The following is a 72,089-nucleotide window of genomic DNA, read 5'->3' as shown; positions in this document are numbered from 1 at the left end:
TTGACAATGGAGGTTTTCTGCAAGTTCAGCAATGTTTTGCTTACAAGAGAAAATCTGGAATCCTCAATACAGTGCACCACTAATCCTATTTATAGGCAGTCCTGTCACTTGGGCCCAACCAACCCGAGCCCAATAAGGATATAATTACAATTTCTCGCTAATGGAGCCATAATACAAGAAATGTAACATAATGAAGGGTTGTTAATCTGGGTCCATTGGGCTGACTTACGCGTTGTGAAGCCTTACAACTGTCCTTTGTATGTTAGCAGGGATTGATCTGTGTGGGCTACCAAGGAGATCCTGGGGACAGAATCTGTCAGATTAGTGGCAGTACTGTTTTCTAGGAACAGTGTACATTTTGTGCGTACCCCATTCTACAGGTTAGTTAGGGAGACCACTAATTTCTCAGGGATACGTCAGCTATAGGAAGGACTGGGCTTGTTCTATCTGGCTAGGTGATCCGGGTTCATTTACCTAAGTCCTGGTTCATTTACCAAGACCCGGGTTCATTTACCAAGGCAGACATCTTGATGACGATGTCTTCTCCTTGATCCCCCTTGACAAGATCTGTCTCCTGGAATGGATCATCCGCCATCGTAATTTACATCCTGAAGGATATAGACTGAATATGATCCGGAAGGTGATTCGGGCCTACCCCTCAATTCAGGCCCCTTTACTATCCTTGTGCTACTTCCCCTTCATTGTGCGTTGGGCCCAGATGGAGCCTGATCTTGGTATGATCTAGGTTGTCAGGGTTTCCTTATTCACTGTGCGTTGGGCCCAGATGGAGCCTTATCCTCTTCTAAGGTCCCATGGACCCGTTTGTCTGTCCCACGTGTCATAAGGTGGAAAATATGGATAACATTTACCCCCCAAGTATTCATCTGTGTTCGTACGGTGGAGACTTGCCTTCTTCCTCCCGGATCAATCACATGAATCCCAGTTCGTTTACTTAAGTCCCAGATCATTTACTTAAGTCTCAATTCATTTACCAGGATCCTAATTTATTTACTTGGGGGTAATTTGGTCGATCCTTTCCTTTCACATTCCCAACGTCTTAGACACGTGTCTCCAAGCTGATGGTACGTCTGTACAGCTCGCACCCTAAAAATCCAGAGAGAATCTTTTTATGACCTAGGTGACTGATGGGTGTTAGCACATTTTTCAAAGTGTCCCGTCTGTATGAAAAGTTTCTTTGGGGCACTTGGGTGGGTTGTTTAATGCTAATGCACTATCCGCAACCATCAGATGGGGATTATTTTGGGATTTTTAATGTGGACCGTTGGATGAGGTAGGAACGGATCATGGATTGATGAATCCACGATTTAGTACTCGATTAGGCCAATTAATGTCCCCTTCACTGTCTGGGACCGTCGACTGAGGATAATCTTGGGATCCTCATCGTGGACTGTTGAATTGAATAGTAACTTCTCTTCCTATAAATACCTCAACAAAATCTTTTCCACATTTTCCTGATCCCAAGTTCTCAATCTAGAGAGGAGAGAGCCAGAGCTTCGTATGTCCGAAGTTGCCGACGAACTTCTCTGACAGTTAGTGCATCTTCGTGCCCATTTGTTTCCGACGAACCCTTTTTCCACTCAGCCAGCAGACAACTCTGTCCTGACCAACTAGTCTAGAAGCGTCGATGAACTATCGCACCATCTCCACCGATTCAAGACCAAATTCTCACCGACGTTATCGCCTAAGTTTGAACGAATTCCAGATCCACTATCCAACAATAAGTTTTCCGGTCATTTCCTTATTTCTTTTGTTCATTTTGATTGCCATGTTGTTTCCGCGGCTGTATAGCCATTACGGCTGCAACCACCGTGTAGGGTGGTTCTAGGTAGTGGTAGTGGTATAGATGAAAAGTTGGGTTTCTAGAGTACACCTCAGACCATATATAGTTTGATTAGTGGAACGAGATTGATTGTCCTGGATCATTGAACTCGGATGCCTCAAAAATGTTTGGGTAAACTAGTTTATTAATACTTTAGTTCATGACTTATGTTCTTGGGATCTATATTGATCCCGGATCTAAGTCTGAAGGGGACCTCTCCAAGCGGTTTTAGAAGAATCCACGTACCTTAACCAGTTTTCTTTGGTTTTGGTGCTAACTGCTTGGTTCTCTCTTTTCTTATTGCTTCCAGGTCTTTGATCACGGGTCTTGGTGTTACTGTGCATCCAGAAGATGAGGTCCAAGCGGCCCCCGTAGTCTTGGAAGGGCATAAGCTTCCCACTGGCAACACGTGGGAGATGGACGAGGAAAAGAACGAATTATGGAACTACCAGATGCTGAACAAGCTGGAGAAGGCCCTAGAAGTAGATTCGACTCCAGGGTTCTTTTACAATAGACTGGCCTGAAGAGAAGAGAAGGCTCATACTGGTGCGTGCATATTCGGAGCCGGGAGCAAAGGTCACATCAATGCGGGAGCCACTCTCTCGCTTCATGACTACGTCACGTGGTTCATCAAGTTCATGGGGATCGTGCCTTTCCAACTTCTCCCCTAGACGTATAAGCTGCTTGCAAGATGGCACCCACTCCTGCGGAGGTGTTGTACTTTTATCAGATGAAGCCACAACTCAATTCCAAGGACAAGACACGCGATGTATTTTATAAGTTGAAGGTCCATGTCCTTAGTCCGGCTTCATTCAGCACATGGAAACATCTCCTAGATGTCTGACACTACTGGTTCATGACATTTAGGTTCCTCCTAGAGAAGAATCCCACCCTGGTGCTGGACTTTCAGAGTGTGGGTAAGTCATCCCTCTCCATTCTTCGTATAGCCCTTTGTTCCATTTATTGGAAACTCACGTTCTTGTGGATAGGTCCATACGCTCAAACCAGGCTCACTAAGTTGATCCTGGATCTAAAGAAGTATTATGCCACCCTTAGTGTCGATGACCTGGATGTGGGGGGATTCGTGACCACGGAAAACCTTCAATTGGTCAGACTGATTGCCAACCACCAATCAATAGACACCCCTAGCTTCCGAGGACTGTAATGTGAGAGGGATTCTGCTATGAGAGAGGAGTTCGCCCTCATTCATATCGAGGTAGTGGAGGTCGCAGTTAAGGCGGACACTAAGAAAAAGAAAATAGAGTAGGCACACCATGAGGAGCAGACGGAATCTGAGGAGCTAGATGCCCTTCTCGAGGGGAGGTAGCCCAACACTGAAGCTCCCGAGACTAGCATTTCGGGGCAAGGTAAAATACCTTCAATTTTAACTTACACCTCTCATATTGAGGGCTTAGTTAGGAATAGGAAACAATACTGGGATTATTTGACCGGGATTGTTAGCATCGTGGGGCTTTTTTGCCCCATTGTTTTAGACACGTTGACTCTCATGTACTCATCCTAGTTCCTTCAGTACGGTAGCGTTTTCGACCCGGATGACATGGGGGACCAAATTCATTCTTTTTCACTAGGAGAGTTGAGTCATGTCCATTCCATGGATGATTTTTGTCCCATTGGACTTTAGATTTACATGCTTCCTTTACATTTTTCTGTTACCCCCATTCCTTTACATTACTAATTTGTTTTTTATTCCTATATCAGGTGACCCGGACATGTCGAATCCCATGGAAAACATGAAGGAGATGATCGAGGCCAGGGCTGCTACGGCCAAGGCCTCAACAAAGAAAGTCGCCAAGGGCCCGGCCAAGAAGAAAAACATCAAACTAATACTTGGGGACTCATAACTGGACCTGGGAGCTTTCGAGGGAGTCGGGTTGTAGCCTTTGTCCCGGGGACACTGACTGAGGAGCATCCATCCCCATCTATTCCTCTCCATGTTATTAACTTGGAGTAGGAGCCGTCGAAAAGAGGTGAGAAGAGTAAAAGGAAGACACACTCTATTATCGCAGAGTCTTCGAAGTAGACCAAGAAGGCCAAGACAAAGGATTTCTCCCTGGCCGAGGAGCATTCCTTTGGTGAAAGCCTTGTTATTACGACAGAGCTCCTGGATGCTCATAAGCTTCCCATCAACCCAGACCTTCCTGGGGAAGAGGATTCAATCATCCTGGAGGAGAAGATGAAGATGGTGACCCGGGCTTGGGACGAGGGGTGCAATAAACTGGATGAGGTAGCCCGGTCCTTGATCCTCTGCCCAAAGGTGGAGTTTTCCAAATGTCTGGAGGCCTTTAGAACCCCTCAATAGATTGTGGATCGGCTGGCAGGCAAGATGGATTTTCATCCTAACTTGGGGCAGGACATAGCCCCGCCTGCTGTGGACTTGCTGGCCTATGTGGGGACTATCATGTCCACTCTTGAGCTCAAACGATACGCTACCTTGGCGAGCAAAGAAGCGTTCTTTGTCTCCCAAGCCATCTGTCATCAAGTCACTGCATAAGCCACTTGTCTATTTTTTTTCTTTAATATTGTTGTCCTCTTGTGTTTTCTAATTCTACTTTGTTCCAGGATGCCTTGCTGGCTCACAAGAACGCGAAGTTGATGGCCGAGCTGGCGACGAAGTTGGAGATGGTCCAAATGTAGCTGGAGGGGGCTGTCAATCAGCGAGAAGTTTCCAAGGAGGCTTCTCGGGTTCAAGATGAATATGAGGAGGCTCTGTCCTGGACAGATGCCGAACACAAGAAGTTGGTAGAGAACCTGGAGGCAAAACTATCCCGTTCTTGCGGCACAGAGGCTTCTACCAAGGCGCTCTTGGAGGCAGCCGAGGCCCAACTTCACCAGGAGCAGGAAAAGGTAGCATCTCTCGGGGTGCAGAACCAGGATTTGGAGGCCACGGCCCAGCTGGAGATGAAGCGGAATGAGGAGGCTCACAAGGAGAAGGAGTAGGCTTACGAATTGCTGGTGGCCACTTTTGACGAGGTCGTTTACATGGTCTTGCTCCAAGATAAAAATATGAATCTCCTCCTCTATCCAGATTTGACTGCGAAGAGGGCCAAATATGAAGCTAAGGAGAAAGAGGATGCAACATTTCTTGCTGGGCATCAACAAGAAGAGAACGTTCCAAACGTCCCTGACCAAAATGAAGCCCAAGCCTGAGCCTTTGTACATTAAATTGGGGCTCCCTCTCTCCTTTTCTCTGTTTTTGTAAACATTTTTTTTTTATGGGCGCAACTGTGTCTAAGACAATTTCTTATATGTCTGTATTGTTATTATATTGGTTTTTGTCTTTGCAGAATGGTTCCTGCTTTATATTCAATTATTTTTCTCAAAAATTCACTAAGTGTTTTACCACTACGCATGAATTAAGATTATATGTGGAGTCCTGGTTCCAATGGCCAAGACCATTAAGGGAAACCAAAGTTCCGGTCTCGACGGCCTAGGCCGTTTTGGACTTACCAAATATAACTTAACTGGTTTATCCTGACTCTATGGTTCAGGTTCCAACGCCCTGGACCGTTATGAGTTTCTCAAATATGACTGTTAATTAACTTATTTTGAACCTGAGTTTCAGATTCCAATGGCCTGGACTGTTAAGTAGTTATCAGCTGTCATCTACTTAATTTGTCCTGACTCTGATGTTCAGGTTCCAACGCCCAAGACCGTTATGGACTTTCAGACATGACTTAATTTTAACGGCCTGGACCGTTAAAAACATGACTTGCGTAGAAATTAATTAATTAACTTATCTTGAATAGGTTCTAACGTCCTGGACCGTTTACAAGATTAAATTTAACCAACTTAAAACCTAAGATTTAAGTTCTAATGGTCCCAGACCGTTCTAGGGGAACCATGATTAGATTATCCTGGACCACGTTAGGTCTGGACCAATCTTTTGGGAGTTGGGTTTTGAACCTTGTACGCCCTAATTATCCACGAGCTATTAGCGAGCTGAGAGAGGGCATAACTATATCAGCCATGTGGATGCCATGTACCCAGAGCTGCTGTTACAAGATCCTACCTCTTTAGCTCGAAGTAACCAAAGGCTTAATGAGATTACTAAGGAGTCAGGTTAGAAGTATGGACACCACGGGCTAAGGCTACGTCAAGCTCGGGGTACGAGCTTGAGTTGGTACCTCTGACCTTTTATAAAGTCAACCACGCATGTAAACGTGCATATATCATACATCACATGTCTGATCCATCCCTGAATTCTCAGACACGCAGCATAAACGTGCGTGTTCAGGCACCCACGACTGGGTTGGGCCGTGCGGCCCATTATCCCCCTTTCCTATTGATTAGACCACACTTCATTGTCAGGTTTTAGGAATTAATCATGAATGTCACAGAAGTGACATGATGGGTAAGAAGGTCACGGGATGACCTCCCCTGCCAACCCCCAGGTGCCCTCTCCCTATAAATATGGAGACCCTGGGAGTTGCAAGGGGTTGGATTCTAATTTGTAAGGAAATACCCTGTAAAGAATATCAGAGAGATATCAATAATATTGGCTGGTGGACTAGAAGGATTTTAACCTTTGAAACACCTAAAAAAGCATTCGTGTTATCATTTTACTTTGAGATCATTCATCTATTACGATTCATTATTTAGCATTAATCCCACTCTTTATTCTATTAATTATCTATTGCCGAAGAACCGCGTCAACAAACCCCATGGACCATATGGATCCGGGTTAGGACTGGGCTTTGACCCTTACATCCTTTTTTAGGAGTTAGTTTTTGAACCTTCAAGACAATATGGGCTTGGGCTAAGACTAGGCTTTGAGCCTTGCGTCCCTATTTTGGTTTAACCCCCCGGACCACACGAATCTGAGTTAGGACTGGGCTTTGAGCCTTGCATCCTTTTTTTCTTGGAGTTGGGTTTTGAACCCCTAGTCTATACAAGTCTAGATCAGGACTATGCTATGAGGTTTACATCCTTTTTTTTTTCTTAATTCTAGACTTGTATAGATGGTCTTATCCCCCAAGTGATCAAATAGTGTAGCCTTAGGTCACTTGTTCGTGTAAAATCTATAGACGGACTTCAACTTTTTCTTTTCTTACAACATTTTTCATGGGGTTTTGTCCACACCATTTTTATTAAATAAGAGATGGCCTTGGGGCATACATTACTTGAAATAAAAATGTTAGAAAAAGCATAATTAAATCCTCCAGACTACTGATAGTACCGGCAGAGGTGTTCTACATTCTAGGCCTTTGGGACCTCTGTTCTGTCTACCCGCTTTAGGCGATATGTTCCTGGACACACTTCATTTTGAATCTCGTAGGTTCTTTCCTAGTTTGGTCCCAAAACTCCCACTCTTGGATCTTGAGATGTAAGGAAGACTCTTCTTAGGACTAGATCACCAGTTCTGAACCTTTTGCTCTTAACTTTCAGGTTAAAATGCCTTGCGATCTTACCCTGATACATATTTAACTGCACTTGTGATTCTTCTTGGATCTCTTCGATGAGATGCAGGGATTCTTGGAGTAAGGCGTGGTTCTGGATGGATCGTACGTATCGCATTTGTGAGACGAGATCTCAGTTTCCACTTGGATGACTCCTTCGCATCTGTACACCATTGAATAGGGAGTATGTACAGTCGATGTTCTTTTTATGGTCTGTTATGCCCTAGGACATGGGGCAACTCTCCCAGCCACTTGCTATTGCAGGCTTGTAGCTTTTTCTTTAATGTCCCCTTCAAATATTTTTAACAGCCTCTATTTTCCCATTTTCTTGAGGCCTTGCGATTGCATAGAGGATTTTGATGATGCCATGTCTTTCATAGAAGTCACTGAAGTGGACTCTATCAAATTGTTTCCCCTTGTCGAACACAATTTTGTGAGGGAGGTCATATCGACACAATTGTTGTTAATGACAAAGTCCAGGGCCTTTTTTTCGACGATGGTGCTCATTGGTTCTGCTTCGACCCACTTGGTGTAATAGTCGAAGGCTACAATGGCATATTTTACTCCGCCCTTCCCGGTCAGGAGGGATCCTACCAAATCAATTCCCCAAACTACAAAAGGCCAAGGACTAGTCATTAGGGTTATCTCTGATGGAGGGGCTTGCGGGATCTTCGTGTACCTTTGGCATTGTTCGGATTTGCAGACGTAATCAATACATTCCATATTAATTTTTTGCCAGAAATATCCTTGCCTGAGGATCTTCTTGGACAAGCTGAGTCCGGCTGTGTGATCTCTGCAAAAACCTTCATGTACTTCGTGCATGATTGCGCTCATTTTGGTCTCAGACATGCATCAAAATAGGGCATGGACAACCCCCTGCGATAGAGTTTCCATCCATCATGACGTATCTGGGAGCCTGGTACTAAAGCTTCCTTGCGGCGGCCCTGTCCGTGGGAAATTCCCCAATGGTTAGATACTGGATAAGAGGACCCATCCAGGATGTAGTGTAATCGATGGCATTGATGATTGGGGTATCATGAATACTGAGCGTGGAGAGTTCTGCTTCAACATTCGTGACCAATTTTGTTAGCATGAATGCAAACACATTTTTTTCCCTAGGGATCTAGCGAATGAAGTATCTTTTGAAAAATTGGAGTAACTCTCGGGTTCGCACCACGTAGGTAACCATCTTCTCCCACTTTTTTTTATATTCTCCTTAAATTTTCCTAACCACTAGCTAGGAGTCACTATGGACTTCAATGTTCTCTGCCACTACCTCCCTGGCCAAACGTAATCCGGCCAGCATGGCCTCATGCTCCGCCTCGTTATTTGACGCTTCGAGCTAGAAGCGTAGGCCGCTTTGCAACTAGTGACCTAAAGGGGATATCAAGATGATCCTGGCCCCGACACCATTCAAATTGGAGGCTCCGTCCACGAAGACCTTCCAAAAGAGCACTATAGGGTCAACAAGTTATTCATCCTCGGTTATCCCAGTACATTCTAGAATGAAGTCGGCCAGGGCTTGTCCCGTGATGGAGATTCTGGGGACATAGGCGATATCGAATTGGCCTAGTTCCATGGCCCACTTCAAAAGTCTTCACGATGATTCAAGTTTTTGTAATACTTGTCGTAGGGGATATTCGCCAGTACCTTGATGGCATGGGCCTGAAAGCAAGGTCTTAACTTCCTGGAAGCAGTCAGTAGGTAAAACGTCAATTTCTCCATTAAAGGGTATCTGGACTCCGGGCCCAGAAACCTTTTGCTTACGTAATTGACTGAGATTTGGACCTTTCCCTCTTCTCTCACTAATGTGGTGCGGACGGCATGTTCTGACACTGCCAAATACAGGTACAACAGTTCCCCATCCACTGATTTCGACAAGATTGGCGCTTGGGCCAGATACTCCTTCAACTTTTGGAAAGCCTCTTTGCATTCGGCTGTCCACTCGAACCTCTGGTTTCTACAAAGTATGTTGAAGAATGGGATGCACTTGTCCATGGACTTTGACACGAAGCGGCTCAAAGTTACTATTCTTCCCATCAGACTTTGAACTTCTTTGTGTTTTCATGGCAACGGCGTGTCGATTAATGCTCTGATCTTGTCTGGGTTGGCTTTTAAGCTTCCTCAGCTTACTATGAAGCCCAAAAACTTCTTGGATACTATGCCAAAAGTGCACTTCTTGGGATTTAGCTTCATCCCATTCTTTCAGATAATGGAAAATCTTTCAGCCAGGTCATCCGCGTGCTGGGCCGATGTCCTAGACTTGACCAACATGTCGTCTATATAGACCTGCACGTTCTTCCCCAATTGGTTCTGGAACATTCTGTTGACCAGTCTTTAATAGTTGGCCCCAACATTCTTGAGCCCAAAGAGCATGACGATATAGCAGTATACACCCTTGTCCATCTAGAGGCTGGTGTGTTCCTGGTCTGCTACATGCATCAAGATCTGGTTGTAGCTGGAGTAAGCATCCATGAAGCTTAAAAACTCATACCCAGATGTAGCATCCACCATCTGGGCAATTCGAGGTAGACGAAAGCAATCCTTTGGGCATGCCTTGTTAAGGTCCATGAAGTCGATGAAAGTCCTCCATATTTTGTTTGGCTTTGGCACCAACACCGGATTTGCCAACCAAACGAGATACAAGGCCTCCCAGATGAAGTTGATTGAGGACAACTTCTCGACTTCTAGCTTGAGGGCCTTTGCCCTTTCCGCGACTAGGGGCCTTCGCTTCTGCCGGACAGGAGTTGCATTCTCATCAATGTTCAGGGCATGACATATGACGTTGTGGTGAATCCCGGTCATATCTGAGTGGGACCAGGCCAGGACCTTTTGGTTTTGGTTTATCTGGGAAATTATGGCAGCCCTAGCCTCTGAGTTCAAGTTTCTCCCTACCCAAGTCACTTTGGTCGGGTTAGTGTCACTGATGCACACCCCCTCCTCCTCCTCCATGGGCTCTAATGGCCTATCCACCTCTATTCGCTGATCCAATTCTTCGTCCTCCCGAACCACCCTCCGTGCTGGCAGGGGTGGTGGGATTATATCAGGGATTTCCCCTTCGAGAGACTCTTCACGGACCATGAAGATTGGTTGGGCGTAGACATGACGTAATGACCCGACTAATTATAGACCTTAGACCATTAAAACTACTAAACATAACTACTATTTTCGAATACATACATACATACATACATAAAATATTAGAACTTTATTAAAAATACAAAATATGGTATGAAATACAAAATAAGGTATGGGTACCCATTGTTTAGTACATAAAACATAAAAACATAAACTTTAATTAATTGTTTAAATACTAAGTGCAGAAACATATAAAACATAAATATAAAGACTTTAAACAACGTCATCCTCGATTTCCCGCAATCCATTCAATCCATCCATCCCCAATACACATTCCAAGCTGCCACGAATCTGTCCCGCCTTCCAAGTTCATTTTCCTGCACCATCTAAAATAAAAGGAATTAGCCTAATGCCCAGCAAGGAAAATCTACTATATCATAAATCATAAGACTATATCATAAAACATATACTATAAAACATATGACTTAAAAACGTATATCATATAGGACTACTATATTAATGGCCATTAACTCATTACCATGGTATGTGATAAAACCGTCTAGGTCCTCAGTCTACTAATCGAGGTAGGGTAAAACATAACTCTAAACCACGATAATGATAAAAATCTTGGGGTTTGCTCTCTAAGAAACTATAATCCCCAAGCGACTATAACATAAAACATATATTCATATACATATATAACATATCATCATAACATAACATATCATAACACATATAATCTAACCTATTTTCCTTACCAAAAATCAAGATATTGGAGACAAGAACGGGATTGGAAAACTCCTAAAATCAACTGTAAGAGCCATGAGTTTCTAAAGAAAAGGAGATGAAAAAGAGAACTAAACCATCAAAGTATAAACTTACCAAAAACCTTAAGTTTCAAGAAACTTAAACACCTAACCAAAAAGCCATAACAATAAGTTAGGATCTGAAAGAAAATTGAAGGAAATAAAAGAACTATATGATGGATTAAACCTGAGGATAAGAAGACCTTGAATGGACTATGACTTTGATGTACTCCTCGATACCGAAATAACACTCTATCTTACTTCCCAAGTGTTTAGAAAAGCTTAGATTGGAAAAGCTTTTAATATTTAATATAATAATAAGCATTTGTGTTTTCAAATTTAATTTTTAATAAATAATTCAAATTTGATTTTTTTTGTTGGAATAAAAGAGGCCCGACCCAGCTAGGTATTGACCAAGCCAAGCCATGGAAAGAATAAGGTTTCTTTAGAAAAAATCAAAGAAAAGAGGTAATTTTTGTGGGCTAAAAAATAAGCTCTATAAGCTGAAATATAGTACCCTTCGTTCCTCTTCTTTACTAGAGGGGAGGGGGTAGGGGGCTGGAGCTATAGAAACAAAAAAGGCTACTTACTAGCTTTAGTAGCTTGTGACCCATTTGGAAAGAGCGACTCTAAGGCCTATTCTATTAGTAACTTTTTAGTCAAAAGGCTTTCAGTTAGTTTCAGAGATCACTTTTCTTAGGCCAAGACCGTAGGAATAAAAAAAACCACTTCTCATTCAGGAGTGGGAAACATGGAAATTCAATTTCATTTAGAAATCGCAACAACAACTCTCGTTTGGTTACAAATTCGAGATTTTGACTGGGGAGATCATAGCAGCCGAGAGCTAATCCCAGGTTTCTCTCCTTCGCTTGGTAGTTCTATGTTCCGTATCCAATAGTCCACCCAGCTGCCAAAGCTTTACTAATAAGGGCTAGCCTTGCTTCTCCAGCTCCACTAGAGCATTTAAAAAGAGCGCTCGGGAATAAAGCCTAATCAAAGCTAGCAAACAAAAAGATCGTGTAACTTGATAGGTGCAGCCATGACTGTTCCTCAACTGCAACTTGTTCTTCTTCCTTCTCAAAGGTTGATTCAGCAGCTTTAGTGACCTCCATGGTTAGTATTTGTATTTCAAGTTCTAATCCTGTTCCATAGCGGGAGCTGTGGAAACAGTGGCGTCGTTGACCTTCTTTTGTAGATAGAATCTTCAATGAGTGGAAACAAGCACCCAACCTTATAAAGTTGTTGAGTAAGGCCGGCTTACGAGCCCAAGCCCCTAACCTAGGTTGTTTAGGTGCTTGAGCGCATCTTTCTCATACTGATCAAGGCTCTGAAGAATAATAATTAATAAGCCCCAAAACCCAAGTGTTTTCTCTCTAGAGTAATCTTAGCAGCTTGGAGGCTCTGAAGAATGCTTGAATGATGACTGAAATGGTTGAGTACTAGGTCCTATTTATAGAGTTTAAGTAGTGAAACTAACCCCTTTTAAAATGAACAAATAAATGAATAATAACTAAAAAAGATTTAAATTTTTGTTTCAACAGAAGCCCAAAACTCGGTCAAAACGTTCAAGAGCAAGTCTAAGTGGTTGGGGGCTATTTCTAATTTAAATCCACAAAGTTTCAAAAATGGCTCAAGGAGCCGATATATCGCCTACCTTAGGTGATATATCACCCCTACCTATGTTTCGTGCTTTCTTTCGTGTGAAGTCGATGTGTTTTCTGTATCTCCTGTAGGAGATATATCAGCCACTATAGTTGTGGTATATTGGCATACGTTGTTATATCAAACACGTTTTTTCACTCTTTCAGCACATTTAAATTTTTTTTAAAATAGAAAATACTGAGTAAAATGTGATCCTAACAGCTACTTGAAGGTTCTAGAGCTTCTAGATTTATCCTTTATTAAATTATTCATCCAAAATGCTTAAATCCTTAATAAACATGCTTGTGACAAGTGTCACGTTCTTATTAGTTCTATATGAACCTTAGGTTATAATAAATAATATTTCTAGGACCAGCTATATTAATCAAACCTTATGTTATAATTAATATTTCTAAACTATAGGTTAAACTTATAAAATCTATAACTGTTTCTATGAGTTTCCAACTAAATCCCAGCTTGAACCAATAACCACGAAAACTAAAATACTACAAGTTATTACTATACTACTACAACTACTGCTACTGCTACTGCTACTACTAGTACTACTACTATCTAGCTAAGTAAAATTCTGAGACACTACTATTCTCCCCTACTTAAAAAAAAAATTTCCCCGAAATTTACTTACCAAACAATTCTGGATACCGTGCTAAGATGTCTTCCTCCAACTCCCATGTTGCCTCTTGTTCTGAACTATTACTCCGTAGGACCTTGACTAATGGAATACTCTTAGACTGTAATTCCTTCATCCCCTTCTCTAGGATGCTAACTGGTCATTCCTCATAACTCAAGTCTTTCTGGAGTGCTATCGTATCGAACTTGAGGTTGTGAGATGGGTCTGACACATATCTATGCAGCATCGAGATGTGAAGCACATTGTGGCTATCTGCTAGAGCTGGTGGCAGGGCTAATCTATATGCAACTATTCCCATCTTGTCCAATATCTCAAAATGGCCTATAAACCGGGGACTGAGTTTTCCTTTCTTCGCAAACCGCTTCACTCCTTTCATAAGAGACATATTTAAGAAGACTTGATCTCTGACTTTGAATTCCACATCTCGTCGCGTAGCATCTGCATAACTTTTCTGTTGGCTTTGAGCAGCGAGCATACGCTTTCTAATCAGCACCACTGCATCGTGAGTCTCTCCAACAGCTTCGGGTCCAAGAAGTTGTCTTTCTCCTACTTCGTCCCAATGTAACGGTGAGCAGCACTTCCTTCCATAATGTAACTCGTAGGGTGTTATACTGATCGTTGACTGGTAGCTATTATTGTAGGAGAACTCTATAAGTGGAAAATACTTACTCCACGATCCTTCGAAGTCTAGTCCACTAGCGCGCAACATATCTTCTAAATTTTGTATGGTACGCTCGAACTGACCGTCGGTCTGAGGATGAAATGTTGTACTAAGGCTTAACTTGGTACCCATGGCATGCTGCAAGCTTCCCCAAAATCTCGATGTAAACACTAATCCTCTATCTAATACTATGGTCTTGGGGATTCCATGTAGTCATACAATTTCTCGAACATAAATGTCTGCGTATTGGTCTGAAGTGTACGTAGCCTTGATAGGCAGGAAGTGAACTGACTTGGTTAGTCTATCTACCACTACCCAAGCCGAGTAGTGCTGCTTATTTGTTTGTAGTAATCCTGCCACGAAGTCCATGGCTATGTCTTCCCACTTCCATTCTGGAATACGAATTGGTTGCAATAAGCCTGCAGGTCACTGATGTTCCGCTTTTACTTACTAGCACATAAGACATTTGCACATATTCTACTATGTCTTTCTTCATTCCTAACCACCAATATAGTGCCTTAAGGTCGTGAGTCATCTTGGTCGACCCTGAGTGAACTGAGTATGGGGTAGTGTGTGCCTCTTCTAAAATCTTCTTCTTAATTCCATGGTCATTCGGCACGCATACCCGACCCTTATATCTCAAGAACCCCTATCCTGATATAGAGAAATGTGTGGCCTTGCCTTCTTTGACTACAACCATATGTGTTACTAATGTGTCATCATGCCCTTGCCCGATCTGTATATCTTCTAATAGATTTGACTAGATGGACAAGTTATCTAGTTGACCAATGACTACTTCTCTTCCAGCATTGATCAGCTCTTGCTGTAGCAGCTTTTCTATTCCGGATAATGTTGCTAGATTTCCGTAACTCTTCCAACATGTCGCATCCGTAACTATGTTTGCCTTTCCTAGGTGGTATAGGATTTCGCAGTCATAATCCTTTACTAGTTCTAACCACCTGCACTACCTCATATTGAGCACCTTCTGTGTGAAGAAATACTTTAAGCTCTTGTGGTCCGTATAAATCTCACACTGTTCTCCATAAAGATAGTGGCGCCAAATTTTCAATTTGAAGACCACCGCTACCAACTCCATATCGTGCATTGGATAGCGTTGCTCGTATTCCTTCAGCTGCCTTGAGGTGTAGGCTATCACTTTGTCATTATTCATTAGCACACAACCCAAACCTTGCTTCGACGCATCACAATATACTACAAACTTGTTGTTGGGTGTCGGTACACAAAGTACTGGTGCGAAGCATAATTTATCCTTGAGCATGGGGAAGCTCTCTTCACATCTATATGTCCAGTTTAACTTTAGTTATTTCTGGGTCAGGTTGGTAAGCGTAGTGGCTATCTTAGAAAATCCTTCTACAAATCTCCGATAATAGCCTGCTAGCCCGAGAAAACTTCAAACTTCTAATGCATTCTTAGGTCTTGGCCAATCCTTCACAACCTCTACCTTAGCTAGGTCTACAACAACTCCATCCTTGGATACTAAATGGATGAGGAACGCTACTTGTGAAAGCCAGAATTTGCACTTCCTGAACTTAGGGTAAATTTGATTCTCCTTCAGTCACAACATTGTAAATCTTAAATGTTCCTCGTGCTCGACTTCGTCCTTGGAGTACACCAAAATATCGTCAATGAACACTACGACGAATTTGTCCAAGTAATCCTTGAAGACCTAATTCATTAAGTCCATAAATGTGGCTGGAGCGTTGGTAAGACCAAAAGACATAAATAGAAACTCGTAATGTCCATATCGAGTTCTAAAAGTTGTCTTTGGTATATCCTTTGCCCGTACCTTGAGCTGGTGATAACCAGTCCATAAATCAATCTTAGAAAACATGGTCGCTCCTTAGATTTGATCAAATAAGTCGTCAATTCATAGTAGCGGGTACTTGTTCTTAATCATCACCTTGTTTAGCTCACAGTAATCTATACACATTTGCATTCTTCCATCCTTCTTCTTCACAAATAGAACTGGTGCTCCCCATGGCGAATGGCTTGGTCTGATAAAACCCAAGTCTAAGACTTCTTGAAACTGCGTCTTTAACTCCTTGAGTTCGGTTGGTGCCATCCGATGAGATTAGGGCATGGCATGAATGTTGATAAAACCGAAGTGGACATTGATTGCGTTGAAAATGCATAAGATACATGAGATTAGGGCATGGCATGAATGTTGATTATGAGATTGATTAGAGCTTAAGTCTCTGTAATTATGCATGATTATAATTATGCTTTTGATTACTGATTGAGCATGCCAAATTCCTTATATATGAATATTTGACATATGATATATGTTTTTTTGTGTTACCTAAATGAGGAAGCACTGACTTATTAGTCAAGGATTGGCAATGGTGTCAGTATCAACTATGAAGCTATGACTCATTACTCAAGTTCGACAGTGGTATTGAGCACTGGTCACATGGGATTGGCACATAAGTCAATTACGGTCTTAGCGTGTTTAACGCAAGCCGTTAAAAGATTAGATCTAATTGACATCTACATTGAATGACTTGAATGAGCATTAATGCCGGACAGACCTCAAGTTCGATGAAAATTAAAAGCGCTTGTCTAGTCTAATGGCTAGTTAATTAAAGCCAGAGCTAGAAAGGCTAAGGTGACCTACATGTCACATGGCTAGGAGGGTATGGGACCTCCAGAGTATGACTCATTAGTCACCTACACAGGGTATGACTTATTAGTCATCTATATAGAGTGAGACTCATAAGTCATCTATACAGAGTGTGACTTATAAGTTATCTATACAGAGTGTGAATCATAAGTCACCAATGCAGGGTGTGACTCATTAGTCACCCACTCCGAGATTGACTTATTAGTCATCTATTAAAGAAGCAGGTCCTCAGAGAGTGACTCATTAGTCTTCTATTTAGATGTAGGACCCCATAATCATTTATTTGAACTTATCTACATGCATGATGAAAGCTGTTATTGCTAGGCATGCACATTGTGATTCGATGACATGTTATTACTGTTCATGAGCATGTTGAGTTTTCTTGTTGGGCTTCAGCTCACGGGTGCTATGTGGTGCAAGTAAAGGCAAAAGAAAGCTGGATCATCCTTGAGTTGGAGAGCTTAGGTGACGACGTGTACATATGCGGCTGCTCGACCGCCACGACCGAGGGTTGAAAGAAGAACTAGGGTTAAACCCTATTTTGCCGCTTAGATCGGCTGGTTGTAAATATTTGCCTGTAATAGACCTTTAAATTATATTTTTGGAATCCCAATGTATACAATAAACATTCTAATGAAACGTTATATCTTAACCAAAATTTTTAATCCCTAAACTGCTAATCATACTTCGTTACACGATTTTGGTCAAATGACTCGATTAGCAAGTTTATCACTGTTTACAAGGCACACCGTAATGGTCCCTGGAGTGTAGGGCATTACAACTTGGTATCAGAGAGAGCCAAGGTTTATTGTTCCTGAAGACAAGTCGGGCATGTACACTCATCACTGAAGATAGCTTCACTCAAGGAATGGTAACTATTTATGTAGTTATGTGCTTAAATGCTTAAATAGAATGTAAATGCTTTACCTACACATTGTATTAGGGAGCATGAGATTCTGATAGAGCTTGGCTCTTGACTATATGATTATATGCTCCATGAATATTTATATGAATATGATCATATGATTACCTGCTCCATGAATATATAATTGTAATATTTGCATGCTAGAGTTGGAAGAGCAGGGATCATGATTAATGTATGAATGTCGTGGGCATGTTTTAGCACTGTAAGTGGTTAATGAATATGGTGTGGTAAGATTTATCCCATGGGGGAAAGCTCTTGATATGCTCATTATGATTAATGGGTCAAGTTATTGACTAAAGATTCAATCAGAGGTTTATATGCAAGGCAGAAAATGAGGCCTGGTGGTGGTTATGCAGAGGCTGGGAGTTACAGCCAGGGTATTAGTTCTTCATCTGCTCCTATGAATTTTCAGCAGATATTTACAGATTAGCAATCAAGATTGCAGAGGTAGGAGGAAGAGGTTAGGTGTTTGAAGCAACAGCAGAATCTGTTGGGGAGCACCTCTTCCTTTGTTGTGCCGAGAGTTGCATTAGCTTTGGCTCAGCCTAGGGTTGAGAGTAGATGGGAATTTTTCTGTGGAAGGTTCCAGGAGTATTACCCTCCATTCTTCAAGGGAGGCTTACATCCATTCAAAGCTGAACAATGGATGGGCATGATACTTCCATTCTTGATAGTATGGGGCTGGTAGGTCACGATAGGGTGATCTGTGCTACATGTGTACTGCGAGATGATGCCCGGACATGGTGGGAGGTAGTATCCCAGACACAAAACACAATTGTGATGGACTAGAAAGAGTTTAGGCAGCTGTTCAACGAAAGATATTATTGTGATGCAGCTAAGACTGCTAAGATGAATGAGTTTGTGAATCTCGTTCAAGGAAGGGCATCAGTAACCGAGTATGTTAGCATATTTGATGGGTTGGTCAAGTTTGATTTAGACATGGTACCCACAGATATGGCTCGGAAGGAAAAGTTTGTTCAGGAACTGAATCTTGGAATAGCTCAGGGCATTAGAGTTGCCCCAGTGCATGAAGTCTCTACCTATGCTCAGGTGGTAGAGAAGGCTCTTGCTGTTGAGAGCATAAGAGATGAGAAGAGGAGTGCTAGGGAGCACGGAGCTCAGATAGTGGTATCTCCACTTATGTGAGCAAGTAAGAAGGAGCATTGGAAGACTTATCCAATATGTGTTCGGTGCAAGAGGCGCCATTTGAAGGGGTGCTGACCAAAGACATGTTTCTTATGTGGAATGATTGGGCATATAAAAAGGGATTGCCCAAGTCAAGGGACAAAGGATGAGAAAATGGGGATAGACAGTTCGATTCCAACTCGAGTGTTTATTCCGAGGCAATCAGAGTCTGAGACTGAGACTAGTTCCTCAGGGGTGGCAGGTTAGTTTTTAGTTCTGATTGTTGAGTTATGTTGTTTGGTTTTGGTGCTATGCTGCTCTTTATTTGTTGTATATAGAGAGGCATAAAGTTGATATACAGGTCATATGGTTATGTTATGATGGGAAAGTAATACTGTATTGGTGATTTAAGAGATGAGTTGGATTATGATGAAAAGGACTCATCAGTGGTTTTGATAAAGCTGGTTATGACTGGCTTTGGTATGATCTGGGATTTGGATTAGTTAAGTAAGTGTGGGGAAAATTTAAATGGCAAGGAAAGAATAGTATCTCTTGGGCTTGAGAGCGGAAAGCCTTATGGCAGCTGGCACTATGCATGGATTTGATAAGTTTATGACATTTATGGTGAGAGCTAAAGTTTTATGGTAGAGAGATGCATGGAACTTTTAGCTAGTGTGGTGGATCTTTGATCTGGTTAATACCAGCTAGAGATCAGGAAATTGAATATGCAGAAGTCAACTGTTATAATAGATAAGGGCACTGGGAGTGCTGAGTTATGATTTGGGAATTGTTTAATGCCAAGTGTCCTATTGAATCAGATGAACAGAGCATTCAGAGGCTTATTTGAATGGGAGTTGTGATCGTCTTGGACGATGGTATCATGATTCTTTCTCTGCGGAGATTTGCCAAGATCAAGGAACGCCTTAGGGGCAGGAGTTCCTTGGGTGGTAAAGATATTTCAGGTGCCTTGGGAATTAATTCTGAGTCTTATTGCGGATCAGAATCAGTTTGGAGGTTGTTATAACACCTTAGTTGTAACGCCCTACTTCCTTAGAGCCGTTAATAAGTGAGTTTTAAGACAAACAGTGTGCAATGAACTCGCTAACCGAGGTTTTGAAACGAAAGTGTGACTAATTAAAAGTTAAGGCTGTAATCTTTGAAAATGCGTTGTTTCAATAAAAACTTCTAGTATTAAACATTTGGGATCCCAAAATAAGGTTTGAAAACCATTTACATCTTGAAATAAGTTTACAGTTGATCAGTTATAAAAATCATAGATTATTACAGCCATTTCGAGAATAAACCCCCAACCAAAGCAGTCGGGCAGGCTAAACATGTACGCGTCGCTTCACGCTCTCCGTACTCATGGCTGGTTGACTCAAACTATGCCCTTACCTGCAACACAGAGCACCCGTGAGCCGAAGCCCAGCAAGAAAACTCATGAAGTACATAACATATGCAAATTATACAGTTAATCATACCAGATAGCCCGCAGATAAACAGGTCAACCATTTGACTAAGCAAACACGGCCGTGCCACCCCAGAAACCTTACCAAAGCCTGGGGTCTCGGTCCTCACCGTAAGGATATCACATTTATCCACTCGGTCCTACCCTGACTATAAGCATCCCAGGTGCTAAGTGTTACTTCCGGCCCCACTGCCATTCTCGGCCTTTCGCCGCTCTCGGCTCCATTGCCGTTCTCGGCTCCGCGCCGTATCATTCAACTATAATCACAGATAGTCTAACTCAAATAACATTTGAACATATATCAATTCAATCAAGTCTGCACCCTAACATATAATGCAATATAGAGCCATGCCCTGCAATCATACTATGGGCCCATGCCCTATCCTACGGGTGTTATAGTTTTCTTACTTGTATTCCGAGCTTCCTGATGCACTAAAGTCGCGAGCACGGTCCTCTAGCACGAGCCTCTCCAATATCCTATTCACAACACACATGAAACATCCTTTAATACTAATCAATTCAAAACCACTTCCCGGGACCAATCCCACACTCTCGGGACTCCCAAATTCCTAAAACAATTCATCGGAAACATCCCCCGAACCCCCGGAGCAAAAGCTCAAATTTGAAAATTTTCCCATCCTGAAAAAGGCGTAGCGCCGCGGCGCTACCCGCAAGGGTCACGGCGCCCAAAGAAGTCAGAGAGCTCCCTGACTGCAAACAGCCTCGCACCGCGGCGCCCAAGAACAGGGCCGCGGCGCTCCTTTGCGAACCCAGAAAAACTGGGTTTTTCCTCTGCATTTCATCATCCAAAACACTCCCAAATCATCCCAAACTCACACCTAAGCCCCAAAATCAATTCAAAACCTCAAATGAACCACCCAACAACCCATAAACACTAGCATCAAGATCAAAACATAATCACACTCAAAATCCACCCTTTGATTTCTAATTTCAACAAACTCAAACAAAACTTAAAACTTAACTCATGCATTTAAATTCCTCAAATAAAAAATAGAAACAAACCTAAAGATTGCATAAAATCCTTACCTCAAATTCAACCTTTAAGCTTCCTTGATTCTCCCCCTAAATCCTTCAAGTTTCAGCTCCCTTCTTCTCTTCTTCCTCTTCTTGCCCTAACTTTTCTTCTTCTAGTTTTTCTTCTCTTTATTTTTAACAAAACCAACAATGACAAGCATAAACCGAGTACCCCATATAACCCAGCTGCAATTTGTCTAAACCCCTTGCCAAATGACCATTTTACCCCTCCTTACCTATCCTTTCCTAACTAAGCCCCAAGGGCACTCTAGTCCTTCCACTTATATTTCAATTCTACCATTTTCCATCTAAACTTGTTACTCACAGCAGTAACTAATGGTTACCCAGGTTACTCAATCACCAATAACCATTAACCGCTAATTCTCTACTTAACCATAAATTCCCAAAGTAACCCTAGGCTCCTCCCGAGCCAGGTATAAAATCCCGTTGTGACTTTTTAAGTTAACTTGCTCTCTAGGACAGTCTCGGCACGTGCATCACAATAATAACACCACCCTCACGTGGTACAAATCACACAATACAATTATTACATATATGCCCTCAGCAGGCTAAAATTATAATTACGCCCTTCTAACACAATCAGGGCCTACATGCATACTAATACACATAGTCATGCATCTCGATTAGTCAAATAGTCATATAACATGCTTTAAATCATAACCATGCATTTAACTCATAAAATCACATATAAATCCCAACATGCCCTCCTGGCACACTAATCAAGGCCCTCAAGCCTTCTTAGCGATTTTGGGTCGTTACATTAGTAGTAGAGAAAAATGATTTCCTATACAACATGTTGGTTAAAGGATCTGGCTAGAACTAGAGTAGAGTTTCTGGTGGGCCAGGTGGCCAGATTTATGTATGAGATTACCATCTCAGGGAAGATCAAAAAAGGAAAGACGATTAAGTGAACCACAGATAAGAAGATTGAGGAGGATGTCTTAGCTGGATTAGCTAAGGATTATACAATGTCAGACATGGGTTTATTATGGTATAGAGATCGGATTTGGAATCCGATGGACATTGGGATTAAATGGGAGATTCCGGATGAATCTCAGGTTATTCTCCTATTCTCTTCATTTAGGCATCATGGAAATGTATCAGGATATGAAAGCTTTTATGGGATAGCCTAAGATGGAGAGGGGCATAATGGAATGTGTGATAAAGTTCTTAACTTGTTAGCAGGTCAAGACAGAGTATCAGGATTCAGCAAGGCCATTGCAGGCTTTGAGTATTTTGTGATGGAAACAAGAAAAGCATCACGATGGGTTTCGCGGTGGGGTTACCCAGGTTAGTGGGTCAGCGTGATTTGGGTTGGGTCATTATGGACCAGTTTTTCCGAGTGAGTTCACTTCTATCAGTAAGGATAAGTGATATAGATGATTAGTGTTCAGATCTGTATGGAAGAGAAATAGAGCGCCTTCATGAAATTCAAGGTCTATCTTATTAGATGAAGACTCTAGTGTTACTTCCAGGTCATGGAAGGGTTAAAGAAGGCGATGAATATATATATATGGAATTCAGTACAGTTTATTATTCTCAGACTGATGGTAAATCAAAGAGAGAAAGAGAGTTATTCAGTATTGGAAAGATACCTTATGAGATGAGGTATGTTGAGAATGCTTAGCACCAGTTCATTGGAATAAGATGAATGTGGGGTGGATTCTGGATCATGAGATGGTTTAGGGGACCATTGAGATTGTTAGAGGTTAGAGCTTGGATGCTCACTTCTCAGAGTAAATGGAAAAGTTTTACTGAATAGAAAAGCAGGAACATGGAGTTCCAATGTAGAATAATGTATCTTCCTTAAAGTATCACCATGGAAAGGGGTGAGGAGATAAGGGCAAGTTGAGCCCTAGACTATCTTGGTAGTTTGAATCCTGGATAGGACTAGTTAGGTTGATTTTGGATCAGCCTTATCTTTAGCACTGTTAGTTGAATACAGTGTGTTATGTAATTGCATGCAGGGGACATGGGTTAAAGGAACTCATGAGTTGAGTCATAAGAATCTGAAGTTTAAGGTTAAGTATTCCAGTAAGGAATAGCCAGTTCAGATTATAACAGAAGTAATAAGGTTCTAAGGAACAGAGTGTACCTTGAATTAAGGTAATGTTACAGAAACAGTGAGGTCAAGAGAATGACCTGGGAAAATTGAAATCAGTTGTGCGGAATTTATATTCCGGGCTATTCAAATAAATTTCGAGGATGAAATTTCTATAAGGAGGGGATAGTTGTAATGCCCCAAAATCCCTAATAAGGTTTAGGACCTTGATTAGGAGGCCAGGAGGGCCATAATTGATTTATTATGATATTAAATGTTTATATGCATGTTTATGTGAATTATATTATAATATGATGTTAAATGCATGCATGTGGGTCCACATTTCGTTACAGTGGTGTTTTGGTAATTTGGCACGTTGAGGGCGTAATTGTATATTTGTATGCATGTCAGTGATATATTGTTGAGACCACATTATAATGTGGATTTTTTCGAGCTATTCGGCATGAGACGATCATGGAATATTAATTAGCGGTTTAGTCATAACAGGTTTAAGTTCAGGGCTCGAGATGAGTCTCGGGTTGATTTTAATGATTAGAGCATTGCCGGGAATAAAAGGGTAACGGGATATGAATTATTGGTGTTTGAGAATGTTGAGAGTAGCGGGAATTGGAGAGCGTTAATTATGATTAACGAGATAAGTAGGAAATGTCAATTTTTCCCTTGGGAGCCTTTAGAAGCCCTTATTTGAACTAGGGTTATTTTTGTCTTTTCACCCCTAGGATAGATATAAGCCATTTCAGGCTGTAGAAAGAAGAGAAAACAGAGCATAAGTTCAAGCTTCTCCCGTACCTGTTTTTGGCCATTTTCTCTTTGGATTTTTGAGCCATTCTTGAGGATTCAAGCTTGGGAAGTAAGTCTTGTGAGCTTGGGAGTGTGTTCCACCATTGAAGAGCATCATAATCTGAGCTTGAGGTAAGTTTCTAGCCATTAAATTCCCTGGTTTGCTCTGGTTTTCAGCTGAGGTTTCTAGGTTGGATGATGGGTTTTGTTGGGAGTTTTGGCTAGGGTTCTTGTGGTTGTGATGCTTAGGGTATATGAGGATGGTTTTTGAGTTCATTTGGCACCAAAAATGAGGTTTGGAAGCATTGGAATCGAGTTGGAATTGAAGGAGTCGAAGAAGGAGGTTTTGGGGGAGAGCTGTTCTGGGGGTAGCGCTATAGCGCCCATCAGAGGGCACTATAGCGCTACACAGGACTTTGTTGGGTGGTTTGGGGGTTCTGAGTATAGCACTGGGGCTCTAGGGAGCAGCGTTGTAGTGCTACTCTCTTCCTCCAAAATCTCGTTTTGAGTGTTTTTAAGGGTTTTTGGCTCGGGGTTTCGATCCTTAAGGCCCGGGATCGAATCTACTCACCGTGTGGATACATTTCGGGGTTCCGAGAGTGGGGTTTAGATCAAGACCCTATTATTGTTGATTTTCATTAATCGGAGCTTGTATTTGGTTATGACTAGGTGACCGCTAAAGGATTAAGGATCAAGGATCAATCGTTCTCAAGGGTCGTTTTTGTTCTAATTCTCGCTTGAACCAGAGGTAAGAAAACTGCACCCCATATGTGACATGCATGGTTATTCATGAGGCATGTTGAGTTCTCTATATGTGGACATTGATTGCATTGAAAATGCATAAGATACATGAGATTAGGGCATGGCATGAATGTTGATTATGAGATTGATCAGAGCTTGAGTCTCTGTAATTGTGCATGATTATAATTATGCTTTTGATTACTTATTGAGCATGCCAAATGCCTTATATCTAAATATTTGACATATGATATATGTCTGTTTGTGTTACCTAAATGAGGAAGCATTGACTTATTAGTCAGGGATTGGCAATGGTGTCAGTATAAACTGTGAAGCTGTGACTCATTAGTCAAGTTCGGCAGTGGTATTGAGCACTGGTCACATGGGATTGGCTCATAAGTCAAGTACGGTCTTAGCGTGCTTAACGCAAGCCGATAAAAGATTAGATCTAATCGACATCTGCATTGAATGACTTGAATGAGCATTAATGTCGGACCGACCTCAAGTTCGATGAAAATTAAAAGCGCTTGTCTAGTCTAAGGGCTAGTTAATTAGAGCCATAGCCAGAAAGGCTAAGGTGACCTACATGTCACATGGCTAGGAGGGTATGGGACCTCGAGAGTGTGACTCATTAGTCACCTATTCAGGGTATGACTCCTTAGTCATCCACACAAAGATTGACTCATTAGTCATCTATACAGAGCATGACTCATTAGTCACCTATACAGAGTGTGACTCATTAGGCACCTATACAGAGATGGACTCATTAGTCATCTACATAGGGTATGACTTATTAGTCATCTATACAGAGTGAGACTCATAAGTCATCTATACAGAGTGTGACTCATAAGTCATCTATACAAAGTGTGACTCATAAGTCACCTATGCAGGGTGTGACTCATTAGTCACCCACTCCAAGATTGACTTATTAGTCATCTACTCAAGAAGCAGGCCCTCAGAGAGTAACTCATTATTCTTCTATTCAGATGCAGGACCTCACACTCATTTATTTGAACTTATCTACATGCATGATGAAAGCTGTTATTGCTAGGGATGCACATTGTGATTCAATGACATGTTATTACTGTTCATGAGCATGTTGAGTTTTCTTGCTGGGCTTCAGGTCAGGGGTGTTATGTGGTGCAGGTAAAGGCAAAAGAAAGCTAGATCATCCTTGAGTTGGAGAGCTTAGGTGATGACCTGTACATATGTGGCTGCTCGACTGCCACAGCTGAGGGTTGAAAGAGGAACTAGGGTTAAGCCCTATTTTGCCACTTAGATCGGCTGGTTGTAAATATTTTCCTGTAATAGACCTTTCAATTATATTTTTGGGATCCCACTGTATACAGTAAATGTACCAATGAAACGTTATATCTCAACCAAAATTTTTAATCCCTAAACCGCTAATCATACTTAGTTACACGATTTTGGCCAAATGACTCGATTAGCGAGTTTAGCACTGTTTACAAGGCACACAGTAACGGTCCTTGGAGTGTAGGGCGTTACAATCTATTTCTTCATAATCATCCTTATCTTGAGCCTCAAAACTAGCTCGAAGAATTTTCATCAAGATATTATGCTTTTGTTCACTTATGAATTGAAATTCAAACTTAGAGGTGAACCTAAGTATGCGAAAATAATATTTCATGGCTACTGGTAAATCATCTTCATCATCCATACTCTCCCATAATTTTTCTAATGTTGAAATTACAGAAGGAAAATTTTTAAAAAGCCTAATTACTAAAACATATTGCTCCACAGCTCTCATCATAATTTGCTTAGTAGTTTGAAGGTGAACTATCCCCTTGTGAAATTGGATCAATCTTTGAGTGATTCTTTCTAACACTCCTATTGTATTCCTTGCCTCTCTTATCCTTTTCAATGCCTTAATGGCTCAGATATCATGATAGGTCCAAGCTCCATCCATTTTAACTGAAAACATAATGGCTAAAACGTTAGCTATTAACATAAACATAATAATCATAACATAAACACTTACATTGGCGGTTAGATCTGAAGCTTGTGCATGTGTATCAAAGAGAACTTCATGCACATGAACTGTGGCTCTGATACCAACTGTAATGACCCGACTAATTCTAGACCTCGGACCATTAAAACTACTAAACATAACTAATATTTTGGAATACATACGTACATAAAATATTGTAACTTTAATAAAAAATCTAAAATACGGTACGAAATACAAAATAAGGTATGGGTACACATTGTTTAGTACATAAAACATAAAAACATAAACTTTAATCAATTGCTTAAATACTAAGTGCAGAAATACATAAAGCATAAATTAAAAGACATTAAACAACGTCATCCTCGATCTTCCCGCAGTCCATTCAATCCATCCATCCCCAATACACATGCCAAGCTGCCACAAATTTGTCCCGCCTTCCAAGTTCATTTTCCTGCACCATCTAAAATAAAAGGAATGAGTCTAATGCCTAGCAAGGAAAATCTACTAAAAGATACATCATAAATCATAAAACATATACTATGAAACATATAACGTAAAAACGTATATCATATAGGACTACAATATTAATGGTCATTAACTCATTACCGTGGTACGTGATAAAACAATTTAGGTCCTCAGTTTACTAATCGAGGTTTGTTAGATCACAAAATAGTATATAATAACCCATCTAGGTCCTCTGTCTACTAATCGAAGTAGGGTAAATCATAACTCTAAACCACGATAATGATAAAAATCTTGGGGTTTGCTATCTAAGCAACTATAAGCCCCAAGTGACTATAACATGAAACATATATTCATATACATATTTAACATATCATCATAACATAACATATCACATAACATATCATAACACATATAATCTAACCTATTTTCCTTACCAAAAATTGGGATATTGGAGACAAGAACGGGATTGGAAAACTCCTAAAATCAACAATAAGAGTCATGAGTTTCTAAAGAAAAGGAGATGAAAAAGAGAACTAAACCATCAAAGTAGAAACTTACCGAAAACCTTAAGTTTCAAGAAACTTAAACACCTAACCAAAAAGCCATAACAATAAGTTAGGATCTGAAAGAAAATAGAAGGAAATAAAAGAACTATGATGGATTAAACCTTAGGATAAGAATACCTTGAATGGACTATGACTTTGATCTACACCTCGATACCGAAATAACAATCTATCTTACTTCCCAAGTGTTTAGAAAAGTTTAGATTGGAAAATCTTTTACCCCAAAACCCAAGTGTTTTTCCCTATAGAGTAATCTTAGTAGCTTGGAGGCTCTGAAGAATGCTTGAAGGATGAGTGAAATGGTTGAGTACTAGGTCTTATTTATAGATTTCAAGGAGTGAAACTAACCCCTTTTAAAATGAATAAATAAATGAATAATAATTAAAAAGTTTTGAATTTTCGTTTCAACAGACACCCAAAACTCGGTCAAAAACGTTCAAGAGCAAGTCCAAGTGGTTGGGGGCTGTTTCTAATTTAAATCCACAAAGATTCAAATATGGCTCTAGGAGCTGATATATCGCCTACCCTAGGCAATATATCGCCCCTACCTATGTCTCATGCTTTCGTTTATGCGAAGTCGACGTGTTTTTCGTATCTCTCGTAGGCGATATATCGGCCCCTATAGCTGCGAAATATCGGCATACGTTGATATATCAAACACGTTTTTACACTCTTTCAGCACATTTTGAATTTGTTTAAACAACTTTGATTGAGTAAAACGTGGTCCTAATAGTTGTTGGAAGGTTCTAGAGCTTCTAGATTTATCCTTTATTAAATTATTCATCAAAAATGCTTAAATCCTTAATAAACATGTTTGTGACAAGTGTCACGTTCTTATTAGTTCTATCTGAACCTTAGGTTATAATAAATAATATTTCTAGGACTAGCTATATTAATCAAACCTTGTGTTATAATTAATATTTCTAAGCTATAAGTTAAACTTATCAAATCTATAAATGTTTCTTTGAGTTTCCAACTAAATCCCGGCTTGAACCAATAACCACAAAAACTAAAATACTACAAGCTATTACTATACTACTACTATACTATCTAGCTAAGTAAAATTCTGAGACACTACACATGATAACATTTTCGAGCATTCTTCTAATCTCCCTGTCAACTAGAAGGGAAATGGAGATGATGGAACCGAAGTCAACTAGAGTGAGGCGCCCAAAGATCATGTTGTATGTAGTGGGGCAATCCACCATCACGAAGGTGTAGTACTTGAACGAGCTTCGAACCTCATTTCCTAGCGTAGGGTAGGAGGCTAGGTATGCCTCTGTTAGCCCAATCGTCGTAAAGGCTAGCTTGAATAGGTCATTGACAGAGCTCCCGTCGTCAACCAACACTCGGGATACTTGTTTGTGGGCGATTTTGGCATCAATGACCAAGGGTTCATGATGTAGGAAATGAACGTTTCGTGCATCTTCCTCCATGAACGTTATGGACAGGTTCATCAGTTTTTGGGTGCTGGATCAGAGTCTGGACAAATGCACACACCTCATGGTCATGATCGAGCTCGTTGAGGTATCTCTTCTTATTATTCCAGGAAGGTCCTCCTAGATGTGGGTCTCTCGATATTGTGGCCACGTGGCCATCAACTCGAGGAGGCGCGGTTCCAGGAGGATATGGCATCCTAGGCCCGGGAGCCATAGAACCTCGAGGCGATTGCATTATTAGGGCCCCCTGAGGGGCCTATGCTCCCGATCCCAGAGCATACCCTCTTTGAGAAGCTCGGTATGGTCCCTGCACACCCTGGGCCAAAGATTGTTCGGCAACAGCTGGCAGTCCAAGAACTTCTGTTGGCATTCTGACCAACTGGTGGAGATGTCCCAGTTTGATCAAATTCTCAATCTTGTCCTTCAACCGATGACATTCTTCGGTTTTGTGGCCCACGTCCTTGTGGTAGGCACACATTTTGCTAGTGTGCCTCGAGTTCTTCCCCTTTAAACATGGGGCTTGATTTTTCGGTAATGGACAATGTTGCCCATTGCATGGTAGATGTTATTTCAGGTATCCATTGTTGGGAATAGTGCCCTTAAAGCAATTGTATTTGACAAATATTTTAAATGAAAAAAATAATTGAATTAGATTATTATATATATAGACTATGTTTGATATTATATGATAACATTAAGTGAATATCAGAAAATTCCAAAGTTTATCTATGTGGTCTTAATCTCATATTGGTATGGGAGGATTGAGATTAAGATAATAAACTTAAATAGTTCGCAGTAAAATAAAGTTATGGAATCTTTAAATTAATTACTGCTAGTACGGTCCACTAGTATTATGACTTCATGTGACCTAGATCTGGGTTACTAGTGTAGTAGGACACTTTAGTGGAGGTACTTTGCATGTTGAGAGTATGTAGAACTGGACTATGAATTCCTAGATATGTCATTTGATCCTTTGATTCATACGTTAAGGTTTGTCAGATTAATCAGGCTAAGAACAATTGTTTTGGGGACTCAGTGATGTATGGCTAGGGACGTAGTTTAACAGATATGGAATCTATACATTCCTATAGATTGAATAATGGTTCCCTATTGAGTTGACTTTTGGAATTAAAAAGTGTATGAGTGCTCATGCCGCAAACTTGTTGTGACACAACCTTCACTAGTAACGTCAATGGTACTCTAGGAACAAGATATAGCTAAAAGGGTAAAACGTAATTTTATTCCATTTTAATTTTGAACCATTAATAAAGGATTAACGATGTATGTAATGATTATATCAATGGATACTTAATTCTTGATAAAGTACTCAGTAAATATATGTCTATAATTATCAAGAGTTCAAGCTCATATTTTTAGTGGAGTAATCATGAGATTAATAAATATGATTATTTAATCAAAGAGCTTTGATTAATAATGTAATATTTATTGGAGCTTGATATTATAGGTCCATAGGTCCCCAGTGTGGCTCTACCAACAACATATCAAGGTAATAGTTGATACGAGGGTATAACTGTAATTTGGGAATTTGAAAAGAATTTTATTCTTCGGGTCAAGTATGCAATTATATGATGATTGAGGTTGAATAATTAATTTAGAATTAATTATTAATTTCAAAAATATATTCATTAATTTAAATATATAAAATTTCAAATTTCATATATATAAATTAATTAATTAGTTTTTTAAATTAATTATTTTACTTGAGTGGGAGAAAACAAAGTTGGTAAGTCAAACATAGTTTTTAATTTATTGAATTTTAAAAGGTGATGATAATGATGATCACCAATTTTAATTTTGAATTTTGAATATAGAATTTAAATTTTGAAATATGGTTGTCATATTTTTCTTATTTTGTGGGAGATTGATTTAGTTAAATAATTAAATAAAAGAAAAATGCAAAATCCCTGAAAATAGAATAGCAGCAAATGCCTAACAGAATCCAAGGACTATGCCATGTGTGTACTACTTGTACTGATATTGTATTAGTGTAGTTCTTATTTTATTTATTTAATTATTTAATAATTTGAAAATAGTTTTTTTTTAAATTATTGTAAGTCAGATATTTATCTAAATCAAATCTTATCATCATCATTATAACATATTATATTACTATTATTATTATGAATAATATGGTAATATGAATCTCTATATATATATGATATAGAAGAAGAAGAGAAAAAAAAAAAAAACATACACACAATACACAGAACACAAATCATTCAGGGCTTTTTGTCAGACAAAAAGTTTTCATTCTTCTTCTTTATTCTAGTCATTCTTAGACCATAATCCAAGTTCTCATGTGTTGAGAAATACTTGTGATTCCTAAAATAGAAACCCATGTTCTCTATGTGCCCACACACATCTTGAGGTGTAGAGAACACTCCGAAAGATCGTGGTTTGAGTGCTTAAAGTTTTGGATTGGAAGATCGATAAAAATATGAAAAGACTCAAGGACACTTGATAGGCTTCAAGAGATAAAATTTATGTTCTTGATTTTTTGTGTTTATATGTTGTATTTAAATATATTGTACATTTATATACATATTTGTTGCATGATTAATAGTATCGTATGATAATGTTTCTGGAATTTTTTCTTGGTCATATAAATTTTTTATGTTATTAATGAAATATTTTTATTGTTGTTGTTCTATTGTTCATAAACAAAACAATGGGCCCACCACGCTAAGTTTTCGATGCGTGCTCTAAATGGTTTTTCAACAATTGGCACCACATCAGTTCATTAATCTATACATATTATTGATTGATGTGTGGGATTATATGCATATTTATATTATATGCCATATATGTTTGAATGGATGGATGTTTATTTTCATGATGATAGATTCTTAAGGGTTGTCTATTATGGTGCTTTTGGGCTTATGAAGTGTTCTTGAATTTCTAGATGAAATCTGTAAGCCAATTTGGGGCATAGGATTTTTGTAATTTTTTGTTAAAAAATTCTGGGTTAAAAATTCTGTGATGGCCCGACCAGAGCCCCGAGCCCGAGCTCGACCCTGAGCTGCTGCCAGGCACCGTGCCTGCTGCCCATTCCGCACATGCGCGCCAACCCATGCACGCCTGCACGTCGTGCCCCTACATGTTGCAGCCCGAGCCCAGCCGCACCCCTTGCACGCGCCCCCTACTGCCTAGCCGCGCCTCCTGCGCACCTAAGCCACGGGCCGCCCCACTCCCAGCCGGACCTCCAGCTGCCACCGCCCCTTGGTACAACACTTAGGGTGTTGTTACCATAAATATTTTTTAATTATTCATTTAATTAAAAATTATAAATTGAATTAAAATGGTTTTAATTTGGTAATTTCTATAATTGAAATAATGGTGATTATTTACCTTAATTAAAAATATTTTAATTGTTATCTTTCATAATTAAAATTGTTTTAATTAAAATATCCAAAATTAAAATTATCTTGAATTTTAATTTATTAAAATAAAATTGTTTAATTTTATTTTTGAATTAAATTATCTAAATTCAAATTGGGCCTTAGAAACTTTTGGGTGTTAAAACCCAAAGTTTAATTATTTTAAAAGTTTGTTTAAAATAATTAAAAAGTTGTATAATTCAAAATAGATATGGAAAAGGTGTGGCATTGGCTCAACAAGACTACATCTCAAGGTTGAAGATCAAAGTTTTCTTTATCAAGCCTTAGTTGGTCTAGGTTACATTTTTCATGTATATTTTTGCAAATGTTGTAATTTTTTCTAGAAATACCCAAAAGTTATCGTACCCGCTTTTATTTTATTTATTTATTATAAATATTTGAATGTGATTAAAATATTTAATATTTTGTCAAGCATTTTAGCATGCCATTCATATACCCACACAATATGCAACTAGCATGCATTACATTCATGTAGAAACATACTATTAGGAACGTCCTATATTTTTGTTATATGTTTATATATGATAATTCATATAATAATAAATTTAGTTTTAATTAGTTAAGATGGTAAATAAAAATTAAAGTTGTTTAATTTGTTATTTTAATGAAAAAAATTTATTAAAATAAAAATGTTATTCTCTTAGTTAAAGCAAAATTAGAATTAAGGGCACAATTTTTTAGTTTAGATTTTACTTAATTAGATTAGTAATTAATAGAATATTATTTGGTAAAAATAATTATATTGATTTTGTGAAAAACACATATTTTGCCAAAATAGTGAGTGGGAGAGGGAGTTATGACAATAAGTCTCATGGTCTCCATTATTGGTTGAACACCGAAAGGCATAGGAAGGGCCTCGTGTCGCCTCCGTTTGCGGCCTCCCTAAGGAAAGGATTCCAAATATGTTTATTTTATCTCAAGGTTGATTTCTCTTATGAGAATATAATTAGTGATGTATTTCAAGTTTGACTAACCCTAAGACACGCTTTTGAGTTAAGTCATTGGTTGAAAATAATGGGTTACACTCCAAAGGTGTTTCTAGGCTTTCAAGCACGACTAGTGCATCTTGACCAAACTAACGGTAGTTCATAAGTCAAAAGAGAAAAAGGGTTTTTTAAGTTTTCTTTGATGAAATTGAGATTTTTCTCAAAATTAATTTTAGTCTGACCTACCCTAAGGCAGTCCATTAACTTTTCGAATTAATTTATCGTGGATTAGTATATTTTTTATGTGCTTTTATATGTTGCATTCATGCATCATATTTATTTTTCCAAATTAAATATAATATTTATTATATGTTTTAATTCATTATATTTTATTTATTATTTCCAGCAACAATGGTTAATCCTCTTAATCCTGATCAAGAACCTCAAAATTAGAAAGAACCAGTTGATCCTCGTAATGGCTTCCTAAGTAATTTTCATTTAGACTTCAACAATCTAGATGTTTGGTATAGAAACATACATATAATTCTAGATGAACTAAAGGTGTATGATGCAATCATTGATGTGCCTCCAAATGAGCCATCAACTTTATCTGATTATGATAGTCATAAAAAATATGCGAATTAGATGAGATCTGATTATTTGGCTCGTCATTGCATACTAAAAACTATGCCAGATGATCTTAGATTAAGATATGTGAACCTCAGATCAACATACAAGATACGATAGAGGATCAAAAGAGATTCTTTTGATCACTTAAGAAGTTTTCAAGAAGAAATGGTAAATATGATTTGCTCATCTCTTTTTAATATATATTTAAATAGTTGATTCAAATTTTAATGCCACCGTATTTTTGTCTTGTTTTCAGAAACACATTATTCAAGAAAAGAAAAGAATGCGAAAGAAAAACAAGAAAAGGATTGCAGATTTGGTAGACCAAGAGATCACTAACATGTAAATTAGCTTTTCATTTTCAACTTTGTATTAGGTTGTTTTTCTATAAACTTTGTTTCTAGATTCCTTATTTGATGAATGAACGAGTTTAGTATTTCTTTTGAATAATAAATTCAATTGTTAATTTTTTTTAAAATATACTTGTTCCACCTATTTCATCAATGAGTATAAATGATAATTATGAATTATTCATTATTCATTATTTTACAAATCATATATTTAATAAGACATTTTTATTCCTACCCCAAGTGAAACATATCTGTGAATAATTTTTTATATTGGTTTGTAATTAATTAGACACATAAAACAAATAAAAGGCAGTATTTTATTGCAACCATTTAATGGTTCTCTCCCTGTTTATATAGGTTGTTAATTAAAGTTAAGCAAAAGACATTTCTCTAATCAAGGTTCAAAAATCACATAATCATTTAGCTAATACATAGAGATGTATGTTGAATCTTTTAATGTTGAAAGCTAAAGGAAATAATAAATAGTAAGTCAATATTGATTGACATCTATTTTAGATATGTTTAAATTTTGATTGAATGCAAAGAAAATTTCTAGAAATCTTTTATGCAACATTCAAAGTAAGGTCACTTAGAGACTTGTTTGATCTGATCACAAGGAAGTCTAAACTTGAATTTGGAATTCAAGTAATTTGCATGTGAACTTGGAATTCAAACCCAACTCACATACAAGTAGAATGCTAAGCAAAATTAGTATTTTTTGTAACGAAATATAATCATATTATATCATATTAAATAGATAATGAGTAGTCATTATTATTTTTATTATTTCTATAATTTTAACACTTGTTATACTCTGTACATGGTTGATTGTAAAAAATCAAAGACTTAGATGTTGGGATTCACAAGTGCTTATGTGAATAAATTGAAAATTTTCCATAAAGTCATTTAGTGAAGCAGTTTAATAATCATAAAAGAATACAAAAGACTTTGTATCTCTTTAAATGCTACTTTAATGAAGCATGATTATTATAATCACTATATTTTCTAGTTAAGTTGTACTAGAAATAATGACTACAAGTCAAGTAAGCGAGTTATTGATAATTAACAATGATAAAACCAAAGAATATCACAAATTCTGTAAAGCATAGTTGTAGTGGGAGAATTAGTTAGTAACTACTCCATTACAAATGTAAAGATAGTTAAATTGTGTACAACACAATCTAACTATACTTCATTCACATACTAGTATATGAAATGAAAAAGTTTTGCAGAAAACAATGGTTGAAACACCATGAATCAAGAAATGGAATTTGGAATTCTATGACATCTGGGCTCTTGAACATCCAACTAAAGTTCATTGAACATCAGTTTGAAACAGGATATTCAAGATGAAGAGGAGAACAGAGGAAAGTATAGACTTTTCAAAGTTAGGTTTATAGCCAAAGGCTATGAACAGTCAGAAGAATTTATTACTTGAAAAAATGTATTCTACTGTAACCAAACTTGATCTGTTTACATACTCTTGTCCATTGCTTTATGCATGGATTGTGAGATTGATTTAAATGAATGTATAAATAGTCTTTACTTGAATGGCTAACATGACACAATCATTTGAAGATTTCGACCAGAATTATTTTGTTGTGATTCTTATTATTATTAGTTAAAACGTTCTAATCATTAGGAATGGTGTAAAGAAACCGTCAATAGAAAAGAAATGGTTAGCTGAACATTTCTAAATATTGGATTTAGAAAAGCCAAGAATGTTATGTACATTCAATTCTATAGAGATTGAAAGAACAATCTTTAGGCTCTGTCTCAAGCAACTTATATTGATAGGAAGCTTAAATACTTTAGTTTACAAAATCCAAGAAATGTTGTAATAATCCAAAATCCAAGAAATGGTCAAGTTAAATGATGATGCAACAAGGGACCATGTTCTACAGAATGGCATTATTCACTTTGATAGGAAACCTGTAATAATTCGACCATGGATGACAGATCTAAGTGCTGTTCGACTAGTTCGCTCTGTTCCTCTTTGGATTCGTCTACAAGATTTGGGTCTTCAATATTGGGGTAGTAAATGTCTCAGTGCCCTTGTAAGTACAATAGGCAAGCCAATAATGGTAGACAAATACACAAGAGAACGCTCACGTATTCAGTTTGCTCGGGTTCTAGTAGATATGGAAGTTACAGATAACCCACCAAAAAGTATACAGTATATCAATGAACATGGCCAAATCATGGAGCAAGGGGTTGAATATGAATGGTTACCAATTAAGTGTAAGAATTGTACTAGTTTTGGTCATTCAATGACAGATTGTAGGAAGAATAAGAATGCTCAGTGGGTCATGAAGGAGTCCAAATCAAATAAGGAGGAAAAGGAACAGGGTTCAGATGGAAATAAGGATGTAGAGTTGGAGCTTGCTGAGACTCAGGCAGGTACAGAAGAGGTTACGGTTCAGGCAAGTTCAGAAAAGGATAAGGTTCAGGCCGAATTAGATGAGACTCTTTTACCAAATAAGGGGGATTCTGCTGGGAGTGAAAAAAGTGATCAGACTAACCAACAGTGGCATACTCCGAAAAAAGTTACTGTTCAATCAAAGGAGGGACAGAGGTCAGTTACAATTGCTAAGAACTTAGGTCAAAAGAACAAGAGATTAAACAAGTTTGTGGTGCTTCAAGAGGACCTGGTAAGTGGTAAAGATGGAAATTCCTTATTAGTTTCCTCCAATGGATAGTAGTAATATTTTGAGTTGGAATGTTAGAGGGCTTAATGGAGTTAATAAGCATAGCCCTGTTAGTGACCTTTGTAAAAGTAACAGAATAGGTGTTGGTGGCCTTTTAGAGACTAAAATGAAGGGCAGCAAAATAAGTAGGTTTATAGATCTTCATTTTTTGAATTGGGATTACTATACTAGTTCAGTTATTAAAGGTCGTCTTTTGATGGTTTGGAGGAAGTCATTTGTTAAGATCACTATCTTAGAGGAATCTAACCAATTTGTTCATTGTTTGGTTAAGTTGACTGGTGTGCAGCAGGATTTTGGTGTAACTTTCGTCTATGGTTTGAATTCGATAGAAGGAAGGAGAAGTCTTTGGGAAGGACTTCGAAGGTCGTTTCTTAAGGACAAAGCTTGGTTATTTTTAGGGGACGTTAATGCCCCTTTTTCAGGCAAAGACAGATCGGGAGGGAAGCCTATTTCAAACTTGGAGCTGGTTGACCCCATTCGGTGGCTTGCAGAAGCTTATGTAGAGCCTTTAAAAAGTGTTGGTTCTTATTTTACTTGGACCAATAACCAAAATGGTGATGCTAGAATTTACACTAAAATTGATCATGTGCTCATAAATGAGAAATGGATTGATTTGTTTCCTCAATCTACTGCTATGTTCAGATGGGAAGCTATATCTGATCACTGCTCTTGTCTTGTTAAAACTCAGGTTCCAGAGAAGATGGGGACTAGGGTGTTTCGGTTCTACAACTATTGGACAGAACATCATGATTTTCATGCTCAGGTTTTAAGGAGCTGGAAGCTGCCGATTAATGCTGCTGGTATTAAGGCCATTTATCTTAAATTGCTGAGACTAAAACATTGTTTGAAAGCCTTTAATATAGACAAAATTGGAGATCTGAAGGTTAACTACTACAAGGCTAAAGAGACTTATCAAGAAGCTCAAATGCAAGCTCAAGCTTACCCCCATGCTCTTAGTTATCAGGAAGCTGAGAGGAAAGATGCTGAAGCTTTTTCTGTTCAGGAAAGGCTTTATCAAAGTTTCTTAGTTCAGAGGAGTAAGGTTACTTGGCTGAGACAGGGAGATTTGAATACTTCCTTTTTTTATGCTTTTTTAAAGAAGCGTAAAGCGGAGAATGGTATTGTCTCATTCATTACAGAAGATGGAAAAATGGTGGATAAGTTCTCAGAAGTGGTTTCTCATTTTGTGGGGCATTTCAAAGATTTTTTGGGAAGTTCCAACTCGGCCATAGGAAGATTAAAAGTTTAGATTGTAGAGATAGGGCCTCAGCTTTCAGTTGAGCAGCAAATGAAGCTTCTTAAACCTTTTTCTAGGAAGGAGATTCGGGAGTCTTTATTCAGCATTCCTATAACCAAATCTCCGGGTCCTAATGGATTTGGTTCAGGATTTTTTAAAGCAGTTTCGCAGGACATAGGGGATGAGGTGCGTGCTGCTATTACTCAGTGTTTTGAAACTGGTAATTTCCCTATTGAGCTCCATGAAACAACCTTATCTTTGATTCCTAAGGTTGCTAACCCCTCACGGGTTGTTGACTACAGACCCATAGCTTGTTGCTCTACATTGTACAAGTGTAAGGCGAAACTGATTTGTAAGAGAATGGCCGATATTCTCCCTGATCTAGTACAGCCTAATCAGGGAGCATTTGTCAAGGGTCGCTCTATTGCCCATAATGTTATGATTTTTCAAGATATCATCAAAAACTATGGGAGGACTTCTACTTCTTCGAGATGTGCTATCAAGATAGATCTTAGAAAGGCCTATGACACGATAGATTGGGATTTTCTTGAGGACCTGTTAAAAGCTCTTAGATTTCCTATGAAATTCATCGGTTGGGTCATGGCTTGTGTTAGGAATACTTCTTATTTTCTTCTGATGAATGGCAGAATTCAAGGCAAATTTAAAGGTGGGAAAGGGCTGAGACAAGGTGACCCCATGTCACCTTTGTTGTTTGTCCTTATTATGGAATATCTGACAAGAAGCTTGCAACTAGCTGCTCTTAGCTCACCCTTTAGATATCACCCAATGTGTAAAAGTCTCAAGCTCATAAATCTTTGTTTTGCGGATGACTTATTGTTATTCTGTAAAGGCTCTCTCGCTGCTGTTAGAGCTATCAAGGATGTTCTTGATGATTTTGCTGCAGCCACAGGTCTATCCATTAACTCTGATAAGTCTCATGTCTTTTTTGGTGGCGTTTCAAACATTGACAGAACCAGAATTGCCCTTGAGTTAAATCTGACAGAAGGATCGTTTCCTCTAAATTACCTTGGGGTTCCCATGAGGCCTACTAAATGGAAACATGAAGATTGTGAGGTTATCATTAAGAAATTTCGCTTGAAGATTCAGAATTGGGCGAGTAGACACCTGTCATTTGCTGGTCGGATTCAGCTTATTAATTCAGTCTTGCTTGGGCTTCGAAACTATTGGATGTCTATCTTTGTTTTGCCTCAAAGCATAGTCAAGGAAATTGAAAAGATCTGTCAGGGATTTCTGTTGGGCTCTTCTGGACAGAGAAGTAAGTTACACATTCCCTCTTGGCAGAAGGTTTGTCTCCCTAAACCCTATGGAGGCTTGGGATTCAGAGAAGGAGCTATTTGGAACCGAGCTGTGTTAGCAAAATATGTTTGGGCTTTATCAGCTAAACCTGATTTGCTTTGGGTTAAATGGATCCATTCCATTTATTTGAAAGGTGTCAACTTCTGGAACTATGATTTAATAGCTGATTGCAGTTGGTATTGGTAGAAGCTATGTCATCTCAGGGTTCATTTTAGGCCTGCTGATATATTTTCTGTTGGTGCGCAAGGGAAGTTTAAGTCTTCTAGATTGTATAACAGCCTCTTAGTTCAGCAAAGGTTAGAGTACTACAGAACTGTTTGGAGTAGAATCATCCTTCCAAATCACAGGTTTATGTTCTGGCAAGTGGTTAATTCTCAGCTATTAACTAGGGACAATCTTAGCAGGTTGCATGTTCAAATGGCTTCAGAGATGTGCCCAGTTTGTGATAGATTTCTGGAGAGCCATTCTCATCTTTTCTTTGATTGTAGTCTCTCTAATCAGTTGGTAAATAGCATTTTTGACTGGTTGGGGTTTGTTGCTTGGCCTCTCGATTTTCAAAGCTGGTTGGTGTGGTTGTCTAGAGCTCGAAATGGAGTTAAAGCTGATATTGTGAATATGGTTTGTGCTGTAGTCACTTATAATATATGGAGAAATAGGAATAAATGTTTTCATGATGGTTATTCCTCAACAGTATTGAAACTAACTCAGGAAATTAAATATACTACTAAATATAGGCTAAATATAGTGTCCAAAAGTCATATCTCAGTTAAGGACCAATTGTATATTCGGCAACTACAATGTAATTAGTAGTTTTCTGTTCTGGTTTGTAGTTGGCAGGTTTCCTGTTGGTGTTTGAGTCTTTGACTCTCAATTGTTTTGACTCTCATTTGTATTGTTCATTTGTTCAATGAAGTTCAATTTCTTCTTGATCAAAAAAAAAATCCAAGAAATGCTTTCTGCCTTCCTAGTAATGAGGGTGTATTATCTAAAAAAGAGGACATGAGACAACATTCCTACAACTCAATGATAGACTGTCTAATGTATCGAATGTTATATTTTCGAATTGACATTTGTTAAACGGTGGGAATAGTCAACAGTTATCAATCCATTATGGATTGAGTCATTGAATAATTATAAGGACTTAGTTTTGAGTATCTTAAATATAATAGAGATTATATGTATGCACATTTGGGTAGAGACCTAAAATCCCAATGGATGATCAGATATTAAATCTTTAAAGATTGATATCAGAATCAGATTCCATAGCTGTAGAGGAAACACATTAATCTAGAAATGTGTTAGACATTTCATATTTATATGTTTCTCCACAAAAGTTGATATCTAACAACTACGAGTAGTTAAATAGGCTATTTGATTTAGTTAAGTTCTTTAACATTCTAGAAAGGTTTTCAGACTAGAATAAACAGCTAGCATCTCATTGCGAAAGCAATGGAGATAAAACTATTATAAAAGAACTAGAAATCATGAGAGGGTAAAGCACATGAAATGAAGTATCATTGAATACAAGACAAATTGATGTAATAATCTTCAAGATAACTTCAAAACAAGACTTTGTTAGAAAAAAATTGGTCAAGAGAATGCGGTTGACATATTAAAAGAGATGCCTCAATTTTCTTTAGGGCAAGTGGGAGATTGTTGGGAATAGTGCCCTTAAAGCAATTGTAGTTGACAAATATTTTAAATGAAATAAATAATTGAATTGAATTATTATATATATAGACTATGTCTGATATTATATGATAATATTAAGTGAATATCACAAAATTAATCTCATATTGGTATGGGAGGATTGAGATTAAGACAATAAAATTAAATAGTTCGCAATAAAATAAAGTTATGCAATCTTTAGATTAATTACTGCTAGTACGTTCCACTAGTATTATGAATACATGTGACCTAGATCCAGGTTACTAGTGTAGTAGGACACTTTAGTGGAGGTACTTTGCATGCTGAGACTATGTACAACTGGACCAGATGTGATTTGTTAGTAATTGTTTAAACACTGTTTCATAGTATTATTCAAACACATCAAACGATGATCATATACACGATAATCTTAATCATGAGGTTACTATGAACTCCTATGTATGTCATCTAATCCTTTGATTTATTTGTTAAGGTTTGTCAGAATGATTAGGCTAAAAATAATTATTTTGGGGACTCAATGATGTATTTGGTTGGGGACGTAGTTTAACAGATATGGAATATATACCTTCTTATAGATTGAATAATGGTTCCTGTTAACTGAGATTTTCGGCAACTATATTAATGAATGATATTTACTAGTAATACTATTAAAAATGGAAGATCGACATGAGGTTTTTACGTGGTTGGGGCGTTAACTAGCCTTAGTCCACAAGTCCATATATTAGAGCTAGAAGAAGCTTTTACAATGGAGTTTTCTAATTATATCTTAACAGAGTTTCTGCCTTCTCCCTCCTTTTTCTTCTCTTTCTTTTTTTTCCCTGTTCTACAGCTTATATTTATAAGCTGAGGGGGACACCGGGTCTGGGCCGGATCCGTCCTGGGCCCATCAGAGGAATGTGCATAAGGGGCCTTCCTAGTGGAGGCCCAATATAAAAAGGTATACAATACACAAAATTCAAACCAGCTAAGGCCCAATTAGTTGACCTATGACACAAGCCTTTGCCCGACAAAACGGCGCTTTGGCTCTGACCACTTCGAGTCACGAGGCTGATTCAGGAGACAAGACTGGCCAGGGTACTTGGCTGCGCAGTCCTGACACACCAGTGGGCAATCCCGAGGCGACCTTTTCTGCAGGCGAAAAGTGGGGGACAATGCCCACGCGAAATGAGACGGTTTCAGGATTCTGGATGCCTGGCCCTTCAACTGGGGAGGAGGTGATCTAGGTCCATTTACCATCGGCCCGCTCCGTTTACCTCGGGCCCGGACCATACCAGGCTCCGGGATAGGGACGCATAGGCCGCGACGGTCCGGGCGCTCTGGACATCGCCGGGACCGTTCAAGGTGACGACGAACCCGGAGGTACGGCCCGGACCCCTCCAGATGGGCCCAGTCTAGAGTCCCCGGTCCGTACCAATTCCCTTGGGCGATATTCAAACCAAGGGACCTTGGGCTAGGCCCATATGCCGAGTCGGACCTCTGACCGTGGGCCAGGGCGAAGGCCCAAAGCCCTTCCAGGAAATGGGGATAACACTTACCCCCCAAGCCTTCACCCGGGCTTGCCGGGAGGAGGGTTGCATCACCCTCGCGGCGCTCGCCAAGTTGTCTCCCCAGTTCCTGCCCAAGCTAGGAGGCTTGGCCGAAAGGCCGTGGCAATGGCAGACTGCTCAGCCCGGATCGTTCACCGTGATCCGGGGACGTTTACCCTTGGCCCGATTTAAGAAAAACGACACACGTGTCGCCTTGTGATTGTTGCAAGGGCCTCGAAGAGTCGCCTAGGCCTCCCAGAGACTGCTAGGCCTAGACTAGGGGTCAACGCACGTTACGAGGCGTCACATCCGCACGGGGGGGGGGGGGGAGTCATCATTAATGTCCCTGGAACGAGGTGGACCGTAGGATGGGGCGTCCTTTAGCATTCGCCACTCCTGGGCCGTCGGATTTGAGACGTCGAGGATCCAGACCAAAAGGACTCATAAATGCCCCTTGCGCGATCCTTGATCGTCGGATGAAGAGGCACCTGACCGTTGGATCGTGGGCCCGAATTTGGGGGCCGATATAAAGACTTCCAGAGAACAACATTTGGCACTTTTCCATTTTCGAACCAGCTTAAGAAAAAACCCAAACGCTTGTTAGAGCTTTGCATGTCTGACCTCGCCGACGAACTACTCCGCCGCTTGCTAGTTCTGCGCCACCGCCTGTTCCCCAGAGCCTCAACCTTTGTTCCTCAACCTGACGGCGTCTCTCGGGTTTGTCCCGTCGACGAATTACTGCATCGGCTGTGCCACTTCAAGGACGAAGTTCTGCCATCCTTACGGTCGGACAGCCACCAGCCTCAGCGGTCGACACCACACAGTAAGTCTTTTCTAATTCCGTTACCAACTTTGTGAACTTATGCTCTCTATATGCATGCACCTAGGCCCTGTGCTTTAGAATTTGTTAGGGAGGCTACCTGGTTTGGGTGGCACCGTGCTCGGATGCTTCCCAGACAAGGGGTGGACCTTAGTAGCCTTCTCTCGCGATCAGGGTCCCGGGGCTTTTCGGGGTCCCGGGCCTGGTCCGACGGGACTCCAAGCAGTCCTTAGGAGACTCCCTGTACCTCAACCGACTTTTTTGGGTTTAGGTACTGACTGCTTGGTCTTTCTTTCTCTGTTCTCAGATCTTCAATCATGGCCACGGGCGTTACACTCCATTCAGAAGAAGAGGTCAATAGGGCCCCTATAGTCGCTCCCGGATCCAAGACGCCCAAAGGCAATAGGTGGGAAATGGACATAACGGCTAACTCGTTCCGGAACTACCAGATGATGCTGCTCCTGGAGACGAAGCTGGGCATCGAATCGACTTCGGGTCTCTTCCACAATCACATGGCTAGGCTAGAGGAACGGGCGCATACGTCCGTGGATAGATTCGGGGCTTGGAGCACCGAACATATTAGCGCGGGAGCTACGCTCCCGCTTCATGACTACTTCGTGCGGTTCCTGACATACGTGGGGATCGCACCTTTCCAACTGCTGCCGCAAGCGTACCGTCTGCTTGCTGGGTGGAAGGTGTTTTGTGTCGCGAAGGAAATCGCGGAGCCCATTCCGGCGGAAGTCTTGTACTTTTACAAGTTGGTGCCGCAAGTCAATGTTAAAAACAAGAGCTTGGACGGCTTTTACAGGCTGCAGCCGCGGAGTGGCTACCTTGCTCCTACCAGCACCTGGAAGCACCCTCCGGATGTCAGGAATTATTGGTTCATGACATCCGGGTTCCTTATTGACAAGAACCCCACGCTGCTGCTAGACTTCCAGCGAGTGGGTAAGTATTCCCCCGGACCCTCTCTTTTACTCATCTTTTGCTTCCACCTCTTATCGTATCTTCCGGGTCACAGGTCCCTTCATTCAAACCCCCCTTATCGAGTTTCTCCTGGAAAGGAGGCGGTTTTATGCCAAGCTGACCGCGGAGGAGCTGGATGTTGGGGGCTATGTCAATGACAAAAACCTCCGGCTAATAGGGTTGCTGGCGGCCACCCAGACCATTGTCGTCTCGAGCTTCCGGGGCATCCCGTGCGAGAAGGACAACGAGGTCCGGGAGCAGTTGGCCCTCGACCACATCGCCGAGGTGGTGAGAGCGGTGCGGGTCACGGCAGCCCAGCGTAAGAAGAATCAGCTTCCGGCGGAAGAGGCCACCTCGGAAGAGCTGGAGGAGCTTTTCGAAGACGCCCTACCAAACGCCGGGACTCCCGGGGCTAGTGTATCGGGGTGAGGTAACTCCCCTTTAATCTTAACTTATGCTCCCCAAGTCGGGGACTTAGCTAGGGATAGGCTAGAGCCGCCGAACCCCGAGTTTGGGGCTGATGGGGAGATGAGGCCTTCATCTATCGTCCCTGTAGGATCAGGGATCCTAATGTTCCTGTCCGGGTTCCTCCGGTATGGGGGGTTTCTAACCTCGGATGACGTAGGAGACCGGATACACTCATTCGCTTTAAGGGAATTGAGTCTCGCCTGGGGCCTAGATGAGGGTTCGTCCCGGGCTGTTCTTTTTTACTGTTGTGTTTTCCTGTCTGGCTTATCATACTAACTCCTTTCTCCTGTACTTTTGCAGAGGATTCCGATATGTCTAACCCGGCCAGCGAGATGAGGAGGCTCATCAAGGAAAGGTCGGCCAAGAAGGCAGCCAGGAGGTCAAACGTCAAGGCAGGCTCGGAGCCCGTCCCCACCAATGAAACACCCGGGTCAGTGCCCTGTCCCGGCGAGGCTCTGGCAGTGGTCCCCTTCCAGGCCGTGGAGCCGGCCGCAGACGTCCCTTCGGACCGGCCCCCGGTGATTGATTTGGAGGCGGGCGACGCCGTAAGCCGGAGCTCAGGAAAGAGGGGCCCGGAAGACGACGCCAGGGAAGGCGAACGCGGGAAGAGGCCCCGGACGACACGGTCGAAAACAACTGAGGAGTTGCATGGGGAGAGTCAGCTAACCACGAAGGAGATCCCTGCTCCGCCAGCCCTTCCCCTCCGCCCAACTCTTCTCGAGGAGGGGGAGATCGCCCTGCGGGACGAACAGTCCCGGCTGATCAACCGGACCTGGGAAAATGGCCGGTGCTGGAGGGACGACGCTTACAAGGCCCTGACAATCCATCGTCAGGTCGAGTTCTCGGACCGTCCTGCCGAGTTCAGCGCTCCCCAGCCGATCGTGGACCGGCTAGCTGCTGAGGCGGGGTTCCGCCCCAAGCTGGGCCAAGACATCGCCCCCATGGCTGCTGACTTGCTGGATCAGGTTGGGAGCACTATGTCCAACCTTCAGCTGAAGAGGTATGCCACGATAGCTAACCCGGACGTGCGGTTCATCTCTCAGGCTCTCCGCCACCAGGCCACCGCGGTAATGTTCGCTTCACTTATATTCCTTCCGTCACTTGTTGGTTTTATTTTCTAACTTTTCTTTGCTCCAGGTTGACTTACTGTCCCAGAGGAGTGCCGACCTAGTAGCCGAGCTTGCCATAAAGATGGAGACGGCCAAGCTGGAGCTGGAGGCGGCCGTGAACCAGAGGGAGGTCGTCAAGGAGACCTTTAGCCGGGAAACGGCCCATCTCCAGGAAGAAGTGGCCCGCCTGAAGGCGGAGCGCGAGGAGATTGGCCGCGCCAAGGCTGGGCTGGAAGAGGAGTTGTCCCGGAAGACAAGAGTCGCCGATGAAAGGGTGACGCTCTTGGAGACGGCCGCGGCACAGTCCGCCCTGGACAATGAGGAGATCCTGGCCCTGAAAGCCCGAGTCTGCGAATTGGGCGACTCCCTGCTTCAGGAGAAGGCGGCGCATGAGACGACCCGCCAGGAGAAGGAGGAGGCCGATAACTTGGTGGATGTTACCTTCGACGAGGCCATCTATATGGCCTGGTGCAAGGATAAGAACATGGACCTCCTCGTCTTCCCTGACCCACAATCGAAGCGTGCCGAATACGAGGCCAAGGAGAGGGAGGATGCGGACCTCCGGGCGGATGCGTTGTAGGCCCGTTTCTTGGCCTTGTACTTTTGTTATTGTTTTTGGCTTGTAATTAAACTTAAAACCTTGCTACTTTCTTTTGTCTTTTAAGAAAGCTTCCTTCCATTGTTCAGTAGAGATTTCAATTTGTTGCCGCGACTAACTAATTGCAGGGGGTTTTTGTCCTGGTTCCAACGGCCGGGACCAGACCCAACTAAATTTTCCAAGTCACTAACCTTGGTGTGGACATCGTTCGTCCGGGGCGGGACGAGCCTTTGGCTTGGTCCCCTTTTTTAATATACCCCTGGACATCATTTCGTCCGGGGTAGGACCGGCCTTGGGCTTGGTCCCCATTTTTTTTTAATATACCCCCGGACATCATTTCTTCTGGGGCGGGACGAGCCTTGGGCTTGGTCCCTTTTATTATATACCCCCGGACATCATTTGTCCGGGGTGGGACCGGCCTTGGGCTCGGTCCTCTTTTTTAATATCCCCGGACTTCGTTTCGTCCGGGGCGAGACAAGCCTTGGGCTCGGTCCCTTTTTTAATATATCCCCGGACGTCATTTCGTCCGGGGCGGGACGAGCCTTGGGCTTGGTCCCTTTTATTATATACCCCCGGACATCGTTCGTCCGGGGTGGGACCAGCCTTGGGCCCGGTCCTCTTTTTTTAATATCCCCGGACGTCGTTTCGTCCGGGGCGGGACGAGCCTTGGGCTCGGTCCCTTTTTTAATATATCCCCGGACGTCATTTCGTCCGGGGCAGGACGAGCCTTGGGCTTGGTCCCTTTTATTATATACCCCCGGACATCGTTCGTCCAGGGTGGGACCGGCCTTGGGCTCGGTCCTCTTTTTTAATATCCCCGGACGTCGTTTCGTCCAGGGCGGGACGAGCCTTGGGCTCGGTCCCTTTTTTAATATATCCCCGGACGTCATTTCGTCCGGGGCGGGATGAGCCTTGGGCTTGGTCCCTTTTATTATATACCCCCGGACATCGTTCGTCCGGGGTGGGACCGGCCTTGGGCTCGGTCCTCTTTTTTAATATCCCCGGACGTCGTTTCGTCTGGGGCAGGATGAGACTTGGGCTCGGTCCCTTTTTTAATATATCCCCGGACGTCATTTCGTTCGGGGCAGGACGAGCCTTGGGCTTGGTCCCTTTTATTATATACCTCCTGACATCGTTCATCCGGGGTGGGATCGGCCTTGGGCTCGGTCCTCTTTTTTAATATCCCCGGACGTCGTTTCGTCCGGGGTGGGACGAGCCTTGGGCTCGGTCCCTTTTTTAATATATCCCCGGACGTCATTTCGTCCGGGGCGGGACAAGCCTTGGGCTTGGTCCCTTTTAATATATACCCACGGACATCGTTCGTCCGGGGTGGGACCGGCCTTGGGCTCGGTCCTCTTTTTTAATATCCCCAGACGTCGTTTCGTCCGGGGCGGGACGAGCCTTGGGCTTGGTCCCTTTTATTATATACCCCCGGACATCGTTCGTCCGGGGTGGGACCGACCTTGGGCTCGGTCCTCTTTTTTAATATCCCCGGACGTCGTTTCGTCCGGGGCGGGACGAGCCTTGGGCTCGGTCCCTTTTTTAATATTTCCCCGGACGTCATTTCGTCCGGGGCGGGACAAGCCTTGGGCTTGGTCTCTTTTATTATATACCCCCGGACATCGTTCGTCTGGGGTGGGACCGGCCTTGGGCTCGGTCCTCTTTTTCGAATGTGCCTGGGATGATACCCCCCGCAAGTGAGCGGAGACGGGTCTGGGGTCACTTGGGAAAGAAATTCGAAAGGAATTCGCCCTAAGGCGTACATTTTCTTGGTGACGATAGCCCTTTACGACGTTTTACACACGTCGTTTTCATTAGTCAAAAGGGAATTAGCCCTCGGGTGTACATTGCTTACAACGTAAATACTAAATTGGGACAAGTCCCAGGACTACTGGTAGTATTTGCGGAGATGCTCCGCATTCCAAACTCGCGGAACCTCGGAACCATCGAGCCGCTTCAAGCGGTACGTTCCGGGGCAGACCTCGTGCTGGATCTCATACGGCCCTTCCCAATTAGGGCCCAGAACCCCTACTCCCGGATCCTGAGTGGCAGGGAAGACCCTCCGCAGGACTAGATCGCTGGTTTTGAACTTGCGGTTCTTGACTTTGGAGTTGAAATGCCGCGCGATCTTGCCCTGGTACATCGTCAACTGCACTTGCGATTCCTCCCGGATCTCCTCGATAAGATCCAGCGATTCCTGGAGCAAGGCGTGGTTCTGGGCAGGATCATATGTGTCGCGTCGATGGGACGGGACGGTCGTTTCAATTGGGATGACGGCTTCGCATCCATAAACCATTGAGTAGGGGGTGTGCCCGGTTGACGTCCTTTCGGTCGTCCGGTAGGCCCACAATACGCATGGGAGTTCCTCGGGCCATTTGCTCTTACAGGCCTGAAGCTTTTTCTTCAGCATCCCTTTTAGGATTTTGTTCACGGCTTCGGCCTGCCCGTTCGCTTGCGGTCTGGCGACTGCCGAGAAACTCTTCACTATACCGTGTCTTTCGCAAAAATCCGTGAAGTGGAAGCTGTCAAACTGCTTCCCGTTGTCGGGGAGGCCATATCGACACACTATGTTGTTGACGACGAAATCTAGGGCCTTCTTGGACGTGATCGTGTTCATGGGCTCTGCCTCGACCCATTTCATGAAATAGTCTACCGCCACAATGGCATATTTTACCCCTCCCTTCCCAGTCGGGAGAGATCCCACAAGATCGATCCCCCACACTGCAAACGGCCAGGGACTGTTCATCAAGGTTATCTCTGTCGGGGGGGCCCGAGGGATCTTCGCGTACCTCTGGCACTGCTCGCACTTACGGACGTAGTCTATGCAGTCTTTCTTCATGGTGGGCCAGAAGTATCCTTGGCGCAGAATCTTCTTGGACAGACTGGGCCCGGCCGTGTGATCTCCGCAAAAGCCTTCGTGGACCTCATGCATAATGGCTCCCAGTTCGGTTCCGGACACGCACCTGAGGTAAGGCATAGACAGTCCCCAGCGATAGAGTTTCCCGTCCATCATGACGTACCGGTGGGCCTGGTATAGGAGTTTCCTAGCCGCGGCTCGATCATTCGGAACTTCCCCGGTGGACAGGTATCGGATCAGCGGCCCCATCCAGGAAGTGGAGTGGTCGACCGTATTGACGGTGGGAGCCCTGATGCTTAGGACGGGGAGATGGTTGACGGGAAAAAGTCCGGCCAGATCGGCCTCTGCGTCGGTTGCCAACTTCGCTAATGTATCTGCGAACACATTCTTCTCCCGGGGAATCTGGCGGATGGAATGCGCCGCGAACGTTTGGAGCATCTCCCTCATTTGAGTCACGTATTCCGCCATCCGTTCTCCCTTGGTTTGATATTCCCCCGAAATCTGTCTGACTACCAGCTGAGAATCACTGTAAATTTCGAGGTTCGTTGCCCCTACTTCCCGGGCCAGACACAGGCCGGCTAGGACAGCTTCATGCTCCGCCTCGTTGTTCGAGGATTTGAACTGGAAACGAAGGGCATTTTGTAGTTGGTGCCCCTGCGGTGACACCAAGATGATCCCGGCGCCGGCCCCGTTCTCGTTCGAGGCTCCGTCCACGAAGATTTTCCAAACGGGCGTCGCGGAAGATGCGGGGATACTCTCTTCTGGGGGGATCCCGGAACATTCGACGATGAAATCGGCCAGGGCCTGTCCCTTAATGGACACCCGGGGCACGTAGGATATATCAAATTGGCTCAGCTCCATTGCCCATTTCAGGAGTCTCCCCGACGACTCAGGTTTCTGCAACACCTGCCGCAGGGGATGGTTGGTTAAGACCTTTATGGCATGAACCTGGAAGTAGGGTCGAAGCTTCTGAGATGCCATCAATAGGCAGAAAGTCAGCTTTTCGATCAGCGGGTACCTAGATTCGGCGTCTAGTAACTGCTTGCTCATGTAGTATACCGGGAGTTGTGTCCTTTCCTCTTCTCGTACCAACGCGGCGCTGATGGCATGCTCGGTCACAGCCAGGTATAGGTATAAAGGCTCTCCTTCGACTGGCTTTGCCAGGATGGGGGCCTTGGCCAAGTGTTCTCTCTGCTTCTGGAAGGCTTCTTCGCACTCGGGTGACCACTCGAACCGCTGGCTTCCCCGAAGGATGTTGAAAAAAGGGACGCACTTGTCCGTGGCCTTGGAAACGAAACAGCTCAGGGCGGCCACTCGCCCCGTCAGGCTTTGAACGTCCTTATGCTTCCGGGGAGAGGCCATGTCGATCAGTTCCTTGATCTTCTCTGGGTTGGCTTCGATTCCTCGGAAGCTCACTATGAAGCCCAGGAACTTCCCGGAAGCTACGCCGAAAGTGCACTTCTTAGGGTTCAGCTTCATCCGGATAGCCGCGAAAGCCTCTGCCAAATCCTCTGAATGGTCCCCCGACGTCTTGGACTTGACCAACATATTGTCGATGTATACTTCCATGTTTCGCCCTAGCTGGGCCCGAAACATTCGATTGACGAGCCTCTGGTAAGTTGCTCCGGCATTTTTGAGTTCGAAAGGCATGACTATGTAGCAATAGATGCCCTTGTCGGTTTGGAAACTGGTGTGCTCCTGATCCGCCACGTGCATGGAGATCTGGTTGTAGCCCGAGTAGGCATCCATGAAACTTAAGATCTCGTAACCGGACGTAGCGTCCACCATTTGGTCTATTCGGGGGAGCGGGAAACAGTCCTTCGGGCACGCTTTGTTGAGGTCCGTGAAGTCGATGCCAGTTCTCCAGGTCCCGTTAGGTTTCGGCACCAAGACCGGGTTGGCCAGCCATACGGGGTATACCGCTTCGCGGATGAAATTGATGGAAGATAACTTCTCCACCTCCAGCTTGAGGGCCTCGGCCCTTTCCGTCCCCAAAGGTCTGCGTTTCTGGCGGGCCGGGGTCGCGTTTGGGTCAATACTTAACGCGTGGCAGATGACATTGCGGTCGATCCCGGTCATTTCGGAGTGGGACCACACCAAAAGATCCTGGTTTTCCTAGACTCGGGCGATAATGGCGGCCCGAATGTCCGCCGGTAGGCTCTTTCCCACTTGAATGACCCTGGTCGGGTTGGTTTCGCTGATGCATACCTCTTCTATTTCGTCCATTGGCTCCAGGACACGCTCGTCTCCTATTCGCGGGTCCAGATCGTCCTCATCCTGGACTACTTGCTCAACTGGGCGGAGGGCCGGCTCGACGGGCTCTTCCCGGACCATATATACGGGACGGGCAAAGACATGGTAACACTTACGAGCGCTTTTTTGGTCTCCGCGGATAGTCCCTATTCCTCCATTGCTGCATGGGAACTTCATGCATAGATGGCGGATGGAGGTGATGGCCCCAAACTCGACCAGGGCGGGTCGGCCAAAGATGACGTTGTAAGCGGTTGGGCAATCCACCACAACAAAGGTGCAGAACTTGAACGAGTGCTGCAACTCATCCCCCAGCGTCACCGGCAGTTGGACCTTTCCCATGGGGAGAAGCGCGTCTCCGTTGAAGCCGTAGATTTGGGTCGGGCAGGACGCCAAATCAGCCTCCGTCAGGCCAATGGCGGCAAAGGCAGGTTTGAACAGCAAGTTGACGGAGCTTCCGTCGTCCACCAACACGCGGGATACCAGCTTGTTGGCAATTTGGGCATCTACGACCAGCGGGTCGTGGTGCGGGAAATGGACGTTGCGGGCGTCGTCCTCCGTGAACGTGATGGGGAGGTTCATCAGTTTAGGGCGCTGAGCCGGGACCTGGACAAGGGCGCAAACTTCTTGGTCATGGTCCAGCTCGCTCAGATAGCGCTTTTGGTCATTCTTCGAAGGTCCTCCTAGGTGGGGTCCGCCCGATATGGTCGCCACGTGCCCGTCCATTCGAGGGGGGGCTGCTCCGATAGGATAGGGCATTCCAGGGCCGGGGGCCTGCGCGACGATGGTCCCCTGAGGGGCCTGCGCTGAGGGTCCTGGTACACACCCTCCCTGGGGCAGGTATGCACGAGTCGTCACCGGCGCCGCGGATTGTCTGGGGATTGCTGACATGCCCGGGACGCCCACGGGCATTCTTACCCACTGATGGAGGTGCCCCAGCTTGATGAGGTTCTCAATCTCATCTTTGAGCTGTCGACACTCGTCGGTGGTGTGACCCACATCTTTGTGATAGGCGCACCGTTTGCTGATATCTCTAGGATTCCTTCCCCCCTTAAACATGGGGCTAGGCTTCCGGTAGTGGACTGCTATTTCCGTAGCTAGGTAGATGTTTTCTCGGGTGTCCACCAAGTTGGTGTATTCTGAATATTGGAGCTCGTATCCCTTCTTCCCTTTTTTGGCCAGCTCCGGCCGGTTCTGGCCTTTGCCGGACCGCTTCCCCTGGGAGAGATTCACGCTTGCCTTGGTTACTCCGGTCTGCGATTGCTGGGCTACGATGGGGGCCATACTGTGCCCCACAAGCGCGACGCCATAACCAGAGAAATGCGTTGATTGGGTCGGGGCGTATCCCGAAGCAGCAGGGCCGTATACCGTAGGCGTGTAACTGGTACCGGGCGCAACGGCCGTCCCCGGGACTATGGGGGGCGTTGCGTAGGACTGCACAGGGAACTGCCCCGCACCACTCGGAATCGTCTGAGGGATGGGGTGAGGAGCCGGCGGCCATCCGAAGGCCTTGATTTGAGCCTCCTCCCAGTTGATGAATCCTTGGGCTCTCCTGATGAATTCTTCCAGAGTGGTGGCTTTACTACGCTGCATGTCGTCCCAGAGTGGGGACCCGGCCCGGATCCCAGACTGCAGTGCCACCAGACGCTGTCCATCATCGACCTTGGTCTTGGAGGCTTCTTCAGTGAAGCGCTGGATATAGGCTCTCAACGTCTCCGCGGGTAGTTGCTTAATATTGGCGAGGGCACTGATTTGCATGTCCATCCTCATGGCGGCCACGAATGGCTTCCGGAACGCCGACTGTAGCCCGGACCATGTTTGGATGGACCCCGGTTTAAGCCTTTTCCACCACTCTTCGGTGGGACCGCCCAACGTGATGGAGAAGCAGAGGCATTTGCCGTCGTCGCTGACGTGGGCCACGGTCATGAGTCGGTTGTACCGGGACAGATGATCCCTAGGATCTGTGCTTCCAATGTAGGCGGTGAGGCTTGGCATCTTGAACCCCTTGGGCAGTACGGCGTCCAGGATGTGCCTCGCGCATGGCTCTTTATCCTCTTCGTCAGAGTCAGTGTCCACGCCTTCCTGCTTGCGGACCAAGCGGTCAGTGACCTTTTTTAATGCGGCCATTTGCTCCATGAGCTGCTTGGCCGTGCTATCATCCAGGGGGATTCTCTCGTTCCTCCTGTCATTGATGTCGTTCCTGAGGTCGCCGTCTCGAGGAAGGATTTTTTCCTTGCGGGCCCGCTCTTTCCGGGCATTCAGTCCGTCACGTAGATCTACCCGGGAAGTGTCGTCCCCTGAGCTGAGAGCGTGACGATCCTCGTGGCGAGACCGGTCCCAGCGGTTCTTGTTGATCGAGGCACTTGGGTGCAAAGACTTTTCCCGCCCGTTCGCCCCTGGGGCGTGCCGGGGCTGATCGTTCCGCGGCCGCTCTCCCTGCGGATCGATTGGGTGGCCTCGTCTTGGGACAGGGCGCACCTTCTCTTTCCTGGGTAACGGCCGTGAACGTGCCCCGGCTTTATCGACGGGGGTGGTCTTTTTCCGAGTCGTCCGTCGCTCCTTGTCCGGGACTTTCGGAGCCGTGTCGGGAAAAGGCTCTGGGGGACGGATCAGGCTGGCACCCTTGGGGCCCCCGGCTTGTGCTTGGGGAACGAGTTGTTGCGTCTCTAGTTGCGGGCCAGCTGTGGGGTTGGCTGCCGGGCCCTGCGCGGCCATCAGTGCTTGTAGGGCTCGCAGAGACTCTTGCACCCGGCGGTGCGCCTCCGCCTGCTCAGCCATCCTGGCTTCCTGATCCAGGATCTGCTGCCTTAGTCTAGTCACCTCCGAGTCTTGCTGATCATCGCGAGGGACCCCAGGGTCCGCGGCTTCATCGTGATACTCCCCCTCGTTCTCCTCCTCGTAGTACTCTTCTTCGTTTTCTACTTCGTACTCTGCCTCACCCTCGTAGTCTTGCGACTCATCTTGGTGAGATGTCTGAGGAGGCACGTCTTCAGGCAGGTCTTGAGGGATGTGCTGAGAAGGCAGCGGGTCTTCGTTACCTTGCTCTGGGTTGGTAGGGTTGAAGGTGGTGTGACGCGTGTTCACCATCGTAGTAAAAGGCCTGACGTTGGCGCTAGCTTCCTTCAGCTCTCAATGAAAGCACCAAACTGTTAACCGAGATTTTCGGCAACTATATTAATGAATGATATTTACTAGTAATACTATTGAAAATGGAAGATCGACACGAGGTTTTTACGTGGTTGGGGCGTTAACTAGCCTTAGTCCACGAGTCCATATATTAGAGCTAGAAGAAGCTTTTACAATGGAGTTTTCTAATTATATCTGAATAGAGTTTCTGCCTTCTCCCTCCTTTTTCTTCTCTTTCTTTTTTTTTCCCTGTTCTACAGCTTATATTTATAAGCTGAGGGGGACACCGGGTCTGGGCCGGATCCGTCCTGGGCCCATCAGAGGAATGTGCATAAGGGGCCTTCCTAGTGGAGGCCCAATATAAAAAGGTATACAATACACAAAATTCAAACCAGCTAAGGCCCAATTAGTTGACCTGTGACACAAGCCTTCGCCCGACAAAACGGCGCTTTGGCTCTGACCACTTCGAGTCACGAGGCTGATTCAGGAGACAAGACCAGCCAGGGTACTTGGCTACGCAGTCCTGACACACCAGTGGGCAATCCCGTGGCGACCTTTTCTGCAGGCGAAAAGTGGGGGACAATGCCCACGCGAAATGAGGCGGTTTCAGGATTCTGGACGCCTGGCCCTTCAACTGGGGAGGAGGTGATCCAGGTCCGTTTACCATCGGCCCGCTCCGTTTACCTCGGGCCCGGACCATACCAGGCTCCGGGATAGGGACGCATAGGCCGCGACGGTCCGGGCGCTCTGGACATCGCCGGGACCGTTCAAGGTGACGACGAACCCGGAGGTACGTCCCGGACCCCTGCAGATGGGCCCAGTCTAGAGTCCCCGGTCCGTACCAATTCCCTTGGGCAATATTCAAACCAAGGGACCTTGGGCTAGGCCCATATGCCGAGTCGGACCTCTGACTGTGGGCCAGGGCGAAGGCCCAAAGCCCTTCCAGGAAATGGGGATAACAGTTCCCTATTGAGTTGACTTTTGAAACTGCAAAGGTTATGAGCTCTCGCATCAAAAACTTGTTGTGACACAACCTTCACTAGTAAAGTCAATGGTACTCTAGGAACAAGATATAGCTAGAAAGGTAAAACGGTAATTTTATTCCATTTTAATTATGAACCATTAATAGAGGATTAACGTTGTATGTAATAATTATATCAACGGACACTTTATTCATAATAAATTACTCAGTAAATATATGTCTATAATTATCAAGAGTTCAATCTCATATTTTTAGTGGTGTAATCATGAGATTAATAAATATGATTATTTAATCAAAGAGCTTTGATTAATTATGTAATATTAATTGAAGCTTGATATTATAGGTCCATATGTCCCCAGGGTGGCACTATCAACGCCATATCAAGGCAAGAGTTGATACAAGGGTGTAACTGTAATTTGAGAATTTGAAAATAATTTTATTCTTTGGGTCAAATATGCAATTATATGATAATTGAGGTTAAATAATTAATTATTAATTTCGAAAATATAATTATTAATTTAAATATATAAAATTTTGAATTTCATATATATAAATGAATTAATTAATTTTTTAAATTAATTATTTTACTTGATTGGGAGAAAATAAAATTGGTAAGTCAAAAATAGTTTTTGATTTATTGAATTTTAAAAGATGATGATAATGATGATCATCAATTTGAATTTTAAATTTTGAAATGTGGTTGTCATCTTTTCCTTAAAAAGATATATATCTTATTTTGTGAGAGATTGATTTAGTTAAATAATTAAATGAAAGAAAAATCCAAAATGCCTGAAAATGGAATAGCAATACACGCCTAACACAGTCCAATGTCTGTGCCATGTGTGTACTACTTGTACTGATATTGTATCAGTGTAGTTTTTATTTTGTTTATTTAGTTATTTAATAATTTGAAAATAGTTTTATTTTTAAATTTGGTAAGTCAGATATTTACCTAAATCAAATTCTATCATCATTATTATATTATATTACTATTATTATTATGAATAATATGGTAATATGATTCTCCATATATATGATATAGAAGAAGAAGAGAAAAAAACAACATACAAACAAGACAACATACACACAATACACAAAACACAAATCATTCAGAGCTTTTTGTCAGACAAAAAGTTTTTCCTTCTTGTTTATTCTAGCTATTCTTAGACCATAATCCAAGTTCTCATGCGTTGAGAAATGCTTGTGATTCCTAAAATACAAACACATGCTCTCTATGTGCCCACACACATCTTGAGGTGTACTGAACAATTCGGAAGATCGTTGTTTGAGTGCTCAAAAGCTTTGGAATGGAAGATCAATAAAAATACGAAAAGACTTAAGGACACTTGATAGGATTCAAGAGGTAAAAATTTATGTTCTTGATTTTTTGTGTTTATATGTTGTATATAAATATATTGTATATTTATATACATATTTGTTGCATGATTAATAGTATTGTATGATAATTTTTCTGGATTGTTTTCTTGGTCATATAAATTGTTTATATGATTAATGAATTTTTTTTATTGTTGTTGTTCTGTTGTTCATAAACAAAACAATGATCCCACCATGCTAAGTTTTCACTGCGTGCTTTGAATGGTTTTCCAACATCCACAAAGTTTGTGTACTCCGTATATTGGGGTTCGTACCCCCTTTTTCCCTTCTTTGTGGGCTTGGACCGGTTCTGACTTTTGCCATATCTTTTTCCCCGGGAAGGGTTGATGCTCTCCTCAGCTGCTCCGGTTTAGTATGGTTGGGCACCTCCGGAAGCGGCATTATACCCGGTTGGTGCTACTCCATACCTTGAGAAAGGGGTTGACGGAGTTGGAGCATAACCTGATGAAGTGGGTCCATAGACAGTTGGAGCCATGAACGGCATCTCGAGGGAACTAGCGGATCAGGAAACCGCTGGAGGTGCTGGATAGAGGTTTGTCGGGTACTGTGCTTCGTATCCGTGAATGGTTTGTGCTGTTCTGGGGTGTTGGCTGCCATTCGAAGGCTTGGATTTGAGCCTTTTCCTAGTTGATGAAGCCTTGTGCCTCCTTATAAATTCTTTGACCCGCCTTGCTGCGTTGCATGTCATCCCAGAAAGGGGATCCAGCTCTAATTCCGGATTGGAGAGCTACCAGGCACTGTTCGTCATCCACCTTAGTCTTTAAGGCTTCCTCCATGAAGCGTTGAATGTCACCCTAAGGGTTTCACTAGGATGTTGCTTGATGTTGGCCAGCTCATTGACTTCCATATCCAGTTCTTGGGCGGCCACAAATTGTTTACGGAAAGCTGACTGCAATCCGGACCAAGAATGGATTGATTCCGTCTTGAGCTTTTTCCACCATTCTTCACTACGTCCGACTAAAGTGATCGAGAAACACAGGCACTTGTCGTTGTCGAAGACATAGGCTATAGCCATCAGGTGATTGTAGCGGAATAAATGATCCCTGGGGTCAATGTTTCCGATATAGGCAGGTGTGTCCGACGTCTTGCACTCTTTGTGTAACATGACGTCTAGGATGTGTTTGGAGAATAGCTCCTTCTCCTCATCTTCAAAATCTGAACCTCCACTTTCTTGTTTCCGGACCAAGCGGCCCGTGACCTCTTTTAAAACGGCCAGTTGTTCAATGAACTACCGAACCATTCCATTGTCCAGGGGAAATCTTTCGTTCCTCCTATCGTTGAGGTTATTCCTCAAGTCACCTCCTCGAGGGTGAATCTTTTCTATTGAGCTCGTCTCGAAAATCCATTTAGGGATGTATCGTCTCCCGAACTGACTGTTTTCGAGTCCTCTCCGCGTCTACGCCCTCCGTGGTCCTTGTTCACGGAAGCGCTGGGATAAAAGCGTCCTCCCTGATCGTTCAGTCTGGGGACGTTCCGGGGCTTAGTATCCTGCAGGGTGCTCCCCCTGCGAACTGTTCGGATGATCGCGTCCTAGGACAAGATTCATCCATTCTTTCCTTGGGAATTGTTGTGGGTCAGCCCCGATTTTTGGAGTGGGAGATGCTTTCTTGTGGGGAGGTTTCTTTTTTGACGAGATCGGCCACTTTGGCTTTCCCTTTTTCTTGAACTAGGTTTGATGGGTCGGCTTTGGGATGTGGGGATCATCCTGGAGGAGGAATAGGGGTTGCAATGTTGGGCACGCTAGTCCCTGTAGGTGGAACAGACGGATGCGTTCCTGGGGGAGGAACGACTGAGGGATTGGCTGCAAATCCCTATGCACCAATAAGATCTTGAAGATCCGGAAGGACTCTTGCATCTGGCGGGTGGTCTCTTGGTGTTCCAAAATTCTTGCTTTTTGGTCCAGGACTTGTTGCCTCAGACAGACCAATTATGCATCTTCTTCCTTAGGTTCCACGTCCTTCCCGTCAAGATCAATGAGGTTTTCAGCCTCGTGATCTTCATACCCCTCTCCGTCCTCCTCGTAATAGTCTTCATCGTATTCATCCCTTCTCCAAAGTTCTGATAGTCGTCAAGCAGGAGCCCGTGATAAGGCACATCCTCTGGTTGGTATTGAGGAAGTGGTTGATTTGGCAATGGTTCTCCATTGTCTTGTTGTTGCTGGTGAGTAAGATCAAACATAGTATGTATGGTGTTCACCATTTTCACAAATGATCAAGGTTGATTCAAGCTTTCCTTAGCTCTCATTGAAAGCGCCAAAATGTTTACCGAGTTTTTCAAAAACTATAAATATATTAAAAGATAAGAGCTAGAAATAAAAGTTAAGAAATAAATAAGATCACAGTTATTACGTGGTTGGGGCGTTAATGAGCCTTAGTCCACGAGTCAGTAGCATTAGGCTTTAGAGAGTTTTGACAATGGAGGTATTATGCAAGTTCAGTAGCGTTTTGCTTATAGGAGAAAATCCAGGATCCTCGCTACAGTACACCACTGATCTTATTTATAGGCAGTCATGTCACTTGGGCTGGACTAATCCGGGCCCAATAAGGATATAATTACAGTTTCTCACTAATGGAGCCATAATACAAGAAATATAACATAATGAAGGGTTGTTAATCTGGGCTCATTGGGTCGGCTTAGGTGTGGTGAAGCCTTACAACTGTCCTTTGTACGTTAGCACGGACTGATTTGCATGGGCTACCAAGGAGATCTTGGGGACAAGATCTGTCAGAGTAGTGGCAATACCGTTTCCTAGGAACAGTGTACGTTCCGTGCGTACCCCATTCTGTAGGTTAGATAGGGAGACCAACTGTTGGATTTCTCGGGAGACGTCAGCTGTAGGAAGGACTGGGCTTGTTCTATCAGGCTAGGTGATCCAGGTTCATTTACCTAAGTCCTAGTTCATTTACCAGGACCTGAGTTCATTTACCAAGGCAAACATCTTGATGGTAGTGTCTTCTGCTGTCTCTTGGAATGGATCATCCGCCATCATAATTTACATCCCAGAGGATATAGACTGAATATGATCCGCACTACTACAAATTTGACATGGGATGATGGTTTTAAACCGTTGTATGGACTCTCATACGTCAGTTCTAATACTGTCGTCCCATGTAATGTCATGCCATGTAAAGTATGAAACGATAGTTTAAATAAAAGTGTCATCTCATGTCGTACATGAGACCATGGTTCCTATACAAACGTTGTCTCTTGTGGTATATGAGACGACAATTTATGTGCAAGCATCATCTACTGCAGTAAATGAGACAACAGTTCATACTCAAGCGTCATCCTCTTGCAGTAAATGAGACAACAGTTCCTACTCAAGCATCATACTCTTGCAGTACATGAGATGACAATTTATGTGCAAGCATCGTCCCCTGCAATACATAAGACGACAATTTTGTGGAGACTGACGTCTCATGTAGAATATGGGAATTTTTTCATTTCTCTATTTTCAACCACTATATTCATTAATAATTTCCTGTGTAATTACAACATAGTTCAGACAAAATCAATAGGCAGACAAAATCAACAGAACTCAGTGTGTTCCAAATCTAAAAATTACAAGATCAAAATATACACTTGGAATAACTATGTAAGTGCTAACTAAAAACTACAATTAGTATAGTTTTTAATTCTGATTTCAAAAGTTACTCTAGCTATGACTCATGCGCTCAATAAGTTTGGCTGCCCATTCATTTCGAGTTTCATTAATTTCACCAAGTGTATATGTATTCTTCCCACCACACTACAAAACACAAAATAAAAAACTATCACTATTACAAAAAAAGCATTTAAGGCTCGCATTGCATGCCTCAAAAAAGTTTTTAGGGTGCTCCCCTGCGAGCCTTCTATTTAAGAGCCTTAAAAAGTGAAGTTTTTTAGGACATCATCTTTATGGTGTTAAAAACACCTTATTAGGACTCGCAATGGATACCTTCATAAATTATATCTCAATTTTTTTAAAAAAATATATGTTTATTTTTAATTGAATTGTAATTTATATGATATATATTATATTTTTGAAAGTTTTAAATAAATTTAAATTTTAATAAATATCAAAAATAAAATCATTTATTAGAAATAAGACCAAGATCCATCCAATAATACAACATACAAACATAGAAGCTTTGTAGCATCCAATGTTCCTATTGGAATAGTACAAACCTGAAACAATTTTAAATAAATTGGAATATGCAATTGCAAAGATTGGCTACATGTACACATATAAACTTTTACTGAGATATTGCCGTCAAAGTTCAGCTTAAGGAATCATGTACCATCTGAATAAGCTTTATGTGTCCACTCCAGTTGCAAACCTATGAAAGACGTGCCTAATTGCATTAAGAGAAACATAGCAGATAGTTAAGCAAATCGCAGATAGTTAACTGAAGGATTCAAAGAAAGCTACATGAGCAAAATAGCATACGTAGTAAGCTACCTTAGACTAAGAGACTCGCCAAATAATAGGACAATAAGAGATGGCAAGAAGGCACACAAAATGGTGCCAGCCAATTCGCACATTTTAGACAATGATTAAGAAAACAGTGTTCATTCAAATATAGTTTTTCATAAATTATGAAGGGTAATTAAAGGAAAACTAACATCAATGATGAGATGTTGCAATAATATATAAAACCACTAAAACCCATTTCACAAGAACGAGAAACAGAGCAAATCATTGCTCAAAATGAAAAAAATACATATTTTTAGATATATATATAATAATTATATCTGTGTGTGCTGTGTTTATGATCCCATTCAAAACAGAGAAACTCATTAATCAACATACAAACAAAAATCTAAAAAATGCAAGAGGATAATTCATGACCCTTTTCCCGTCTCAACTACGGCCCAGTCATATATGTTGTTTCCCACTCTATAATAATACTGCAATAGTTTTATCATTCTAAAAAATGGCTTGAAAAAATAAAAAGCACAAGTCACATGACATATTTGGCTTTATTAAATTTTCAAGCAAAATAGAACATGTATATTATATATAAACCTCATTCTTTACCTTGGTATCATTCCCTATACATAGACTCAACTAGCCAGTTTAAGCAAAACATAATAATAAAAATGTAACACTCAAAACCCTTTTCATGTATCATTTATATAATTTCATCATAGAAAATTTCAACAGCCAATGCCAATGAGAAACCACAATTAAATAAAGTCTACTCATGACAACTCAATTAACAATTCTTGTATCTAAGATACAGGAAAAAAAAATAGAATCACATGATCAATAGTAGAGTTTAAATATCCTTTTTTTTTTGTTATAACTTGTGTCAAACATAGCAACCAAATAGATTAATAACACAACAGAGACAGCTGAACCAGCCAACAAGAACTAGAACAGACAAACTACACCAGGACCTAAACCTGGGAATTACACTAAAAATAAAGTAAACTAACATAATATAAAGGCTAATAGAGTAGAGAAATAAACAACAATACAAAGACTTAAGACCCTAGCACACCAGATGTAAATGGATAATGGCATAGACTGACCTTGCTCAAACTCCTTGTGGTCTTGGAATATGCATGTATGGATATGTTCATTGTTCAGCTCTCCATGGCACCTGTTCTTCCTGCCCATTTAGCCAGATTATGGGCTACTAGTTACAGCTCTTCGAAATGTATTGAACTTCCACCATAGTATACGCCATAAGTTCATAACAATACATTTCATAGTAAATTTTTTAGAAATTTAACATAAGAAAGTAGGCTTCCAATGACAATTAATCTCCATGACCATCAATCTACAACATTGACTTAATGTAAGGAAAAAAAAGGTTCAAGAATCATAATATATGCAAGCTGATATAGTACCTTAATCCAGGGATTACTTGTGTGTCCTAAGCTTATAAAACTGCTATTGTTGATCAAAATCAAATGAACATACAACAATCAATATATATATATATTCTATGATCCCTCTTATATGATGTAACAATTAATTATGGTAAAGTGCTTTCACATTCTTCACATCATATCCCAATACATGTAACAATGTAAAACATTTTTAAGCTAATGAGCAAGTTAAAAAAGAAAAAGAGCATTAATGAATTGTTAATATCTGCATATACCTTCTGAACATAAAAGAATTATTTTCTGAAACAATTTTTTTATTATAAGATCAGAACTGATAGATAGAAAATGAGAAAATACAAAAGCAATATTAGAGACAAATAGTCCTCTAGCTTTGGTGTTATTATTATAAATGTCTTGATTATTAATCACAGTTGACTTATATATAGTATAATAGAAAGCAAAAGGAAAACAACTCAATACCTCATAACCTTCTTTTATGCATTCATCAAACTGCTTTGTTTTCAAGTAACATGACATCAAGTTTAGTGAGCATGCCAACTATAGTGATTGACCATTCGATGATGGAATGCCTTTTAGGTTCTTTTTTTCCTAAGATTTGAAAGATGAAAAGTACTAATCATACTCAAAAACCAAAAGTTCACACTGAAAGTAGAGAAAGTTCTCTTCAAGTAGGCCAAAGTAACAGTAAATATACTCACAAGAGGCATCATTGTACTTTCCCTGGCTATGAAGCTCATTTCCCTGCCAAATTATATGCAAAACAAGTGTGAATGAAAACAATGACGATAGACTAGGGGAATCTACAAACACTTTATGAAATATATGTTCCACTATATAATCGAATGACTGATCATTGATGTTCTAATCAGTCCTTAATCAATAAAAAATGATAAATTAAATTGAATTGCGGGTAAGAGTTTTCTAAAGACAGTATTTTATCTTTTCCCCTCTAGAAGCAGAAACATTGCAGTTCAAGTGATATAGTTAAGATTTTCTAAGATTAAAAGCAGTTATTTCTCTACTAGCAAGAACATTGCAGATCAAGTGATATAATTAAGATTTCTAAAATTAACAGCAGTTGTTTAAAAACATTGTAGACAAAATGATCTACTTAAGATTTTTTTTTTCCAAGATTTTAGAGCTTAAAAAGAAGAAGAAAAAAAGTACTTTGCTCTTTTTTTAGCACACCTTTTTGCCATCTTTTTCTTAATATAATGTCTCTCAAGCAAAGGTATAAATAAAGATAATATTTTAAGGGTCCTTTAATGAAACATGTGGCCCTTTCATCAGTATGTAGTTTCTTTGAGTTTGTCAAACTTTTAAGAAACATATAAATCAGTCTTAATGTGGAAAAACAGAGATTGATAATCAAATCATCAGTTTACACATTCTTCATTTCATTCTAACTCTCTAATCCACTCTTCATTCCATGTTCAAAAAATCAGAAATAGTAGAGGAGTATCATTATAAGAAACAAAAAATAAAAAATTGCCCATCCTCTAAGTCACACTAATAAAAAAATTTAAGTTATAAATGAAACTACTATATAGGATCTGGGTCACAACTTTCCTATTAGTAAGAGGGTTAAAGCTTATGGAAGGTAGTTGTTTCAGTTGAGGCATCTAACAAACTTGCATTGGCCTCATCTCTACAGAAAGCAATGAAAAAGATTTCCCTATAAATTACTGAAGGTTTTCCTTTCATCTCTAAAGGGAACCACAAGCGAGTTTGGCAAATAGGTTCCTGATCTAAAGGTCTCAGGTATACATATCCTATAACTATAATAATGGGGTATTCTTTCCCTTTTAAGTACTTTCTGCTCCCTGTTTATCAAAACGAAAGTTAAGAATGCTAACATCCTGTTGTTGACCGCGTTTTTGGTCAACGACGTGTAGACGTCAAAAACGATAAAAACCTTCAAGAGAAATAAACGACACAGACGATTTTATAGTGGTTCAGCCCCAATGTGTTGGTAATAGCCTAATCCACTTAGAGTTGTGATTATAGATCTGCACTCAAGATCAGATGAACCTGAGTCAACTGAGTTTCTTCAGTGCAGATTACAAGAATACAAGAATTCTCTCAAATACAAGTACTCTCTCTCTCTAGAAAATTCGGATCAAAAGTTTGAAATTCCAAAAGTCACAAAAGTCCCCTTTATGATGCCATAAGCCTTGTATTTATAGGCTTAGGATCGTACAGATGATATCCCCATAATCGGGATATTTTATTATTCTCATTATATTTAAATTACACTAATATTCAAAATGTAACAATACACAATATTCGGGGGATAAGTTGAGAGATTCCCGTGTATGCTAAGACCGATTCTTGTTGAAGTCGTTTCTGGGAATCTTGACATAGTCCTGCTCTATCTAGTCGATCCATATCACATTCAGTCTGGTCGACCAAACCTTCACTTGGCAGACACGCACTTAACTGGGCAGACATGCACTTGACTAGGCGGTCATGCACTTGGCTGGGTAGAAAGGTCATGACTGGTCGGACAAGGTCATGACTGGCCGGACATGATCATGACTGGTCGGACATGGTCATGACTGGGCAGACAAGGTCATGCCTGGGCAGACAAGGTCATTCTTGGGCAGACAAGGTCATTCCTGGGGAAACAATCATATGACTGGTCGGACAAGGTCATGCCTGGTCGGTCATGACACTTGACTGGTCGGACATGGTCATGACTGGCCAGACAATCATATGACTGGTCGTACAAGGTCATGCCTGGTCGGTCATGACACTTGACTAGCCAGTCAAAACTCTTCATTGGTCTACCGGGTCACTCCTAAGCCAGATCACTTTATTACAACTCTGAGGAGCCAATATATTTATTGACTATTAAGGTGTCATTTACCAACCATGCACTGCCACTTGTCACCTCTATTGCCACGTCATCGATCTCCAATTTTCGGGGATAACATTTGCCCTTCATGTTTATTATACGATTTTCTCGTATGATAAACTTTTCTTCTAGCAAAATGTTCTTGAGGTCATTCAAAAGCTCCTATCCGATCGATAACTTGACTGGGCAGTCATGCACTTAGCTGGGCAGAAATATCATGACTAGTCAGACAAGGTCATGACTGGTCGGACAAGGTCATGATCATGACTGGTCGGACATGGTCATGACTGGGCAGACAAGGTCATTCCTGGGTAGACAATCATATGACTGGTCGGACAAGGTCATGCCTGGTCGGTCATGACACTTGACTGATCGGACATGGTCATAACTGGGCAGACAAGGTCATGCCTGGGCAGACAATCATATGACTGGTCGGACAAGGTCATGCCTGGTCGGTCATGACACTTGACTGGCCAGTCAAAACTCTTCATTGGTCTACCGGGTCACTCCTAAGCCAGATCACTTTATCACAACTCTAAGGAGCCAATATATTTATTGACTATTAACGTGTCGTTTACCGACCATGCACTGCCACTTGTCACCTCTATTTCCACGTCATCGATCTCCAATTTTTGGGGATAACATTTGCCCCCCAAGTTTATTATACGATTTTCTCGTATGATAAACTTTTCTTCTAGCAAAATGTTCTTGAGGTCATTCAAAAGCTCCTATCCGGTCGATAACTTTCACGTAAACCCACGACTGAACTTGTCTTTTGATTTCTTCAAATCCTATTTTTTAATCTTGTCGTATTATCCCATGAGTAAGAAAACATGTTTGTGCCCCATGCCTTTGAGATTTATTATCCTTTTGGACCTTATAGCCAATTGGTCATTTTCATCTAACCACTCGGACAATGGGTACATTCTTCTTCCAAGCTGCTCAGACACTCTATGTTAACCATTCGGATGCTTGGCCTAAACACTCAAACACCTCATCATCCGCTCGGACACCATGTGCACAACTCGCGCACCACGCCTGCCACCATCCGCTCAGATGTGCACATGATGGCTCGGACACAGACCCCAGGCTGCTCGGACACGGATTCAGCTGCTCGGATGCCCCTCCGACCGCTTGGTCACTAGTGCCACCCGATCAGACACGCCAGCTCCAACCGCTCGGGTGCCAGCTCCAACCGCTCAGACGCCAGCTCCAGCCGCTCGAACGCAGCCACACCCGCTCGAACACCTGCAGCTTCACTGCTTGGACGCTACGCTCAGCTCCTTGGCAGGCACGGCATGCCCCTCGGACACCAGGCGTGCTGCTCGGATAGGCTCGGCATGCATCATGATCCGCTTGGCCACTTTAAGGTATCTGCTCGGATACCGTGTTGTAGGCAAAAAAACAAAATTTTCCTTCTGCACATTATACTTTTACCACTTAGATGAATATTTATCTAAGTAATAAATATTTTTCTCGTAGTGTTGGCAATTATACTTTACTTTTCTTTGTTAACTTAAAACATTCTAAGTCTTTTTAGACTTAAAAAGTTATAAGTTTTTTTGTGAATAGTAAAGTCACTCTGATGTATGCCTTATATTTTCGCATGAGTTCTTAGTTTTCTAACTTAGAAATTCTAGAAAATTCATAAGTCCATACTAAGTATACTTTCTCACACTCTTATTGCTCTAACATTTTATGAGTATAATGTTTATTGTCACACGAATATTTGCTCCTAACTTGAAATTTTAAAAATTCCAAGTTACTTAAGCTTTGTAAAACAAGTTAGCTTAATGGCCTTTTTGGACTTCTAAAATTTACAAGTCAGCCTAAAAACAGATATATTAACTCGTGCTCTTATTGCCTTTGTTAAATTATATACTAGTATACCCCATGTGCCCCCCAGGTGATCAAGGGTTGAAAGATCCTTAGTCACTTGCTACTTGACTAAATCTGTTCGAGCAGTTAATTGCTCGTGAAACACATAGAATATATTGAAAATATTCGAGCAGTTGAACACTGCTTGAATGTATCGACCAGTTGAACACTGTCCGATTTTACCGACCAGTTGAACACTACTTGGATATCTAACACACAGGCATATTTGTAGCAAGAATCGACCACACTGCACGTAGTCTCTTTTATTACTCGTAAATTAAAATGGACAAAACATGTCTAATAACGAGTCTTAAACAACCAAAATTGTTCAAAAATAAAATGACTGGTTAGCAAATAACCAGCTCATAAACCAAACTTAAATAACAAGTCAAACAACTCGAAATCAAGCTACCACTCTGAAAGCGGTATTTAGAAATAATATATCCTTTGATGCTCGCCACTCCAGTGGTTTCTGATCCTAGCACTCCCGCTCAGCATACTTCTCCTTTGCTTCGTTGCTCTCCTCAGCCAAGTGTGGACCTCCACATATAGTGTCTAAGGTAAAGTCCACAGGTCCAGGCTGCAAGGGTGGAGATCTTTGTCGTTTGAAACCAGGATTGCTGCTGCCTCCTTCCCCTTGGGGTGTCTCTGCCCGATACTTCATCAACTTGCCCGACCGGAGAAGAAATTCTATCTAGTCCTTGAGGTGATTGCATTCATTCATGTCGTGACCATAATCTCCATGGAAACGACAAAACTTATTCATGTCTCTCTTCCTCATCTCTTTCCTGATGGATGGAGGTTTCTTGTAGGGAACCTCTTCATGACTAGCAAGATATATTTCCGCTCGGGTAGCCGAGAGAGTGGTGTAGTTAGTGAATTAAGGCTCATACTTGGTTGGATTTTCACTTGAATTCAACTTTGCTTTCTTTTCCTCATGGTGGTCAGACCCGTTATTTCCATGTTTCCTTCCACCAGAGTCAATTGATCCGCCTGGATTTTTTATGCCATTCTCCTCCTTCTCTATTGCATCATCCAATTTCATATACTTGTTCCCCCGGTCAAGAAATTGCTGAATTGTTGAAATTGGATTTCTATGTATACTGTCCCACAAAGGGCTCCGATAAGTTATCCCAACAGATATGGCAACCATCTTCCCCTCGTCTCCTACAACAGTTGCTCTATTGGCTTCTCTCATGAATCTCTGTATATAGTTCTTTAGAGACTCGTCTTTTCCTTGTTTGATATCTGCCATGTGGTTGGCATAAACTGGTGGAGTCCGAATAGTGTTGAATTGTCTACAAAACTCCTTCCTGAGTGCTTCCCAAGAGGTAATGGAGTTTGGCTTAAACTTCCAATACCATTCCTGGGCAGTATCCGACAATGTAGTCGGGAAAATTCTACACCGATAATCGTCACTCACTCCGAGCAATTCCATCTGGTCCTCGAACTTCCCAATATGTCTGATGGGATTTGCCTTTTCTGTATATACTGGCAGAACTGGTGCTTTATATTTTGTCAGAGGCTGGGCTGCTCTAATCTGGGCACAAAATGGGCTGCCACTCCGGTGGTCTATCGCGTCTATCTCGGAAGGTCGTTTTGACAAACCTTGCACTGCAGCTGTTAGCATGTCAAGCTGGGCTTGGATGGTTGGTGCAACTGATGAGGTTCCAAGGTCTTGCCCGCCTGGTCGGGCATTACCATCTGGCGGGCCATCGTCAAGTATTTCTACTTGACTGGCAGGGAGGTTCAGATTTTTCCCTTTGACTGGGACGATCCTCCTCTTGTTGGTGATAACGTCCCTCAGATCCTTCCGGGAAGCATGCTCTCCTACCCGATCAAACACCGTCCTTTTCGATTTTTTAGAGGGCTTACTACGCGGGACTTGCTCTCTCCCACTACGTTGCTGGCCGGGGTGCAGTGGAGGCCTTTCAGTACGCCCCGGGTAGTCTTTTCCTCCTTGTTGGCCATTGCCCTCCTTTTCCTTTGATTGGTCGGTGTGATGACTATTAGCCTCATCACGACCATGCCCATCTTTGAATTGTGAAGTCCTCTTCTCTCGAGGAGTCTTGGTATGATCCTGCCTGGGTGGGGTCTTCTTACTGCCCAATCGGTGACTTCCTGACCTCGAAGCTTCTGATCGGTGGCTCTTGGAGGGGGTTCTAGAGTGCTCCCTTTGCGTCGAGGCAGTTCTGGATCGGTCCCCATCATCTTCCCTACCAGGGGGGTTACTCTTGCTTCTGCCCGGTCCTCGAGAATCGGCTCTGTCAGTGGTCCTCCGACCAGCGTTATTATTTCTTGCTCCCTGGGTGGCTGCTTGTGCTGGAGCTTGAGCATTGGCTTGGGTCAATTAGGTAGCCACTTCTAGAGCAAGTGCTGCTTCACGAAGTCTCCGATTGACCTCCTCCTATGGCTGTCTGAGCTCTTTGCTGCTGGCCTCCATATCGCGTCTTTGCTGCTCTAACGCAGCACTCTGCCTGGCCATCTCTTCAGCGAACGCCTCCTGTCTGGCGTGGAATTGTGCCATCTCCTCCTTGAAGGCCCCCATGGCCTTCTGGAAGGCCTCCTGGAGTTCTTCGACTTCTGGAGTCACGTCCTCGAGCATGACCCTAGGCTCAGGTTCACGATCTTGAAGGCTAGGACCTTCTGATCTGGCAGGCTCTTTAGAGGAGCCTGCCTTCTTGGAGGCCGCATTAGTGTTCTTAGGCGCCATAATACTTCAGGGATCGTTTGTCTTTCTCTTCAGGCTCTCAATGAAAGCACCAAAATGTTGACCGCGTTTTTGGCCAACGACGTGTAGACGTCAAAAACGATAAAAACCTTCAAGAGAAATAAACGACACAGACGATTTTATAGTGGTTCAGCCCCAATGTGTTGGTAATAGCCTAATCCACTTAGAGTTGTGATTATAGATCTGCACTCAAGATCAGATGAACCTGAGTCAACTGAGTTTCTTCAGTGCAGATTACAAGAATACAAGAATTCTCTCAAATACAAGTACTCTCTCTCTCTAGAAAATTCGGATCAAAAGTTTGAAATTCCAAAAGTCACAAAAGTCCCCTTTATGATGCCATAAGCCTTGTATTTATAGGCTTAGGATCGTACAGATGATATCCCCATAATCGGGATATTTTATTATTCTCATTATATTTAAATTACACTAATATTCAAAATGTAACAATACACAATATTCGGGGGATAAGTTGAGAGATTCCCGTGTATGCTAAGACCGATTCTTGTTGAAGTCGTTTCTGGGAATCTTGACATAGTCCTGCTCTATCTAGTCGATCCATATCACATTCATTCTGGTCGACCAAACCTTCACTTGGCAGACACGCACTTAACTGGGCAGACATGCACTTGACTAGGCGGTCATGCACTTGGCTGGGTAGAAAGGTCATGACTGGTCGGACAAGGTCATGACTGGTCGGACATGATCATGACTGGTCGGACATGGTCATGACTGGGCAGACAAGGTCATGCCTGGGCAGACAAGGTCATTCTTGGGCAGACAAGGTCATTCCTGGGCAGACAAGGTCATTCCTGGGCAAACAATCATATGACTGGTCGGACAAGGTCATGCCTGGTCGGTCATGACACTTGACTGGTCGGACATGGTCATGACTGGGCAGACAAGGTCATGCCTAGGCAGACAATCATATGACTGGTCGGACAAGGTCATGCCTGGTCGATCATGACACTTGACTGGTCGGACATGGTCATGACTGGGCAAACAAGGTCATGCCTGGGCAGACAATCATATGACTGGTCGGACAAGGTCATGCCTGGTCGATCATGACACTTGGCTGGCCAGTCAAAACTCTTCATTGGTCTACCG

The sequence above is a fragment of the Humulus lupulus genome, chromosome 1, assembly GCF_963169125.1.
Source record: "Humulus lupulus chromosome 1, drHumLupu1.1, whole genome shotgun sequence".
Taxonomy (NCBI): domain Eukaryota; kingdom Viridiplantae; phylum Streptophyta; class Magnoliopsida; order Rosales; family Cannabaceae; genus Humulus; species Humulus lupulus.
The sequence above is the reverse complement of the archived record's forward strand: the minus strand, read 5'-3'. Positions refer to the sequence as shown.